The 71,054-nt window shown below is 40.3% G+C and overlaps 4 protein-coding genes across 8 annotated transcripts in view; all 4 read left to right on the top strand.

The window, feature by feature from the left end:
• The window catches only part of LOC131413339 (zinc finger and SCAN domain-containing protein 31-like), a 12,034-nt gene extending 5,834 nt beyond the window's left edge, over positions 1–6,200 (top strand). The window contains 1 exon segment of the mRNA XM_058553895.1: positions 5,206–6,200. Coding sequence (XP_058409878.1) covers positions 5,206–6,200 — 995 coding nt within the window.
• Positions 6,201–11,322: 5,122 nt separating this feature from the next.
• Positions 11,323–22,530, top strand: ZSCAN16 (zinc finger and SCAN domain containing 16). 4 transcript variants are annotated; one of them, XM_058554997.1, is made up of 4 exons: positions 11,323–11,382; positions 12,014–12,462; positions 13,422–13,560; positions 19,879–22,530. In XM_058554997.1, exons 2-4 carry the CDS (start codon positions 12,076–12,078, stop codon positions 20,397–20,399), a joined length of 1,047 nt encoding a protein of 348 aa, XP_058410980.1. In that variant the 5' UTR covers positions 11,323–11,382; positions 12,014–12,075; the 3' UTR covers positions 20,400–22,530. The 4 variants fall into 4 exon arrangements, 3 of the variants coding, with proteins under 3 accessions (XP_058410980.1, XP_058410981.1, XP_058410978.1); XR_009222081.1 differs by lacking the exon at positions 11,323–11,382 and adding an exon at positions 18,060–18,147 and having other exon boundaries at positions 11,389–12,462; positions 19,879–19,966; XM_058554998.1 differs by lacking the exons at positions 11,323–11,382; positions 19,879–22,530 and adding an exon at positions 17,469–18,129 and having other exon boundaries at positions 11,389–12,462.
• Positions 22,531–34,852: 12,322 nt separating this feature from the next.
• On the top strand, positions 34,853–47,029 carry LOC131413964 (zinc finger protein with KRAB and SCAN domains 8). The gene is made up of 6 exons (XM_058554975.1): positions 34,853–35,234; positions 41,677–42,187; positions 42,831–42,972; positions 44,780–44,871; positions 45,176–45,299; positions 45,990–47,029. The coding sequence occupies exons 2-6, from the start codon at positions 41,771–41,773 to the stop codon at positions 46,949–46,951; spliced, it is 1,737 nt and encodes a 578-aa protein (XP_058410958.1). The 5' UTR covers positions 34,853–35,234; positions 41,677–41,770; the 3' UTR covers positions 46,952–47,029.
• Positions 47,030–59,205: 12,176 nt separating this feature from the next.
• Positions 59,206–63,526, top strand: LOC131413978 (zinc finger protein with KRAB and SCAN domains 8-like). Of its 2 annotated transcripts, none has more exons than XM_058555000.1 (2): positions 59,206–59,303; positions 62,123–63,526. In XM_058555000.1, the coding sequence occupies exons 1-2, from the start codon at positions 59,263–59,265 to the stop codon at positions 63,003–63,005; spliced, it is 924 nt and encodes a 307-aa protein (XP_058410983.1). In that variant the 5' UTR covers positions 59,206–59,262; the 3' UTR covers positions 63,006–63,526. The 2 variants fall into 2 exon arrangements, with proteins under 2 accessions (XP_058410983.1, XP_058410984.1); XM_058555001.1 differs by lacking the exon at positions 59,206–59,303 and adding an exon at positions 59,343–59,761.
• Positions 63,527–71,054: the final 7,528 nt, after the last annotated feature.

Here is a 71,054-nt window from a genome sequence, read left to right as displayed (position 1 = left end):
CCACCTCTCCTGTCTTGAACAAGGGCTCTAGAGATCAGGGTTGGAATCTGCCTACGTCTGATGGGTGGAAGTGATGGCCACTTTTCGCAAGGGAAAATGAAGAATGTCATTATTAGAAATAGTGTCATCTAAAGAATATGAGTTAGGGACTGGCCCGGTGGTGCAAGCGGTTAAGTGCGCACGCTCCGCTGCCCAGGGTTCGCTGGTTCAGATCCCAGGCACACACTGACACACTGCTTGGCAAACCATGCTGTGGCGGCGTCCCATATAAAGTGGAGGAAGATGGGCACAGATGTTAGCCCAGGGCCAGTCTTCCTCAGCAAAAAAAGAGGTGGATTGGCAGAGGTTAGCATAGGGCTGATCTCCTCACACACACACAAAAAATGATAAAGAATATGAGTTATACTTTCTTCTTTGTGGTCTCTGTTTTACCTAGGGAGGATTTTTAATGACTAGGGTACTTCTTACCTATAGGAGTATGTTTGGTCATCCTACTATCATTTGGAAATTCATGTTCTCCAAATTATCTAGTAACAACATTGTCAAGAAATAAGGTGTTTCACATGATAAGGTTTCCCTAAATAACTGAAGCTTGTTGTTTGATGGTCAAAACTTTATTATTTGCATTAGCCAGTTAATGGACATCTTACTGATATGTACAACGTTCTTAGAGTAAACTGAACACAGTCTATCCTTTTCATGAAGACTGAAGTTAATCATTGTGAACATTAGTATTCACTCTGGCCTGCAAATCATTGCTGCGCTTGAAGGCTTTTAGGTAGGTAGAGCTATTGGCTTGTACCCTATAATGGCACCAGACTGCCATGCTAGTAAATGGCAGATGTGGGATTTAAATAGTCTGTCTCCAGAGTCCACGTTCTTAAGTCCTTAGTGCTGATGGAGTATAAAAATGTGAGGAAGGTGGAAAGTTACGGGAAATGAAACTGGAAAGGTCGGCAGGGATATTCTCACATCAGAGTTTTTAACCCTCATTTTGCATATGGATGACTTATAAAATATATCAGTGCCTGGGGCCAACCTTTAGAATTTGGGTTTCAGTTGGACTGGGGCAGGGCCCAGTCATGGGCTTTTTGTTTTTTTTAAACTCCCCAGGTGATTCTAATGTGTAACTAGAGTCAAGAATCCAGTGGATCATGAAGGGCTTGTATACTCAACAAATGAGTTTAGATTTTATTCTATGGGGAAATTAAAGATAGAGATAGGTATTCAGAGCTTTAAGTCCTTGGGCAGATTTAAAATTTGGTAATTTAAGCTATAGGTATGGTAGGTACAATCTACAAATGGCGTGTGAAGTCAGAATTATTTTTAGGACAAACAGAATACAAAATTGTATGCTTCAATACAGTCACTGTAGAAATTGAGAATAGTGTAGGCCATCTGATCATCTAGCTACTAGAAAATAAATGGTTGCAATGACCTCAATTCTAAGGAGCATGTTTTCTTGAATAAACCCCCTCTTTTAAGTCCCTATAAAGAGGTCCAGTAGCAGCAAAGTCAAATATTGGTCCACATCTATTAAACCACTCTTGAAAACCTCGCCTAAGATTAATTACACACTGAGAGCTCAGTGACTTAAACCTTTATTTTGCTAAGAGAAGGCAATATCAGAGGAATTTAAATTCCCTTATTTTCATGGGCTTTTTGAAATTCTTCCCCTATAACTGGGGAACTAGACTTTTTATCAACTCTAGGCCCCCTAGATTATAATTGGTCACTCATAGGAACCAGTTTCTTTTTAAAATGTGAATTAGATTGTTTTTTCTTGAATAGTAAATTGTTAATTAAATTTTCTGACAAATTTTATCAATTTCTGAGGCACCATTTTTGTACGCCAACACCTTTCCTCTGAGTTCACTCTTGTTGAAGTTCATACTTTAGTAATGATTTTAGTGAGGTTCTTCGGGTGGTAGACTTAGTCATTGCATATCTACCCTTACTTTACCCTCCATTTTTAATCGTGGTTTAGCTGGGATAAAATTCTAATTGACAATTTTTTTTTCTCAGCATTTTGAAGATACTACTTCACTATCTTCTAGTTTCTATTGTTTGCTATTAAAAGACTATTATCAGTTTAAATGCCTTTTTTTTTTGTTTAGGGATTCTATCTTTACTCTTTAGTAACTTTTAGATTTATTCTTAACCTTTATGAAGTTTCACTAAAAAGTGTGTTGTGATATGGTTTTATTTTTGTTCATCTTATTTGGTCCATAAGTGCACTTTTGTTCCAAGAACCCACGTTTTTCTTCAATTCTGGGAAATTCTCAGCTATTTGTTCTTTAAATAGTGCTTCTTTTTTATTCCTTATATTATTTTCTTCTGGAATTCCCAGAAGACACTATTAGAACCTACTTATCAATTTATTCATTTCACTTAACTACTTTTTCATATATTTTATGTCTTTGTCTCTCTGTGGTACATCTTAGTGGATTCTTCTTCAATTGTCTTTCAGTCTATTCTCCATCTGTCTCCAGTTTATCTAAGATTTCTATTCAGTTTTTATACCACCTATGCTTGTTTCATTTTTGCTTATTTTATTTCATAATTCCATGTTTATTTGCCCTGGATGGTATGTCATCATTTATATCTTTTAGGTATCTTTAATCTAATTTTTTCAGGCTTTTTGATGAAAATAATTTTATCTGGATTGAATTCATGTTTCAATTGGTGATTTTGTTAACTGCCTTTCTTAGCATTCCATTTACAAGTTTTGAAATTTTCTTTTCTGGGCTCATTTTGAGTTCTTTCTGATCTGTTTTACATTTTCTCCTTCCTTGTTTAGGAATTCTGTTGTTACTCTTACCTGGCCCCCCGGGACCAAGTCTTAGGTCTCCTGTTTCATGTGGTAGCAGATGTCACCAATGAAGTCACAGGCTTCTAGATGGCTTGACATAGTTCTTGGTCACAGGGTTGTATCTTTCTCTGTGTATGTCTGGGTGCTTCTGTATGTGTGCGCCTGCATGTCTCACCCAGCCTCTGGCATCAACCAGTCCCCCTCTCCCATGGAGCACTTTTACTCCCCTATTTTTCTCTGGGGCCAAGATCTCAGTCACTCTCTGGAGCCCAGCAGGCCCACATCTTCAACTGTAGCCACATTCTGTGTTTTTGTTTCCTTTCTGTTCCACACAGATGTTTATCTTGTCTTTTAGCACAGATGTGTTTTTAGATTAATTTTTATTTTTGGTCTATCATTCTATGTATTTAGAGCCAAAGTATGAACTCAGTGTGCCATCCTGACTACAAGTACACCATTTTCCCAAACCTTTTTTAGTCAGCTAGAAATTGAGTTTCTATACAGTGCTGCTTCTTTTTTTTTTTTTGTGAGGAAGATTGGCCCTGAGCTAACATCTGCCAATCCTCCTCTTTTTTTGCTGAGGAAGACTGGCCCTGGGCTAACATCCATGCCCATCCTCCTCCACTTTATATGGCATGCCGCCACAGCATGGCTTGACAAGCAGTGCGTCGGTGCGCGCCCAGGATCCGAACCGGCGAACCCTGGCCACCGCAGCGGAATGCGTGCACTTAACCGCCTGTGCCACCAGGCCAGCCCCCCGTGCTTCTTTTTTATAATCATAAATTTTCTTCTCGGGCTGATATAGATATTAGTTCTATTATATGTATAATGCTGTTTTGGATCCCCTCTTCAGTAGCCACTTTTTACTTCCTAATAGCTCTACAAAACTATGTTCTTGCGTAAATGTGTATCTTTATATAATTTGCCTTTAAATTCTGCACACAGATAGATCTAGGGTAGCTATAACATAAAGTTGTAAAGTGCCCAAAAACTTTAAGATAACCTTATATAACCACTAACAATGAGGGTTTTTTTAACCAACGTGGCAAGCTGGTTTGGTGAGGAAATCATTGCAGGCCCCTGTCCTAAAAGGAGGCCCCGAGGAGAGGCTCATCTTACTCCTGGCAACATTCTTTTTCAGCTCTGCTTTATCTCTGGGTTTCTGCCCTTCACAGGATGGGAACCCCAAGACCCAGAGGTGGCTGTCACTTTTCTCAGACGTGTTGCCAGTGAGCTTTGTCCCTCATCCACACTCTGAGAGATCTCAAATCTGCTGTTTGACCATGGCTTCTTCTCTTGCCTAATCCCAGGATCTCTTTAGCCAACGCATTTTGGCACAGTCAACCCAGTGCCTCTGCCAAGAGTTAGGTCTGACTCATTCTGCATCCTAGTTCTTTAATTGTCTCCATAGTTGCCTTTTCCTTTTTTTTTTTTTTTTTGTTCCATTTAATGTCTCTTATCCACACAAAGTGTATCACTTTTCCCTGCATTATTCTACATGGCTACAAATTCTGCCCTTCATTCTGGGTCCTAAATTGGATTACTTTAAGGGAGAATATGCTTTGAGTGGGACAGTCTCACTTTTTTTCAGAAACTTGACCATTGAGGAAATGGCCCCATTTCCCACTCTGGAGGAATGGGGGTGTTGGGATTCTGCTCAGAGGAGCCTCTGTAGGAAAGACAGGCAGAGGAATTATGGGAATATAGTTTCCTTGGGTAAGGACAGGTAGAAGTCTAGGGTCTATTAAAGAACTTCTCTGTGTCAATGACTATTTGCCTGGGAAGTCTCAAATGACCCACAGAGTGTAGCTTCAGGCTTGACAGATTCCCAGTGTTATCCTTTGCAAAAAGAGTAGTGGCAGTGTCTTTGGGGGCCAAAGCAGTTTCTGTCTGTCCCCATGTGATAATATCCTCTTTTGCCCCATGTGTCTAGGCTCTAATCTCTTTGTTCTTCATATTTGGAAATGGGATATTTCTTTGTGCTCTGATCTCTCATTTTTTAATATTCTTAGAGGCCTTCAGAACAACCTGCACAGAGTTGTTTCATAGCTCCAGCTTGGTACCTGCCACTGTCAGCTTCCTTTTTCTTGCTGTTCCTCCCACAGTTCCTTGTTTTCATCCCTCTCTACTCAACTTCTGGCCTTCCCTAGTGAACCCATTCTTATCTGAGATCTTTTCTTTTATTTACTATGCTTCTTCACTCGACCCCTCTTATTCTTCTCTAATTTTTCTCCACTGCTAATCCTCTCTTCCTTTGCCATCTCCCAATTTCCTCCTTAAATGTTGTAAAACCACTTTGTTGGTATATTTAAGCTGTGTACATCTAGTATATGTGTTTAATTTTATTTCCTATATATTTCAGTGACATTTGAATGCTATACTTTTTATTTCAGATGATGTGATCAGGCAGGAACTTACTGTATATATGGAATCCCAAGAAAAGTTATCTGGCCAAATCAATGGAGAGGTTCCTAAATGTAGAAAAACCCAAAAACGTGCAAGATATCAGAGAAACACAAGTGAGAGAAGATATAAGTGTGATGAATGTGGGAAAAGATTCACTCAAAAATCAAACCTCCTAAGACATAAAAGAATCCACACTGGAGAGAGACCCTGTTCATGTAAAGTATGTGGCAAAACTTTCAGTCGGAGCTCACAACTTATTGACCATCAGAAAATACATAACCGATTAAAACCATATCAGTGTGATGAGTGTGATAAAGCCTTTTATTACAGTTCACACCTTGTTCAGCATCAAAGGATCCACACCGGAGAAAAACCTTTCCAATGTAATGAGTGTGGGAAAGCTTTTTATTACAGCTCAGGCCTCGTTCGACACCTGAGGACCCACACAGGAGAGAAACCATACCAGTGTAATGACTGTGGAAAAGCTTTCTGTCTGAGATCACATCTGATACAACATCAGAGAGTCCATACTGGAGAGAAGCCATACCAGTGTAGTGAGTGTGGGAAAAGCTTCAGCCAGAGCTCAGGCCTTTTGCATCACCAAAGAATCCACAGTGGGAAGAAACCGTATAAATGTGATGAGTGTGGAAAGGCCTTCAGTCATAGTTCAGCTCTTGTTGGACACCAGCAAATCCACACTGGAGAGAGGCCCTATAAGTGTGATGAGTGTGGAAAAGCTTTCAGTTACAGCTCACAGCTTCTGGGACACCGAAGAATCCACACTGGAGAGAAGCCCTACGAACGCAATGTATGTGGAAAAGCTTTCCAGCGGAGCTCACACCTCAGTGTACATCAGCGAATCCACACTGGAGAGAAGCCCTGGTGACATCACGAGTGGTGCAGAATTTTTTATCTATGCTCATTCCTGTGGAACATCAAAAAAGCACAACCAGAAAAGGATGCTACCATTACAGTGATGTAGGGGACTCTGCAATCACTATTGCAATTTCAGCAGTCATTTGAAAATACATATGAAGCTGAGATAAGCAGCTTGCTAAACAGTACTTTGTGATGTTCTGCCACCAGGCATACCATCTGGTGAACTGGGACTTTGGAAGGGCTCATTCCTTATTCTCAAACTTTTCTTCTCTGAAGCAAGTGGCTCCAGAAATCTAAATGTTCTATTAGATATATACTGGAGGTTTTAGAGATTACTAGTGTTCCTATTCTCCTCTTTCTTCCCCTCTATTTTCTTTGGAGTTGGAATAATAATCTTGTATAGAGTATAAATTTAGAGTTAATATCTGATCTGCATGAAAAAATAAAACCGTGAATTTCTGGTTAACTTGATAAAATACATTAACCTATAAATTATCTACACTAAAAACATTGTGAAATACAAAAGCCATTTTGTAATATTGGAATGAATTATGATTTGTGTGGGTAGCATGGTTCAGTGGGAGTGGAGCAAGATTTATCATGCAAGTTCCCAGTGACCATTCACAGCTTAAACCAGAGATGGCCAACAGGCTAAATGGGTTGTATTTGTCCTGCACATGCATTTTTCCCACATAGGTGTTTTGTTTTTGTTTTTTGGTAAAATAAAATTATTGCAACTATTTAAGAATCTGGAGATTTCACATAAAATCTGACTTTCCAGATTCTTACTAAAATGCATGATGTGACAATATTAGGCACCACATTCCCACATGGCAGCAGTTGACATGAGCTAGTTACCACTATCCAGTTGGACATGATCCCTACCACCACACAGCTTCCTGTTGTCTTCTACCAACCCCCTTCATGCATTTCACCTGTGTGAACATGGCCCCTGCCCTAAGGGTTTCTTAGAGGGGCTTCAGGGCTCCAGGTTCCTCACCACCAAAATAGCTTCACTTTAGTTATATATATTGGACTCCCAAATAAGATTTTTTATGAAGAAAGTGTTTTCTGCTAACAACAGTTTGAAGATTTAGATTAAAAAATAAATTTAAAAATGTATTCTTTGAGCACTTGAAGGTAGAGGAAAGCCATGTTAAAATTTTCCTTAGACAGAATTTATAGGTTATTTGTTGAAAGTTAATTGTAATAGCTTCTAGCCAAATCCTTAGAGACTAGTTCTTTGAGTGAGATGAAAAACATAAAAACACACTTGAAGGCAGTCAACATTAAGTGTAAATGTGAAAAAACCTAGGGACAAAAGCAGAGGCTCAACTGGGGAAGAGAACTATTGAAATCTGAAGCATTTAGTAATAGGAGCAGTTGTGGGAAAGCAATGGGATGAGGCCAGAATGCTCCAGGGGGAGAGGTGAAAAGAAAAAACAGCCAAAAAAAAGGAAGGAAAAGCAAAGAGAAGTTAGGGGGAAAGAGAAAAGGTCGGAGACCCCAGAAAAACAAACTATAAACAGGAAACGAAAGCAAAGTTAGTGAAAACATGAAAAAGCAACCTCTAAAGAAACTCGAGGGGGAGGTTGAGTGTTTGTGGAGGCTGGAGCACTTGTTCTTTTGATCATTGACTGCTTAGTGACTTCACAGTAATAATCAACTCTTTATTTCTATAGGTAGGTAGGCCAAATGCCTGATAATGAAAGATCCTAATCCAAATCTGAGTTCACTACTGTTTCTTTGTACCACTGAGGATCCTGGCCCTGCATGGGTCTCTGAATGTTGAGACTCAGGACACCTCTCTTCTCTACCACTCTAGGCCCCAACTTACTGAGCTCTGCTCAGCCTAGACTCCACCTTCTTAGCAAAACCAACAGAGCAGGATTCTCCTGAGGAGCAATAATATATTCTTGGCCTCTCTCTGGGAGGCATCTGGCTTGTCTATTTACCCTAAAGAGGAGACGGTATGTTGTGAGATAGTAATACCCATTATAAATTAAATGAATGATATATGCAAAAGGAAAAGCCGTTTGCAAACTATAACAATAGTAGCTACCATTTATTGTATATCTACCATGTCCCAGACACTGTACCAAGCACCTTATATAGCTCGTGTAAACTTTCTTCTGTAAGGTAGGTACTATTATGTCAAACAATGGAGATATAATTCTTATGAAAAGCTTATAATGAAAGGCTTATAATAAAATGAAAAGTTTTTATTACATAATGTTAAACAGCCTATTAAAGTGTTTTTAGAATATAATCACAACTGTAAAACAGATTAAAAATATTAAACATTGAAAGTAAATGACAACAAAATGTCAACAGTGACTATTTAGATGATGAAAGTGGAGTGATTCTCCCCTTCCTACTTCTCTGTATATTTCAAATGGAAAAGTTAGAAAGAATTCACCATACACATGTAGTAACTACTTATAAAAAAATGCTACAGAATTATCTTGCCTTTCTGGAGATGATTCTTTGATAGCTTTTTTAATTATTTCCTTTAGGATTGGTTTATATAGATTTTTCTACTTGAATGAATTTTGGAACTAATAGTTTTTCCCAAAAATCACCAATTTTATTGAGATTTTTAAAAAATTTTGTTAGCATATTTTCTTCATCTGCTATTATTTGTCATAATTTTTTAATTTTTTTCTCTCAGGGTTACCATAGGTTTGTTGTTTTATTTGTTGTTTCTATGGGCTCACTTACAAAGATTTCATTCTTGGATTTATTTATTAATGTCACTATTTTTCTGTTTTCTAATTCATTTACTTCTTTTATCTTTATTTCTTTTCTAATCTTTCCCTTGGGGGTTTCTTTCTCATTCTTCTGATTTCTTGAGTTGAATGCTTACTTCATTTATTTTCTTTCTTTTTAAATAATGAAAGCAAGTGAGAATACACATCTACCAAGTACTGTTATTTTTAAAATAGTCCACTAGTGTTTTTGTGGGGTTTTCTTTTTTTTTTTTTTTTTTTGGTAGCTTTGGAAAACATACATAGAGGAGGAGAGGAAGAGGGCCCTGCTTGTCATACACCAGATTGTCTGCTTATGCCTTAGTAAAGAGGTCAGAGAGGCTCTACCCAAGTAGAGGAAGACATACTTAGGCCCAGAGCAGAGCCAGGATTTTAACAGGATCTGTGACAGTGGCTGGAAGCCTCATTTTGTCTGGTGTGCAGCCACTCACGTTACCATAACCAGGTGCTCCAAGGCTCTGGCAAGTTGATGCTCTGAAGTTGATGAGTGACTGAAGCCAGGGGCATACCTGAAGAATATTCTGAGGTACTCAGGAAGTTCAGGAGCTGTAGCAGGGTTTGTGTTTGAAAACCTGATAAGAGAATTTGATATAACAAAACATTAGATAAGGAGGGAGAAACATGCTGATAGTGCACTGCACTAAAGGGGAAGCAGGAACTAGTTAAGCATTATCTGGGTTTTTAATTTGCTCAGTTGCCTATGAGGGACACATTATGCCACAGTCAAGGGAAGGGGCTTTGGCTTTTCATCATGTACTTCTATTGGAAAGAAGAGCAGAGGTTATCCTTTTTCTCCCCAGAGAGGAAAGTTTCCTAAAGCTTACTTGGGAGTTATTCATTTCTACATTTCCTAAATATTCCATCCAGGTTTACTTGATCATTTATAATTGCCCTTCAGAAGCATAGAGAAGTTGGATCTGATTTTCATCTTAAAGGAGTTATACCCTTTTACAACATGACTTGTCAGGCAAAGAATTTCACACAGAGAAAAGGGATATTGATGACATTCCCCAAACAGGAAAACTGTTTGTAGGTTGTGAAGAATAAATGGAGTTTTAAAACAATTATCTTTTCCTGTTTATACCAGTAGCAAATTTTTGTAAAAAATTAAAACTTTACAGAAATATATAATGTATAAAATACAAGTTCTCTGTAAGTATACCCCAAGTGATCATCATTGAGAACACATTTAAGATAATTGTTTTACAAAAACCATCATATCATACTGTTTTGTAACTTTTTTTACTCAATATGCCTTTGGCATCTTTTAGTTTTTAGTTTTTAAAATCATCGGACATATAGAAATTTAAATTCCTAAGTGTTGGACATTTGGGTTTCCCAATTTAAATAAACAATGTTCTTTGTATATATGTTCAAACATTTGTATAAGTATTTCTATATGGATAATTCCCAGAAGTTAACTTGCTGCATCAAGGGGTATGGACATATTAATTTTAATACACTATATATTTTTCTTGTTTATTGCCTGCCTCCCTACCTCACACACACTCACACACAAAATTATAAATTCCATGAAGGCAAGAGCATTGTTTTATAGTTCCAGCTTCCAGAACAGTGGCTGGCATAGTATGTGACTAAGCAATATTTGCCTAAGAAAGGGACACAGGGAGAAAAAAACTAAGCATTTCTCACCCATCGGATTGGCAAAGATCAAAATATTTTATAACATTGTGTTGACAAGCATAGGTAAACAACATCGCTAGTGGGTTCTATGGTTGGTAATTCGGCACTAACAAAAGTACAAATACCTCTACTCTGTGTGTAGTAATTTTATTTCTAGGAACATATCCTATGGATATATCCTTACACATGAGAAACTGTCCGTTCACAGTAAGTTATTGCAGCAGCGTTTGAAAAGGGAAAGATTGAAAACAACCTACATCACCATCAATGGTGTATTTATTAACAAATTATGGCACATATAAACAACTGGATAGTATACAGTTGTTTAAAAAAAAAGCCAATATCGAGGAAGCCCTTTATGTACAATCTCCAAAATCAATTGGTAGGAGTTAAAAAAAAGCAAAGTGCTACCATTTGTGTAGAGGGAGAAAAAGCGAAGATAATAAATAGCTGCGTAATATATTTACAGTACGATATATACTTATATATGTCACGAAAAACATTGGTTATCAAAACTAGATGATGGGGGACATTTATTCTTTTTAAATATTGAGCCATGTGAATGCATTACTTATTCATATTACTTAATAATGAAACAGAAAAAAGTCTTGAGAGTGAAAAAGTTTTTTAAAAACAGCAAAGACGACGGGCTTCCTGGACCCGCAGCCGAATTAGGTAAACACACGGGATCCGGGTCCTCCACCGACTACGACTGCTGAGGGAGCCCGGCCGCCGCCACCGAGGCGAGGCTTCCTAGAGTGGCCCGGAAGTGCCGGCTAACAGCAGCCGGGCGCCGATTGGTCGGTTTCAGTTCAGCCTTTGGGGCCGGCCGAAGGACACTAGCTTTCGCACCTGTTCTTTTCCGAGTGTGAGGTGAGTCTCTCCCCTATCCTGGGTGGAGAAGAGGAGGGGGCAGGACATAGTTGTGGTTTGCAGCACTCCCCTCTGCACACCTCCCCGTCGCGGGCTGTCCCCTCCCCCGCTCCTCCGACAGGAGAGGTCTTGGGCCGGCCTTCCGAGAGAGAACGGAGAGGGGAACATTCATTGTGAGTTGCTCTGCGGAGGCATCCTTCTAACCCCCTACCTGGGTTGGCGCACGTACCCCACAACCACCGAATCCTAGGGACCCGTGCATCTCACGTTGTGAAATGAAAGAGCCTTTTAACAAAGCCGTTAATACTTAACGTTTATATAGTCCATACTAGTGCTAGCTGCCAGGCCAGGGACTTTGCATACGTTCCCATTTAATCCACACATCAATCTTATGAGAAACATGATAATTTTACACATGAGGATCTGTAATTCTAGTCTAGATAAGTAACTTGCTCTAAATTATACGGTAGAGCCCGGATTCAAACCCATGCCTCTGCTTTAGTGTTATTTTTGACGGCCTCCTATGAGACTATTTTTTCTACTCAACGCTGGTTGCTTGCCTTCATTAGTGTTTATGTTCACAGCAGCTTTTGTCATTTCTCTATGGTAACAACTTTTTCTCTGAGACAAGATTCTAAGAGATTCTCCTGGAATCAACCGCAGACAGAGGATTAATCTGAAAAACTGCCCAGAATGGCCACAGCCCGGGAACCTGAGGAACAAAAAGGACTTCTAATGGTTAAGGCAGAAGACCATTACTGCGGCCAGGACTCCGTCTCACGAAAGTACAGTCCTCACAGAAGGGAACTCTTCAGGCAGCACTTCAGGAAGCTCTGCTATCAGGACGCACCTGGACCCCGTGAAGCTCTTACTCAGCTCAGGGAGCTTTGCCGCCAGTGGCTGAGGCCAGAATACCACACCAAGGAGCAGATTTTAGACCTGCTGGTGCTGGAACAGTTCCTGAGCATCCTTCCTAGGGAACTGCAAGCATGGGTGCAGGCGCACCATCCAGAGACCGGAGAGGAGGCGGTGACTGTGCTGGAGGATCTGGAGAGAGAGCTTGATGAACCTCCAAAGCAGGTGAGAAGGGGGCAGTCATTTGGTTGTGAGAGATGAGGGTATCTGGACCAGGCCAAAGCAAAAGACATATGAAAGAACACCTGAAGGTATTTAATATCTTACTCTGGAGAGGAACAAGGCTTAGGGAGGGACCTGACTGCCAGTGTCAAATAATTAAAGGGTGGCTGAGTAAAGAGAGGCACTGGACTGATTCTGTGTCAGTTTGGAAGGCTAGGATCACTGAGAAATTACAGGAAGGCAAATAGGTATCAGAGGAAAACAAAGAATTTTCTAACATTCATAGCTACCTATAAATGAAATGGGCTACTTTATAAAAAGAACTCCCTTTCCATAGGAGTATTCAAGTTGGGGTTCAAGTAAATGTCAAGGATATTACAGAACAGTGCTTTCCAATGGAAATATAATGTGAGTCATTTATATGTAATTAAAATTTTCTAGTAACCACATTTAAAAAATAAAAACAAGTGAAATTAAATATATTTTATTTAACCCAAAATATGTAATCAGTATAAAAAATGAGGTATTTTGTATTTTTTTGGAATTTGGTGTGTATTTTACACTTCATTTATCTCAGTTTGTACTAGTCATATTTCAAGTGCTCAATAACCACATTTTGCTAGTGGCTATCATATTGGACAACACAATTAGAGAAGAAATGCCCCCATTTAGAGGAAGTTGGCCTAGATGATTTTTAAGATACTTTTCAAGTCCCAAGACTATGACTGGACCTTTGCAGATCACTGTGAGAAGAGACACTGAATTTCACTCTCCAGTGTCCTGAACTGTACAGATTAGCCTCTTTCTCTTCTTTTTCAGTCATTATTGCCATTTGCAATTGAATGAGCTTTTGTCCCTTTTTCTGTGTCCTCAGTCTCTGGCAGATGCTTCTTTTGATCTTTTCTCTGAAGTTCTTGCACAAAATCTACCTTACAAACCCAATCATACTTCATTGTTCCCAGGACCCAGCCAATTCAGAAAGACAGATCATACTTTTGGACAAGTTGGCCCCCTTGGGAAGGCCACATGAGTCACTGACTGTCCAACTCCATCCCAAGAAGACCCAGCAGGAGCAAGAATCTGGGGAGCCCCAAAGGAATGGTAAGGAGCAAGAGTTTTGTATACATGAGGGAAGAGGTGGTTCCTTAGGTTAGAGAGAAGCTTTCTCACTTTTATCTTCTCCTTTTCAAATTTTCCTGCTTGTCCTCCACCTCACTGTAGAAGATCTTATTCTCCTTCCTACCCTTGGCCCATCATAGAAAGAATTATATTTTAGTTTTTCATTAGACTTAAAAGCTGCTATTTGGCCCAACAGCTGGGGGATGAGATTTAAATACTCATTCAAATTAATAATACCTTATACTTCTATCTGTTGTTATTTGGTGATGCTAGTTTCAAATTCCCTTAAATTTCCATTTTGAGCAGGAGAATTTGTATGTCACCCTGTATTAGTCTGTTAAGGATGCCAGAACAGAATACCACAAACTGGGTGGTTTAAACAACAGAAATTTATTTTCCCATGGTTCTAGAGGCTAGAAAGTCCAAGATCAGAGGTGCCAGTAGGGTTAGTTTCTAGTGAGGCCTCTCTCATTGGCTTGCAGACTCGCTGTGTCTTCAGCTGGCCTTTTTTCTGTGCATGCAAACTCCTGGTATCTCCACCTCTTCTTACGTGGACGCGAATCCTATTGGACTAGGGCCCCATGTTGATGACCTCATTTATCCTTAATTACCTATGTAAGGGCCGTTTTCCCAAATGTAGTTACGTATTGAGGGGTTAAAGCTACAACATAGGAATTTTGGGGGGCACAGTTCAGTCCATAATATCCCCCATGCTGAAAGAAGTATGGAAGAGAGAGCAAGAATCAGTCAGTATAGCAGGCATTTTTTTGTTTCTCTGCATGTCAGGTGGACTGGGTTTGGGTTTTGGTTTGCTCCCCCATCCCGTTAATCAGCTCTCTAGTTAAAAACCAAGGTGTCTACTGTATCCCCAGACTACACTAAAAAGTGGGCAAACTTTAAATCCCAGTTTACCCAAACTCTACTCTTTTCAGTGCTCCCTGTCCTTTCTCTAGAGGCTCTTATGTCCTTAATGCCTCCCCTGGGCAGTATTTTATACTCTGGCCTATTCTGGATTCCATTCTCACTACTTTAAATGTTATCAGTATGGTTCTCTCATTCTCTAAGATCCCTGCCAGGTGATTTTTCTAATATGAAAAATTATTTTAAGCTAAGATATTCCTAGCTGACATCTGGAGAGCCTAGCATTCAATTATGTATAATTTAAAGGAGTCTTTCAGTGCTTTTAAAGTGGAGTGTTGGTTACTGGTTGGCTTTAGAGGTGAGATTGAGACCCCCTATTCTGTTCATTCACTGCTCTTTCATTAAACATTTGTTGAGCAGCAGCTATATGCCAGGCACCATGCTAGAGGTAAGGAATACAAAGATAAGACACTTAAGTTCTTCTCTTCAAGAAGCAGAGAAGTGGGCAGTTACAATACACTGTGAGCCACAGGAAAAAAGATAGCTATCCCTGTGTCTGGCCCGCAAAGGTATCGCAGAGTAGGTTTGCTTGAGCAGAGATAATGAGATGGTTGGGAAGGGGGAACATTCCAGGCAGAGAAAACAGTGGAAAAAAAAAAAGCATGAGAGCATAACACATTCTAAGAACAGCAACTGCTCTGAGTTTGATTTTGACATGGAGAATTTTGTAGGAGGGAAAATCAAAGGCCAGTGGTGAAGATTCTTGAATACCAGAACTTCATGCTATCAGATGAAGCTGTGGGTTTTAAATAGAGGAGTGGGTGACACAGATTTGTAAAAATCACTGTCCATGATTCCATTTTGTTAAAAGAAAAAGATTGGAAGGATTATCTCCAAATGTAGAAAAGTTATTTCAAAATAATGAAATCACAGGTGACTTATTTTTTTCTTCTCTATTTTCCAAAGTCTATAAGTGAATGAGCACACAACTATAGGAGGGAGAAAAGATATAAACACAAGGGAGGTTGGGGGAGACCACTCTCAAATATAGAGGTTGGTGAACCAGAGTGGGAATAGGCTGGACAGAAAGGAAGGGGAAAATTCAAGAGATATTTAGTAAGTAGAATGCACAGATCTGATTGGATATTGGGGGGGGGATATATTAACACAATCCAAGTTTATGGCTTGGGCAACTTGGTAGATAATGGTGTCAGTAATTGAGAGGAATATGAGAAGGGGGACGTATCTGTGTGTAAGAAGAGTTAGAGTGAATTCAATTTTTATACATGTGAATTTGCAGTGCCTGTGAAACATCCAAGTAAATAAAATCCAGCAGGCAATGCAGTTTAAAATATGGTTCTAGATATAGGAGAAAGGTGTAGGAGGAGATAAGAGATTTGGGAGTCATCCCTGGGTAGATGGTAGAAGACATGGGTGTAGATGGGTTGACCAAGAAGAACGTATAAAGTAAAAAGAGAAGAGAGCCACATGCAAAATTTTGAGGCATGTCACCATTTGAAGTTTGGGTGGAGGAAGAGGATTCTCTAAGGAGACAGAGCAGGGACTATCAGAGAGGTAAGTGAGGCAAAAGACGGTGGTGTCACTGAAGACAAGGGAGGAGTCAGCTATAGCCAATGCTACTAATAGGACACAAGATAAAGACTGATAAGAGTCCACTGAATTTGGCATTTAGAAGTTAATGGTAGTCTTAGCAAGAATAGTTTGAGGCAGAAGCTAAAAGATGCAGACCGTTTTAATAAGCTTTAGTAAGCTTAACTATGTGTAGCCTTCACCTCTTTTCTGTGAGGAGGCATAAAATAAGAAATTTCCCTCCCCACTTTTGGGAGGAGACAGGACATAGACTCATAAAATAGGTCACAATAATTTAACATGTCAACGTACTAAATTAATTGTACCATGTAGAACACAGAGAATTATTGATTACGACTAATGGTTTGTCTGTGCAAAACTTTAAATTCTAGATGGTCTTTCCTTGTTTTTTAATAAATACTTCTGGACTACTTTCACTCTGTTTCCTGTTAGCATAAGTCCAGAAAAATGCACACTTCGTATACCTAAAATTGTACAGGCTTACACATGTGCTGCTACCAAAATAGCTTTTCAAGGGAATGGTATACAGTTAAAATATGAATTGTCTTTTCTTAATCTAATCTACTGAAAGATGCTTAATGAATCTAACTATCCTGTGAGCCCTGAGAATTCTTAGAGAAGTCCATTTTGTCTACATTGAACCATATAAATAGGACTTTTTTCTAAGGTACACCACCAGCAACCTTACATAATTTTTATCTGTGTCCCCACCACCACACTCCACACCAAAGAAATAGACAAGCAAAAAACAAACAAAACCCACCAAAACACTACCACCACCACCACCCCCCAAAAACCCTGCAGAAATCACAACACATACATTTCAAAAAGTGCCTCTCAACTTTATTAAAAGTGTGTAATATCTGGTCCAAATCCTCATTTTACAGTTGAAGAAATATACCCACAGTGGCTGTGACTTGTCCAAGTCTCCATAAGGAGTTAGAGGCAGAGCTGAGATTACAATCAGAACCTGGCACTCCCGCCTGCTATTCCAGAACAGTTTTTAAAAGCCATCATGATAATGTACCAATATCTTTTTAAAATAAGTTTATTGTTAAACAGAGAGTCTGTTTTTTATGCAGTATTTCTTGTTTAAAAAAATTCATTGTATCCGTACCAGCAAGATCATGCTAGTATTAGCTGTTGGCTAGGGTCATGGGACTCGTCTTTATAAATATAACTGGGAATTACAATAGTAGTCACTTAATACAGAATTATCTTTACATATGACAGAAGAACTTGGAGAGCTGAGTATCTTGCGATTGTTTGTAACATTTTGAAGTATTTCAAAGAGAACTTTTTGGATATGCTCTTAACCCACAACACTGACTCTCTCCATTAGCAATAAGTGATTGTCCCCCTAACTCTGTTCCAGTTTCACTTCATTCATCATTTAACCTTGTCCTTTCTCCCCTTAGACTGTCAAGCATGTCGTACACATGGTAATCAAACGGTCTTTGTGGACTTATCCTCATCTCAGTGACCAGCAGGGCTGGACTTATCTGGAATTGTAACTGATAAGGACCCTTGGTGTTACATGTGCCAAAATAACATTGGAAGAACAGCTCTGGCAGAAGATGCTAGAACCAAATATTCCTAATTTTGTCAGTTCTGAAACGAGGTCTCTTGGAATCCTATTAGCCTGGGACTAGCTGGCACTCGGAAGAAATACATAAACAAGGCCCTGAAACTCCAGTTGGCCAAGAAGTAGACTGCAGGCCCTGAGATGAGAAAAGGTCACATTTGACAGTTTCCATACAATACTCTTTACATTGTTCAATCGCAGATCTAAGGACGAAGGTTATAATTTGAACTGCTGACCAAGGAAAACCGACCCTATATTTTAAAAAAAAGTCTTTTGAAGTCCTGGTGAGAGATTTTTCTCCAGATTTCTCCTTAAGTTATGGGAGAGAGACTCATCTTGAGGACCATGAAGGCAGTGAAATGAGCATTGGTGCCAACTCTTTGTCTTCTTCTTTTTTTTATTTTTATTCATCATCATCAGTAAGCCACAGGAAAGCCAACCAGCAGTGACTCCAGTATGTAAAAAGAAGCTGTTGAGCCAATTATGTTGATCTTTGAGAACACTTCTTAATGGTATGGGGTGCTTCTGATTTCCATAGTTTGCTTGATGATTACTACCCTACTAACTTAGCAATACTCGGGTCACACATTGTGCTTTTACAAATGCTTTATCATACATTCCTTCATCACATCAAACAGAGGCAAGGAGGAGGGTACAGAGGTGATAAGGAAACCAAAATTGTTATCATCTGCCAAAATATAAAAATTATCAGCAGGCCCAGGACTGGAATCTGGATGTTCTGGCTCTAGTCCTTGTAATTTCTAGCCAGAGATAATGTGGCATTTAGGATTCCAAAACAATGTCATCTTAGAGCAAATAGCCAAACTTGGAGAAAGTCTGTTGCCTGATAAAAAAATGTTTGTAAGGAGGAAGGTAATTGAGGAAGATTTGGTAGGAAGGGGACATGGAGATGACAATGAAGAATGAAATCATGGCACTCAGCTAGGCCAGAGCCAGTGTTTTCCATACCTAGCCCAGGCAGTGAAATGTTCTGCTGCCTCTTGCTGCTTCTTCCGTCATGCCAAGTGAACCACTGAAAACTATCTGTAATTAAATGATTATTGCACAGTTGGGATTCCTAGGTCTGTTGAGATGGTGGTTTCAGCACGCCAATAGGTGACACCTTTTTACCCCCTCAAAATCACCAAAACAGCTCTTTTCTTATAGAATTCAACTCAACAAATATTTATTGAGGACTTGCTCTGTGCCAAGGTCTATGCTAAGCTTGGGGTTGAGGACCTGGGGATCCTCAAGAGGGATCTCAAGAGAGAGAGCACATCCAGTTTGGGAGACTAGGGATACTGGAGGAGACAGCGTTTGAGATGGATCTGGAGTAACAGCTAGGCCAGTGGTTCTCAGAGTGTGGTCCCTGGACCAGCTGTGTCTATCACACCAGGAAACTTGTTATAAATGCAAATTCTTAGGCTCTACTCCAGCCTTACCAAATCAGAAGCTCTGGGGATGGGGAGCCCAGCAATTTGTGTTTTAATAAGCCATTCAGGTGATTCTGATGCACAATAAAGTTTGAGAACCACCAAGCTAGGATTTAGACAGGAGGAGATGATAGCGACGACGTCAGTTTCGGAAAAAAGGATGCAACCCAGCACATACACCAGACCACTCACTGACACTTCCTGCTTAACTTCCTCCTTCTATTTACCCTGATCTGCATGCTCTCATTCTGCTTTTAGCTAATTATTCTTCTTCATACACACTTCCCTCCTTTGATGGTTCCTACTCATTACATTCCTCTCAGATTCCCTAATCCCGTTATCTTCTCCAGTTACTTTTACTCCCACTTACCACCTATGTTTCAGGCCCCTGCATGTTCCCTCCAAACTTTTACCTTCCTCCTCATCTCTATTCTCTAATCTCTCTGTTTATCCCTCTTAATTATCCTTGGCATATCTATAGTCCCCATTTACCATTTACCACTCTGCCTTTGCACAGGATTGCCAGGTAACCCCTGGATCCACATTTTTGCCTTTTCCTCTCTTCTTAATATATTCCCAAATAGTGTTGCTGCTATCTTCCTCACTGGCCTCTTCTTAATTTCTTCCCTATATTGTCAATATATATTTTGACATGATATATTTTTTGACATGTCAATATATATTTGACATGAAAATGACTTTTCATTTTTTTATAACACATTTATAACATTTACATGTTCTCTCTTCCATAGGCTTTTTGCTTCTCAAACCTAGAATAGGACCTGTTTGTGTACTGTTTGTTTGTTACAGGTGATAAAACCAGGACTAAGAATGAAGAGTTGTCTCAAAAGGAAGATATGCCCAAAGACATGGAATTCCTTGGGAAGATAAATGACAGACTCAACAAAGACATTTCTCAGTACCCTGAATCTGAAGATGCTACTGAAAGTGAAGGCAGATTAGAGTGGCAACAGAGGGAAAGAAGACGCTATAAATGTGATGACTGTGGGAAAAGTTTCAGTCATAGCTCAGACCTTAGTAAACACAGGAGAACTCACACTGGAGAGAAGCCTTATAAATGTGATGAATGTGGAAAAGCCTTCATTCAACGCTCACATCTCATTGGACATCATAGAGTACACACTGGAGTGAAACCCTATAAATGCAAAGAATGTGGGAAAGATTTTAGTGGGCGCACAGGTCTTATTCAGCATCAGAGAATCCACACAGGTGAAAAACCCTATGAATGTGATGAGTGTGGGAGGCCGTTCCGAGTAAGTTCAGCCCTAATTAGACATCAAAGAATTCATACAGCAAATAAGCTCTACTAATATGGTGGAAGTAAGTTCTTTAGACTCTCAGGCCTAATTAGTTATCAATTTACCTTAGAGACCTTATGAGTATCCTGAATGTAGGCAAAGCTTCAGTCATCATTAAAAATTTCTCTGGCACCAGAGAATCTACCTGAATAAAATTTCCTTTTATTTCTTTTTTTTTTTTTTTTAAAGATTTTATTTATTTATCCATCTTCCCCCCAAAGCCCCAGTAGACAGCTGTATGTCATAGCTGCACATCCCTCTAGTTGCTGTATGTGGGACGCGGCCTCAGCATGGCCGGAGAAGCGGTGCGTCTGTGCGCGCCCGGGATCCGAACCGGGGCCGCCAGCAGCGGAGTGCGCGCACTTAACCAAGCCACGGGGCCAGCCCTCCTTTTATTTCTAAATTAGTTCAGTTTCTTGGGAAGAATTAATAGTTATTTCAGAAAGCCTTGTCCATTGATAACACTGCTCACTTGCAGCCTAAGATAACCATGTGTCCTGGTTGAAAGACAATAAATTCTACCTCTCGGCTCTGGCTCCTTTTTACTTGACCATTCAGTGTGTGACTTTAGGCAAGATATTCAGATTTTTCTCTGCCTTCATTTTCCCCTTCTGTAAAGTGCAGATGATATAATAGAGGCTCACCAGGTGTGTTGTGTTAAGTTAAAATAGATGAAAATTAAGAGATAAAAGTATTTGTTTTCCATCATTACTGATAAAATGGCCTAAATATTTATCTGTGTTTTATCTTAAAGTAGGGGGTATATCATTTTGTCGAATTTTTTTGTTTGCCAATGATAAAAAAGAGGAAACCATCAGATAGCAGACTAAGGAAAACATTAAAGTGGAAAGGAAAGCAGTAAGTGATCAGTAGGAGCTGCTGGGAAGGGGGATAAAAGAGTGTGTTAGGGATTTGTAACTTTGGATAAATCACTTTTCTTCTGAGTCTCAGGTCATTGTAAACTGAGGGAGATGGGGAGTGGTTGGTCTAGAACTGCACTGTCATTCAGTTCCTTAATGACATTAGCCATGTTTCAGGTGCTCAGTAGCCACAGGTGGCTAGTAGCTACTGTATTGGACAGCACAGATATAGACCGTTTTTATCATTGCATTAAGTTCTAAAGGACATTGCTATCCAAATTGATCACTGATAAGGTACCTTCCAGCTTTGATACTGTGTGATTCTGAGTTCATGAAGATAACAAAAGAGACACCTGAGGAGGCTGCAATAGCAACAGGAGATAAAATACAAACACCCTAAAAGAAAACAATTTCTTAATAATAAATTTATGGCACTTTTTCAGCCTTAAAAAAAGTGTATTATAATTGGAGGAATATGATTATTAAGTAAACACAATAACCTAATAATCTAAATTGAAAGCTTAAATTACTACCTTATCTCTATAAAAAGAGTGTAATTACCTTTATAAGGTAGCATCCCCTGTCAGATACCCTATAGTAATGAGAAACTGGGACTCTCAGGGCACCAATACTTTAAGATAGTGAACAATCCAATTTTTTTCCTTTTTGGCTTAGGAATATACTAGCATTTCATAATTTGCAGCAGTTTTACATCCCATAGCATTTCATGTATTTGCAACAGTTTTACATCCCTAGTTTGAGAATTTTATAGCATGACAGGAATTGTGGCCAAAGGCCCAACACATTCAAATTTACACCACCATAAAATTGCCATGAACCACTGGTTCTAGGAACAGCCATCACCAAAATGATCAGGAAGTGATCTAATCTCTTATTGAAGAAATTAATTACACATCCTTACTTTTGCATTGTGTTTGAGAGTAGGAAAACCAGCAGAATCATTTTTGTATCTACTACTATTGGAAGATGAATCTTAAATCATTTCTCATAACACCATAAAGATAAACTGAACTTTGTCTTTTGAAAATAATGCTCTTTAAGAAAAAAGATGTGTTTACTTTGAATGTTTACATCAACTGATACAAGTTTTTAAAATAGCAAGTTTCACACTTGTTTTTGTGGTTTATAATTATCTGAACAATATTTCACAGCATTTGAGATAAAAGATGTTTTAATGGTCATGAAGAGAAAAGTAACGTATTAAATCTTCAGTATTAGAAACATCATTCTTTAAAAAATAAAGCAAGGTGCTTAGTGAATGATATCTTTTCGCCCTTTACCTTTAGTCTAGCTGAGAAACACCGTCCTACATAGAAGCTGTTCACAATCTTTAAAGGGGAAACTCATGTTTCTGATCTTGTCCTTCCTTGAATTTAGAGAGGCTTCTGCAATGGTAAGAAAGGTGATCTTGGCTACCACAAGATTAGGTTTCCTAAGATTGGTGAAGACATGACAGACTGGTTTTCTTCTATCATCCTCTGTACGACAACATTCTATTCAGATAGTAGTTCTGAATACCTGTTTTGTACAAAGAATTGTTCTAGTCTTAGAGTTAGCTGTACACCCTCAAAGCCTGAGTCAAGAGTAGTTTGGAGCACTGAGACCACGCTACCCTTTTTAGGTTTGGTGTTGATTCCAAATTGCCACCACAGTGTCTACCATCTGATGTTGACTAGGGGGGCAATGATAAAAGTCAGGGAGGTACAGAAAGATATGGGGCCAGAGACAGCCTGGAGTGGTGTAGACAGAAGAAAGTCCAGTGGGACCTGGGATAACTACAAGCATAAGGCAAAGGACGCATGAGATTAAAGAAGATCTAAGTACCTGCTAGTACTATGAAGAAGCAGGCAATGTACCAGTAAGTCTGTAGAAACCCACAGGAAAAACTGGTGAAGATGCATCCAGTTGAAAAGAAGAGCTCTGAGTTCAGTCACAGCCAGTTACTGGAAGCGAAGATGTAATATGTTAGATATTATCATCAGAACCACTGTGTTCTAGCAGAGAGACATCCTGGAATGACAGCACCTGCTCTAAAAGAACCCTGAACATGGAAGGCAGTGTCTCAAATAGTTGTGTCAGAAACATATGCATTGCTCCTCCCACCTTTTTGGAGGGATTTTTTTTTTTTTTTTGAGGAAGGCAAGAACTTGCAGTTTGTACTTTTCATGATCTAACGGGACAGAGTGATTGAAAGGGGCAGCTCTCAGACACAGATGGGGGATAATGGTGAACTGGTGATTCTGAATGAGGAGCCTACAGCTATGAAAGGAGGAAATGCATGAGTGTTGGGGAGGAAGGGACATAGGAGGTATGTGTGGGTATTGGTGAAGAGGGGGAAAACAAGATAGAAGAGAAATGGAAGGAAAAGAAATTAATAAAAAGGAACAAGGATATAGGGAAAGAAACAAAGATAAAATAAGAGATGGTGACAGGGAAAGAGGAGAGTGACCAGTAATTCTAATATATCACATCAATCATATTTGAGACAGTTGGGTCATATGATACAAGCCATACAAAGGTGAACAGATCAGCTCCTTATCCCAAGATACGTTGTACACAGCACATATTATTTTTGTTATCTTTATTGAATTGGTCTACATTCTCATCCTGTGCCTAAAATTATTTCTTTATTGTCTAATCAAAAAGTCCATCAACAGTGAAAACACAACTAGTGCTGCACTGTTTCAGAACAACTTGTCCTCCCCTTAGTCCTATCACAAGGGAGTTAAACTGAGGTTCTAAAAGAATAGCTATCTCAGTCTTTCTTACTCAAATCCCCCACAGCATGGTTTCTCAACCGTGGTTCTATTGACATTTTTGGCCAGACAGTTCCTTGTTGTGAGGAGCTGTCCTCTGCATTGTAGGATGTTTAGCAGTATCGCTGGCCTCTACCCACTAAATGCCACTACCACCCCCCACTTGTGACAAGCAAAAACTTCTTAAGCCTGACACACACACACACACATGTCCCCTGAGGGTAAAATCACTCCCAGTTGAGAACCACTGCTCTATAGGAAAATAATCTGATTTCCATGACTGTTCCACAATCTATACAATAAGATTCTACTTAGAAATGGCACATATGACCAGCACTGCTAGACCCTTTTCCTACCGCACAAAATGATTTCCAGATCGTGCAGCAATTACGCTAGAGAAGTAGTATACTTTAGGAAGCCAGACCTCACTTACTTTTGAGGATCAGAGGAATCTGTCCTCAAATGTGACTTGCATAAAGAGCTTACAGTGCATTTTTTTAGACCTTCCTCTTCCCTCCATGCCATACTTCTGGTGCTACCCTCTCCTTTTCCCCTAGACTCATCCGTGAATAGACACTATCCTTGATCTAAATCTGCACTGTCCAGTTCAGTAGCCACCAGGTACATGTGGCTATTGAGCACTTAAAAGGCGGCTATGCAATTGAGGAACTAAATTTTTAATTTTATTTAATTTTAATTTTAAAAACTGATAATCCAGTTATTGGAAAACCTTTAAGTATGTTTGGAGTAATTTGGACATGTAAATCTACTTTTTCCATTTTAAATTTTATGTAATCTCAATATAGTCAAGTATTTTCAATGAAAATTTAATATCTGAATTGAGACATGCAATAAGTATAAACACACCGGCTCTCAGACTTAGTATGAAAAAAGGAATGTAAAATATTTTATTAATAATTTTTATATTGATTAGATCTTAAAATAATATTTTAGATATGCTGGCTTAAACATATTAAAATTAATTTCATCTTTTTACTTTTTAATGTGGCTATTAGAAAACTTAGAATTACGTAAGTTGATCACATTATATTCCTATTTAATGAACAGCACTGATTGAGATCTTCTCACCCTCAGGGTAGGTCCCATTCTCTGTGTTCCAAACCACCTCAATTCTGTGAGGCTAAGTTCTATGATATCAATGACTTTTTACCTAATTCTTCCTATTCGTTCATTCAATAGGTATTTATTGAGTGCACGCTACATGTAAATCCCCTCTTCTAGATACTGGGAATATAGCAGGGAACAAGATAAGATCTCTGCCCTTATAAGCCTACATTATAAAGGGAGACAAACAAGACAAATATCAAATAGGAGTAAGTGGTATGTAGAATATAAACAATGAAGTGAAATGAAACAGTAACTGAAAGACTAAGTAGTCAGAAAAGGCTTTTCTGGGGAGCTGATGCTCTAACTGAAATATAAATGTCCAGCTTTGGGAAGTTCTGCAGAGACCATGCAAAGGGAACAACTAATGCAGTGTTTACAATAGGAATGAATCTGATGTGTTACAGGAACTGAAAGAAGGTCATTGTGTCTCAAGCACTGGGTTAAGGGGAACATGGTATAAGGTTAGGTCCGAGAGGTGCTTGGCAAACAGTATTAGCCGCTACCATTAGCGCTGTTAGGTCTTTTCCTTAGCATCGTGTTCAGCATTTTCTTTCCCTAGCATCGTGTTCAGCATTTTCTTTCCCTCAAAGCTGTTTAAGTCATTTAACTGATATTTGATCTTCATGAATTCACTGTGTTGTTGCTGTTGTATGTTTTAAAATAATACCCGTAATGTTAACAATTATTATAATTCTAAACTGCTCCCTAAATACCGAACCCCAGTGCAACCCGGAGGTCTCGCCTCTCCACCACTCTGTCGCCCTCTCTCCGACACTCACCCGCCAGCCCTTCTCCCGACCGTGCCCAGCGCCTGGCTCCGGGCCCAGCTCCCCACGCCGTTACAGCCTCGGGCCGCATCCCCCTCCCCAGCCCGCGGCGCTCTGAAACCGTTAGCGGCCGGAAGTGGCTGGGAGTGGCGAGAGCTCTGGAAAAGGGTGCTGGTCTTTCCCTGGTCCAGAAACACTGGGGTTCCCGCCCGGAAAGAGGCCCCGCGCCCCCATGCGGAGAAAGAGGAGACCTGTTTGGGGGGATCCGGGAGCGCATTGCCCGGCAGCCGTTTGGACGTGGTTGCCAGCGACAAGGGCATTCCCGCAAAGTCGACCAACCGTGGAGCTGTGGAAACCTCCAGGATTCCACCAGAGGCCGAAAGTGACTTGGGGACAGGGGTCTGCCGCGGCCCGCAGCTTCCCATCCGGGCCCTCCCCACAGCTGTCAACTCCAGTCTGCGGTTCCTAGAACGCGGGTCCAGCGGGCCCAGGCCAGAAGTGGGCCGGAGCCTCAGGGGCCTCCGGGTGGAGGCGCGGTCGCACCGAGCTGCCGCCTTAGAAGTGACCCCAAGCGACCGCAGCCGGGGAAAGGAGGGTTTCGCAGACTATGCCTGCCGGTGCCCTGCTCACTGTGATCTGGCAGAACTTTGTGGACGAAGGGAGACGAAAATTGGCCTCTGCTGCAACTTCTCTGATCCTTAGGGAAAATGTGGGCCCACAGTGAAATGGGCGAAGAGTACCGGCGCTGGAATCCTTTAAACGTGGGTTCAAATTCTGGCTCGCCCACTCTCCAATTAAGGCCGAGGGCAATTTTTTCTAACCTCTATAAACCTCGGTTCCCTCGTTTGTGTAAATCAGGATAATAATATAGTGCCTGTTTCTTGGGTTGTGATGATTAAATGTGAGTGCATGTAGAAAACTTAGCCTTTAGACGTTTCCCTCCCCTCCTCCGTATCTCTCTCTCTCATTCATGTCAGACAAATGGGACTAATTTACCAACTGTCGCTTTTCTGGAGCTCCTGTGAAGACAAGTAAAGTGTAGGACTTGAGTAAGGGAGAAACCACGAAGTATGCAAAAGATTGACGATCAGTGTGAACTCCGTATAGGTGCTCATCCCAGCACTTTCCCTTCACTTGGCACCTAAAAGGGGTAGGCTCTTGATAAATACTTACTTGGATGAATGAGGACAGATCTAGGGGGAAGGAATTAAAGAACAGCAGTGGGAATGTGAACCAAATTGACTAAATTTAGCTAGTTGACAAAACAAGTCAAACCACTTTTGCTGTCAGAAATGTATGGCACATTGCATATTTCAAGGGCCACCAAGTACTGGAAGTGGGAGGGAGATCTCAGAATAAATACTAGACACCAAACCTAAGGAAGCTTATAGTCTATTTGAAGAGCAAATGTAACAATAGCAAGTAATGTAACACAGAATGTGATGAGTGCTAAATAGAATGATAAAATCCTGAGAAGAGAGAGACGCCTGTTATTAGAATAAGAGACCAGTGTTTATATTAAGTAGGGAGCAATGAGACAAGTCTTTTGACTTGAGAGTACTGGGGAAATGTGACAGTGATTATGGGAAAGGGAGAGGGTCATTCTAGAGGGCAGTAAAAGGCAGACAAGATTGCTAATGGTAGAAGGAAAGAAAAAAATCTAAGTGTCTATCAATAGGGGAATAATTAATTACATATACCATATCCTATTATGGAATACTATTCAGCCATTAAAGTGATAAATTTTCATTGAAAAAAGCAGTGTCAGGACAATATATATTCCATTTTTCTTAGAAGAAAACTATGTTTGTATATAAAGATGTGAGTAATTATGTGTGGTGCTTGTGCATGTAAGGGAAAAGGATGCACTCCAAACTTAACAGTGATTACCCCATATTAAGAATGTGGAGGCCGGCCCCATGGCATAGTAGTTAAGTTCCACATGCTCCACTTCAGTGGCCCAGGTTTGCACATTCAGATCCCAGACGTGGACCTACACCACTCATCAGCCATGCTGTGGTGGCGACCCACGTACAAGTGGTATAGATGTTAGCTCAGGGCTAATCTTCCTGAAGCAAAAAAAAAATAAAAAGAGGAAGACTGGCAACAGATGTTAACTCAGGGCAAATCTTACTCAGCAAAAAGAAAAAAAGAATTGTGAAGACTTTATCGTATTTACAAGCTAACAATTTAACTTGCCACAGTTTCACGGATACTGGCAAAAGTCACTAGACTCCTGTGTTAGAGACAAAGGACTTTATTTAATGACACAAGCATCATGAGCTTCATGTTCCCCTTGTCCTCAAAGCCTACAAGGGTGATATAGAGGGGCCCAGGTGAATGCTGCTCACACAATGGGTTTGCATCCTAGCAGAGGAACCCCAAGTTTAGGAAAACCCAATCTTTGCCCAACCTTTTTCCAGAGTGAGACATTATCTTTATTATCCTGGTAGGGAAACAAATCTCCAAAAAGAGATACAAACATCTTTGAAAAGATAATCTGAAAGAAAATCTGACAGAAGACTTGGAGAAATGTGAGAGATCCTTGGGGAATTGTTTCTCAACACTCTTAAGTAATAACATTTGGGGGTAAAGAAGATGTCAGGGTTTTTTTACTTTATATACATCTAGATTCTAATGTTTATCATGTTTTATTCTAATTTTTAAAAATATAATAAAAAATACAAGTCATACAGAGAAGTTTACATTTGTTTTAATAAAAGATAATGAGCCACTTAGAGTCAGTGATGGGGGAAAAGGTAATGATATTTAAAGAACATGAATCGAGTAACCATATCTGGGAAGGACTAGAGTTAGGAAGATTATCTCAAGGCTGCAGTCATGTAGGTATGAGGTAATTAAAACCGAGTATGCTGGTTATATTAATGGAAAAGAGCAACATTTCAAAGGAGAAATCTGCTGGCTCTGATGACTTCTCCTTTATCTCCATATTTCATCAACGTAAATCAAGGAAGCCTCTCAAGACTGCACAACTTGGAAACTGGTGATACTGTTAATAACATCCAATGGTGTTTGCATGGAGAGTTGAATTTAATAAGGAGAAGGAAAATTCCAGGTCCAGATGGTTTCACTGGACAGTTCTACTAAACATTCAAGGAATAAATAATACCTATCTTATATAATCCTTTCCAGACAACAAAGATAAGGTTGCACTCCACTCATTTTATGAGGCTAGCATATCTTTGATTCCAAACCTGACTCTGACAGTCTCATTCATGAACATAGTTACAAAAGTCCTATACCAAATATTGAACTGAATCCCATATATTGGAAGGATGACATACATCATAACCAAGTTGGAATGCAAGGTTGACTTAACATTAGACAATCAGTGTAATTCACACTAACATGTTAAAGGAGAAAAATAATACGAACGTTCAATACCTTTAGAAAAAGTGTTTGATAAAATTTAACATCCATTCATAATTTTAAAAGTTAGCAAATTAGGTAATTGAAGGAGAATTCTTAGTCTGATAAGGGGTATCTACAAAACCTACAGCAGAAATAATGATGTTACTTAACTGTACCTCCCCATCTCCTTTTATGTTTGTCAATTATAATTAATCTATTTGATCATTGTATTCCTTCTCATTTTAGAGCTCTTCTCAGAACCATCCTATCCAAAAAAGCCCAACTGAAAGTGGTTCAAAGAGAAATCCTCTCATTTTTCCTGCTAACATAGGCCCTCTTCTTATAGTCCTTGAATTGGTGTATATTTTTCATGCTGAAATCAAACAGAATATGCTTGTTATATCCACTTGGACCAAATGGCATGGGATTACACAGCTCACATCAGAATCCCAGTTCCCCTGAGTCAGCCAAGGTGCCATTGCCATGTTTGGGAAGCGTCATCCTCAGAGTATCTGCTTCTTGTTGTATAGTTTAGTTGGGCTTATAGAATCTTCGCATTTCCTCTCACCCATTCCTGGCCTTTAACCACTCCCTACTCACTCCACAATTAATCCCAATAGGTGCCCCCCCGCCATCCCACCTGCTGTCACCCTACCTGTATTCTGTCTATTCTTTTGGTTCTTTGCTTTACTTTCCTGAGATTCTTTCCCTTGCCCTTTGTCACTCATGTTTGCCTAACTCTCTGGCTCATCAACCCTATATAGTACTTCCCAAACAACCTCCATGGACCCAGTCTTCCCCCTACCTTCCATTTGAAGCTATTATCAATGGAATAGGCTCTTCCTTGTTTCTAGCTTCTTTCCCCTCTTGTCAATCCCTATCTTAAACTTTTATCAGACTTTGCATCAAGATATACACCTATGCACCTTCCCTTCCTCTCTCTACCCACGACCACCTCCCATCCTGGATTTGATTTAAAGCTGCTTCCATCTGGCCCACTGGGCCCCCCAGATCAAAGCCACGTCTCATAATAACAGTTTAGAGTCGCCACTCTGCAGTAATATCGGGGATATGGCAACACCAGTCTCAAATCAAGTAGATGACTTGACTCACCTCCTAGCTACAAAGCTGGGCCTGTGCCCTGTGGCCTCCCTAGCCCAGCAGGCCTATCTCTCAAGCTTGGAACATTGGCCCTGCTCACTGTTTTGCATTTTTATTCTGTTTCTGAATGATAGAGATCTATAGAGTATTTCAACCTGTGTGTGTCTTTTTTTTCCTTGTATGTATTAATCCATCATTTCTATGTTTAGAGCAGCATGAAGATTAAATACTTACATACTCATTTACCTAGAAGCAATCTGCCAAGCAGGTCTTCAGCATTCATTCCCCAACTCGTCTATTTAAAGTTTTTTCCTGTTCCCTGAATTGTCTCTATTTCTTCTGCAGGTCAGATCTCTTTGTTACTCTTATCATTTCTCTTTCATGCTCTGCTCGTGATTTTCATTAAATGTTTTCTGATGCTTTGCGCCTGTTCATATTTAGAAATGGAGTCCTGTGCTGGTTAATTTAGGTAGTGTGAATTTCCACTGTAGTTGTAGGAGGCTGCTTCCGGAGCTGGAAGGCTACAGGCAGGCCTTCCTTTAGAGTGAGTGAACAGGGAGCAAGCAGATAGGCTTGGGGATCTACACAATTACCAAAAATGAGAACGACCTTCTCTGGGGTGGAGAGCTTCAATGTACTTCACTCCTAGGCAGTGCTGTCTTTATTTTTCCTCCTCTTTGTTCCATTGCAGAGGAATCTCAAATTTTGCTATGCTTCTTTGTTACACCTCAGTTTCCTTAGTAAGAGCCCTCCCACTTGTTTTAGAAAGGCCAAACAGGGCCAAAGTTGCAAGCTATAGCTAGAGGACAGAAGCCCCAGAGATACCAGTGGGAAAGGGGAGATATCCAACTGTCCCAAATGCAGTTCTTAAATGAATGACCCACTTTTGCCCTTTGCAACTACTGATCCTGAGGTGAGAACTTCTCCAGGGTTCCTGTGATGAAGTACACCTGGCCCTGCTGTCTTGCAGGGCAATTACCTCTGCTTCTCCAACAATCCAATCCCAATTACTTATTCTTTTCCAGAAAGTCCTCGAAATTTCTGGACCACTCTTTGTTTTCTAGCACTTTTATTTATGTATTTATCTATTTTTTAGTTTTTCAATCATTTAAGTAGGTTCTTGGGAGGGAGAGGAAGTAGATATATATGTTACTCTTCCAACTTGAACTTAAAACAAGCCATGTTCGTTCCTTTCTACCACCCTCTCTCCTATTTTCTCATTTTTACACACCCCACTTTTAGATTCTTAGAGAAGGCTTTCTGATTAAAGTGAAATTTCAGCAAGACCTTGAAGGATGGGCAGGGTTTAGGTAAGTGGAAAGTAGGTGATGGTACACTTCTAGAAGTGGGGAAAGTGTGAGCAAAAGTGTGATACTGAATGAAGAAGCAGATATGAGAATCCAGCCACCTTCTATTGAGACAGACATTAAAGATTTGCAAAAATGTAAAATAATTCCACTCCTTTCACTAACTTTGTTTTGGAAAATATAGTTAAATTTCTTAAAATATGTTACTTAACATGTAATGGGTTTGTTATTGTTATTTTAAAGAATAAATATTTTTTAATTCCTCAGTTTTAATTTCCCGAACACAGCAAATCTCAATAGATATGACCCACATAAACATAAGCTCTCTGGGGTCCGTACTAGTTTTTAAGAGTATAAAAGGAGTCATGACCAAAATATTTGAGAATTACTGTGCTAGTCCATATACTATATATGAAGCAGTCCTTCTGAAGCTAAAATGCAGAGCAACTGAGGAGAATCTGGGAACACCTTTGAGGCCCTAGGTGTGGAAAATATTTGGAGTCTTATTAGAAGCATGTCCCCTGCTTAAACAAACAGAGAAGGTACCAGTAACCAGAGTATAACTTTTTTGTGTGCTTTGGTGGAGCTGCTATTGTTGTTGGACCTAGCAACTTGAGGAAGTTTAAAATGTGTCCTCTAATTCCTGGTGTGGCTAATCCTAGTAGTGGTTTAAAAGGGTTAAATGTTTATTTTCTGTAGTAAGAAGTCAATAGATTATATATCTATACATGAAAAATCAAGAAATAGCAGTGTTAGCATGCTATTTATAAACACAGAGGTTAATAACAAAAAAGGAAAGAGTTAATGTGGTTGTCCCTGGGGAACAGATATTGGTAGGGACGGGAGGAATGAGGTCTGGTGTTTTTCACACCATAAACTTGAGAGTACTATTTAATTTTAATTACTTTTTTAAAATTTATTTTTATTAGTAAAATGCATAAATCAGGTGTGCAGCTCAATGAATTTTTACATATGTATGCAACCATGTAACCACAACCACAATCAAGCATAAACACTTTTTTGTCTTTTGTCACCAGATTAATTTTACTTCTTTTTTGTTAATAATTTTATTTATTTATTTTTACCCCAAAGCCCCAGTAGATAGTTGTATGTCATAGCTGCACACCCTTCTAGTTGCTGTATGTGGGATGCGGCCTCAGCATGGCCGGACAAGTGGTGCGTCGGTGCACGCCCGGGATCCGAACCCGGGCCGCCAGTAGCGGAGCATGCGCACTTAACCGCTAAGCCAGGGGGCTGGCCCATAATTTTACTTGTTCTTGAACATATGTTCATATAAGGCTACTTTTATTCAACATAATAATTTTGAGATTCATCCACATTGTTCATTTGTCAGTAGCTTCTTTTTACTTCTGAGTAGTGCTCCATTGTATGAACATAACACTATTTGATTCTCTATTCTTCTGTTGATGAACATCTGAGTTTTTCCAGTTTAGGCCTATTATGAATAAAGCTGATGTGAATATTCTTTGTGTAGACTTATGTTTTCATATCTCTTAGGTAATACCTAGGAGTGAGATTGCTGGGTCATAATGCAGGCATTATTTAACTTCATTAAAAACTGCCATTTTTTCAAACTAGTTATACCATTTTACATTCCCACTAGTAGTGTGTAAGAGCTCTAGTTGCTTCATATCCTCATTAGCACTTGGTATTGTCAGTCATCTTAATTTTAGCCATTCTAATTGATGTGTAGTGGTAACTCACTGTAGTTTTAATTTCATATATCCCTGATGAATAATGTGTTGAATACCTTTTCATGTACTTATTGGCCATTCGTGTATCTTCTTTTGTAAAGTATAGTTTCAAATCTTGTGCCTATTATGTTGGTCTATTTGTCTTCTTATGGATAAGGTGTGAAAGTTCTTTATGTATTCTGGATACCAGTTGTCAGAAATATATATTGCAAATGTTTTCCAGTCTGTAGCTTCTCTTCTCATTTTCTTAATGGTGCTTTTTGATGAGCATAAGATTTAAATGTTGATGAAGTCAAATTTATCAATTTTATATTATTAGTGCCTTTTGAGAAATCTTTGCCTAGGTCATGACACTATTTTACTTCTAAACTACCTATGTGTACAACTTTGGTTTTAAAAAATATATTTTTTTAATGTAAAAAAAGAAACTGAGAACAGAGTTCTATTCTGTCTCCAGTTATCTCCAGTAACCATCCCAGCCAGGAGGCAAAAGCTATGAAATGAAGATCAAAAATAAGTGCTTTGAAAGGATCTAGAATCTAACTTCTTAGTGTTTATTGTTATTTACTTGTTTGGTTGTGATGATTAGATGACAAAACCCTTAAAAACAAATCAAAACCACTAAGATTTGGTCCTGATGGGTGGACAAAATATTTTCAGGTTAGGGTTGGGGACTGGATAGAAACATTGGTGGTGGCTATCAGCAGGAACAGATAAAGAGGGGAAATTAAGGTGAAGATTGGAGGGGCACCTGAGAACTCAGAACAAATGGATAATTAGGAAAGGTGCTGAAGGAATAAAAATGTGGGACCAAAACAACAACAAAAATAAAAGACATTTCCCACAACCTCCACCGCTGAAATCCTATTTAGTCTGAAAGTTAAAACTTGAACACAACGGGGTATAAAGAATGAACGTAGATTTGTTTCCCAAACTTTGAGGTATTAAAACTAGAGTCTACTACAGAAGCTTCTGTTATAGTTTTAGCATTAAAAAGCTAAGCTGCAAATGCAGGTTTTATAAGAGATTGCAATTCATTAAGATAGGAAACGGTAAAAAATATATAAAGATTCGAAAAGAATCTATATTCAATTACAATTATTTTTTGAATACTTAGTGCAAAGTGTACTATTACTAGGTGCCATAGGAGATTTTATAAACTATGAACTACGATTAACAGGAATTCCTCAAGAAATTTGCAGTCTATTTTGGAGGACTGGATCTATTTATGCAGAGAGAACAGAAAAGGACAGGAGTATCTAACCTGGCCAAACGCGAGTCCAGTTACTTAGCACCAAAAGGATCCTTAAAAGGGCACCCTCCTCCACCGCCTTCCCAGCTTCCTCCTGTTCCCAGTAGTGGCCTCCGCACGCCCGCCGAACGGCCCTTGGGGACCGTTACCCTCGCCAGCGCCAGCGAGCGAGCGGAGCGGGCCCTGTGCGCGGGGCGGAGGTGACACAAAGAGCCGTCATTCCTCAGGACGTTCACGGTGCCCTGGAGTCGTGCAACCCCGCGACGCACAGCCGCGGGAGGAACCTGGTGCACAGCGTACTGCCTGTGAGGGGCGTAGTGCCCACGTCCCCTCCGTCGGCCAACCATAGAGCTTTCAGACCTCCAGGATTCCTAGAGAGCTTCCGGAAGTGCCTTTGGGGGGCAAGATGCTTGTTGGTCGGTGTTGTGCCTCCGCAGGGTTGGAAGTTAGGGGCTGGAGGGGCCTGGTCAGGTTACAGCTGTCGCGCCGTTTTCTCCCTGCCCTTCCTCAGGTGCGCCCACCGTTGGCCATCTCCTTTCCCCACCCCGGGCCGCCCCTGGAACTCACGGTGAGTACGGTTGGGGCTCCGGGCCGGAGGAAGGGCGCTTAGTGGCCAGACCAGGCCGCAGCTGAGGACAGGCCTGAGGGATCTGGAGAGGGGGCCTGAGCCGAGGTCGGCGTCCCGGCGTGATTCTGAAGGTCCCAGGCCGCTTTGGTTGCCGGCTCAAGCCGAGTCCGCGTCACCAAACTTTTTGCGAGGGAACCTTTTATGGGGGTTCGCTTTCTTCATCGCTATCGTTTTATAGTGTTATTTGCAGTCGATCTTATCTGTCTTAAGTTAGGAAACTGCCCCCGCGTTTTTATCCCACCATTTCCGCGATCTGAATTGTTTTTACTTAGCAGTTTTGCGTTTCTGTCACAATAAAATTGTCATTTAAAAAAAGAAAAGATGTTTTGCTTTTGGAAGCCCCAACTATGCATGGAAACATATTTTTGCTCTTAAGTTATTCTGGTCTTTGTAGTGTATTCAGAAAATGGTGGTGTGTTGCGGGATAATTGTACAAAAGAAACGTTTTTGACAACTTCAGGGTAATATAGAATTCAGCCTTAAGAATACTTACTTCGTTTGTTAAAGCTAACTGAAATAGACGCCTGGGAACTCTTTAGGAGGGGCCCCATTTCCAAAACTCAGGAGAAATTTTTGCCAGGCAACATGAAGACTGCCACCACCACCTCTAAAAACAGTCCATATTTCCCTTGTTTGATTAGTTCAGTTAAGTATATTTATGCAGTAATCTTTGTTTTAGCAAATACATAGGTATTTGGAACTTCTCTTGTGGTTAAGTGTAAAACGTGGTGGATGTTAAAACATTCAGCTTAGCAGTTTGAGATAACAATAAAGCATAGATAGCATTTGCTTCACCTACCTTTTCTTGATCTTTAAAGCCTGGAAAATATCTTTCTTTTTTTGCTTTATTTTCAGTTCCAGAAGATCCCAAATTAAACTGAGTCTGAAGGAAGAAAACATTCCTTCTTTATCTGTTGAAAAAATAGTGCCATTAAAAGCTGAGTTGTGCCTTCGGTCATTCAGAGGATTATAGCATTTGAGATCAGAAGAAGCTTTAAAGATTGACTATTTTAACTTACTAAATCAATAAACTTCACTAGGTATTCTTGAAAGAGGATGTAATAAGCAGTTTTTATCCACAAGGTGCTTGTCCACTTAATACAGATGTGTATACACAAAACTATTTGAGAGGAAGATATATAGTGGACTAATTTTGTAGTACATGTTTTTGTGTTTGGTTAGGTACAGGTTGTAGTTGTCAGAAACTGTATGATTGGAGAGGGAAGAAACTAAAAAATGGAAAATTAGCTACTAAAAAGAATCATCAAGATGGGGAATGGACAAGACCTGTTGGCTTGTTTGATATAAAATACGAACAAACCTGATAATTAGATGACCTCCATCAGTTTCACTATTGAGACTTTATCATTTACTATTCTTATATTAATGTATTAATTTAATATTTTAATATATCAACAATATAAAGTTCTTGATTGGTGCACACTTAACATTGAAATATTTTACTGCTAGTATTGACAAGGATTGATTATAAGACAGAAGATGCCCAGTTGTTCAGTAAAGATGAACCTTGGCTTTAAGGAAATTCATATGAAAACATGGTAAAACAATGACTATGCAGCATCACATTCTAAACAATTAGAGCTTAGAATTCATGTTCCATAGTAATGACCTTTTAAGTTTTTAAACTGTAAATAGCTATTTTGAGGAAATTTAGGAATTTATTAAATTTTAATTGATTTTTAAAATAAATTATTTTAAAACTATGAATGTTAATCTTGTTTGTTCAAAACAAAATTGATTACCCCTTGTCCCAAACCCTCCATAAAATCTCAATCTCTTGCCCAAATTCAGTCTCCTTTCAAAATTTCACTATTCCAGGAAATCCCCCCACTTCTCTGTAAAGTCATCATCCGTGAATTAAATCCACTGATGTTAATCACCATGTTTAACCTTATCTCTTGCTCCTTGGTTTTTCCTGTCTTATAGTTTACTCCAAACTGTTGTTCCCACCTTGTCTAATTTTAAAGACAGTTTTCAAATTCTCTTCCTTTTCTGTCCACACTCTCTAAGTAAGGGTTCTTAACCCTCCTGGAGTTCTTGGATAGGTGTCAGGTCTATAAACTCTACTGAAATTGAATATAAACTTTCGTGCCTATGGGCTTCCTTCTGAGGAGAAGTTCTGTGTTTTCCTTAGATGGAAGAGACTATGAACCAACTCCACCTCCCCTCCCCCCAAAAAAACTGAAAAATAGAGGCACTGCTTTGCAGACTCATGTCAGGAACAATATGTAATCTGATTTTCCTTCTAAGTGCCTATCTCTTCATTCCCTTTGTAGCTATAGGTCTGTGGTTTTATCTTGGTGTTAGCATCTCTTGCCAACTACTTTTTGCCTTTGGTTATGCTCGTCTTGATTTTCTACAGTGCTGCCTTCAGTTATATTTTTCTCCAATCCGTTGTCTACAATGCTGCCATTGTGATCCATCTGGCATACAAATATATAATATAACTTCCCTGCTTAAAAAGAGATACAAAGGAAAAGGTTACTGCCACAAGCAGACATATGCAAGAAAACCATGGCCATGGCAGACAGTTGCAGTATTCTACATAATGTGATAAATCCTATATTTGGGTGATGTAAAAAATATCTTGGCAAGAATGAGCACTTTAATCTGCTTGGGGAGAGGCAGGTATGGGGTGGGAATGACAGAGAAGACCTCATGAAAAAGGTAAGCTGGGACTTTTAAGTTAGAGTGTAGTGGTTTCAGCTAGACCAGGATTTATTAACCTTGACATTGACACTTTGGGCCAGATCACTCTTTGTTTTGGGGGGCTATGTTATGCATTGTAGGAGGTTTAGTAGCATCTCTGGCCTTTACCCACTGGTTACTAGCAGCACCCCTTACCCTCAGCTGTCAAATGTCAAATGTCCCTTGGAGAGGGGGGCAAAATTGCTCCCAATTGAGAACCACTGAGCTAGAGTAAAGAGCTCTGCAGCAGAATGGAGGTTTGAGAAGCCACATTCAGAAATGTGAGTTTGAATGCTATATGCTGTATGAAGGTGAGTTTATAGCAGATAAAGCTAGGCAGGTTTACATATCATGAAGGGCCTTGCATACCATGTTGAAGAGTTGGGTTCCCTGTTGAAAGATTTTTAAGGAGGTGAGTCATATTACATATTTGTTAAAATAGTCTCTCTGGCAGTATATTAGTTTCATAGGGCTACTGTAACAAAGTACCACAAACTGGATGGCTTAACACAGAAATTTATTCTCTCACAGTTGTGGAGGCCAAAAGTCCAAAACCAAGGTGTTGGCAGGGCCATGCTCTCCCACCTTCTGATTACCAGCAGTCCTTGGCATTCCTGGTCCTTTTTTTTTTTTTTTTTTTGTGAGAAAGATCAGTCCTGAGCTAACATCCATGCCAATCCTCCTCTTTTTGCTGAGGAAGACTGGCCCTGGGCTAACATCCGTGCCCATCTTCCTCCACTTTATATGGGACGCCGCCACAGCATGGCCTGACAAGCGGTGCCTCAGTGCGCGCCCGGGATCCAAACCTGCAAACCCGGGCCGCCAGCAGCAGAGCGCACGCACTTAACCGCTAGGCCACGAGGCCGGCCCCGTGGCATTCCTTGTCTTATAGCTGCATAACTCCATCTCTGTAGTCACAGCTCTCTTCTGTGTCTGTGTCTTCACATGGCCTTTCCTTTGTGTGTGTCAATCTCTGTGTCTCTTCTCTTCTTAAAAGTACACCAGTCATATTGGATTAAGGGCCCACTCTAGCCCAGTATGACATCATCTTAACTTGATTACATTTGCAATGACCCTAATTCCAAATAAGGTCGCATTCATGGGTACCAGAGGTTAGGACCTCAACACGTCTTTTTTGGGGACACAATTCAACCCCACCAGCTTTGTGGAACATGAATGGGAGAAAAGCATAACCAAAGGCAAGAAGACCACTTAACACTGCAGCTGCAGGCAAGAGAGATGTCTAATACCAAAGATAGAAGCCATAGATGTAAATCCCACAAAGAAATAGGACCCTGTAATTGAACTCTTTGGACCTCAGGTCTTGTATGTAGACCTTACTCTTCAACAAATATAGATACATTCTGTGTTTGGTATTGTAAATAACAGCCCTCTAATGTTCTTCAATTCTATCAGTAAGATGCAACATATAGACCTCTACTCATGGGGAACATACAGTTAAGTTAGGAAGTCAGAACTCCTTTGCAACTAATAATACACAATTATTGGAAAAGTGACATTAAAGTAGTACACATTTATGTAACAGAAGTATAGAGTAAGAGGGAAATCACTTCCAATTGGAGTCATCAAGAGAGGATTTTAAAGGTGAAAGTGTTTTATCTTGTCCTTTAAGAATAGGTAGTTTGGGCACTAAAGAAAGAAATCAGAGAAGACTAATAAATGGAAAAATATATCGTGTTTATGGAATGGAATACTCAGTATTGTTAAGATATCAGTTGTCCCTTAACTAAGCTGTAGATTCAACACAAATCCAATTCCAGAATTTTTTTGTAGGAACAAAGAAGCCAGTTCCAAAATTTATATCAAAAGGCAACAGAACTAGAAAAGCCAAAACAATTTTGAAAACGAACAACAAAGTTGCAGGACTCTTAGTACCTGATTTCAAGATTTTAAAAGCCACAACAATCAAGACAGTTTTGTATTAGTGAAAGGATAACATATAGGTCAATGGAACAGAATACAGATTCCAGAAATAGACCCACACACATATGGTCAATTGATTTTTGACAGGTACAAAGACAGTTCAATGGATCAAGGGTAATCATTTCTGCACATGGTTCTGGAACAACTTGATATCTTTATGTAACAAAATGAACCTCCCTCCCCGTACCTCAAACTCGATACAAAAATTAACTCGAAATGGATCATAAACCTAAAGGTAAAACCTAAAAGTATAAAACTTTTAAAAGAAAACAGGAGAAAATCTTTGTGGCCTTGGATTAAGCAAAGATTTCTTAGATACGACACCAAAAGCACAATCCCTTAAAGAAAAAAATTGACAAACTTCAAAATAATTATGAATTTCTGTTCTTTGAAAGGCACTGTTAAAAGAATGAAACGGAGGCAATATTTGCAAATCACATATCTCATAAAGGACTTGTATCCAAAATATGTAAGGAACTCTCAAAACTCAGTAATAAAAAAACCCCTAAATTAAAAAATAGGCAAAAGTTTTGAACAGATACCTCACCAGAGAAGATATGTGGATGGCAAATAAGCACATGAAAGGATATTCAACATTATAAGTCAGGGAAATGCAGATTAAAACCATAGTGAGATACCACTACACAACTATCAGAATATCTAAAATTTAGAAGAAAGAAATACTGGTCAGGATATGGAGCAACTGCAATTCTCACATATTTGCTAGTGGAATACAAAGTGTTATAGCCACTTTGAAAAACAGTTGGGCAGTTTCTTAGAAAGTTATACATACATTTACCATATGACCCAGCAATTTTACTTCTGGATATTTGCCCACATGAAATGAAAACTATGTTCACACAGAAAGTCATATGCAGATGTTCATAGTGGCTTTATTTGTAATCATCAAAAACGCAACAACTGAGATATCTTTTCAACTGACGAATGGATAAGGAAACATACATCCATAAAAGGAATAAAATACTGATAACATGCAACAGCATTGATGATCTCAAATGTATTATGCTAAGTGAGAGATGCCAGACTCAAAAGGCTACATACTGTATGATTTTATTTATAAAACATTCTGGAAGGTCATTAGTGTGTGAGACTAGACTTTTGCGTTGTAGGTGTTGATAGGGCATCCGGGTTCCTTGGAGATGCGGGACCAGTGCTCCAAAGCGAGTTGTAGAGCTTGAGATAAGGTCCATAGTAGAAGTTACCCTTGAGACAGGAGGGAAGATAGGGAGCACAGGTAGGAATGAATGTTAGTGGAGAAGAGCAAAGTGTCAGGACAGTTCTTGACAATACCTTGAGCTAGATTATATGGAAATTAGTCTCTTCTGTTGAGACTGAGGGACAAGTTGAGAGCTGAAGTGTGTAGAAACAGTACAGCTGGTGTAGCAAATGCTGAAAGGAGTTAAATCAGCAGCACTGAGGGCCAGCTGAAGTTAAATACTTGCAATTAGACCCAGCCTGCATGGTTTCCTGCCTTTGTTTAGCTATGTTCCACATCCCTAAAGAGAGAAAGCAGAAGGAAGGGGTTATTCCTCAGATGGGTTTGGCATGGCAGAAGGGTTAGGAGATAAGGAGTTGCTTCGGAAACCATGAAGAACACTTAAATGACTGAGCCATGAAGTCCATGTCATGGTAGGGAGCCTGATAAGTTATCTTAGTAAATTACTATGACCTTTGACTTGCCATAACACTATTTGTCATTTTCCCCAAGAAGTGCCGTTAAAGAAGAGGCCCTTGGAAGTTTCTTCTCTTAAGAAGATTAAAAAGGTAGTGGAAACAAGCCTCCTGAACTTTTCTGACCCTAAATGGCTGCAGAATCAAGAAAGTCTTTAGCCCCATCCCCTCCAGACCAGGCTCCGGAAGAGGACCTCGTAATTGTCAAGGTAGAGGAAGATCATGGTTGGGACCAGGAATCAAGTATACATGAAAATAACCCTCCTGGCCAAGAGCTGTTCCGCCTGCGCTTCAGGAAGTTATGCTACCAGGAGACACTAGGACCCCGAGAAGCTCTGATCCAACTCCGGGCACTTTGCCATCAATGGCTGAGGCCAGATTTGAATACCAAGGAGCAGATCCTAGAGCTGCTAGTACTGGAGCAGTTCTTGAGCATCCTGCCTGAGGATCTCCAGACTCTGGTTAAGGAACATCAGCTAGAGAATGGAGAGGAGGTGGTGACCCTATTGGAGGATTTGGAAAGGCAGATTGATATACTAGGACGGCCAGTAAGTAGAACGAGGTGTGCATGCCGTGACTGTGGGAGTCCTAGAAGCTGGGTGGATTGGCACCACCATGGGAGTAAACACTGAGCATGAGTTTCTGTTGTAGGAGGATGAAAATAGTTGTAGTGTAGATGGCTTGTATTTGTAGAGTTCTTTTTATTTTTGTAAAGGATATAAATCCATATTTTATCCTCAGAACACCTCTACAACTTACTGGTGCTGTTTGCCAGATGGGAAAGTGATGCATAGAGAGCTTAAATTAGTTTTTCAGGGGCACCCAGATAACTAAAGGTAGATATGAGACCGGAACTTTGGTTTCCTACTTCCTTATCAAAAGTTTTTTCCACTGAATAGTACTGCTATAAGTTTCTGTTTATCATTCTTATTCTCCTGCCTTGAGAGTGCAAAATATTGGTGGTGTATGCAGCAGGGAGGGCATTAGCAGAAATCTTTTCCTTCAGTACTGAGCAGAAGTGATGCCTTTCTGTGCTAATCAACATATTTGTGTTCCTTACTGCCCCTAGGAAGTAACTGAGACTCTGCCTCTCCCTTCCCCAAGCATGTAGATGTTCTCTTGGTCCTCTTACATCGTTCACTTCATTTCTCAAGGGGATTCCTTTTAACACAACTGTCCCATTGTTTCCAGGTCCCAGCTCGTGCACATGGACATGGGGTAATCTGGGAGGAGGTGGTGCATTCAGAATCTGCACCAAAGCCTCCAAATACTCAGCTCCAACCTGTGGCAACCCAGCACAAATCTCCAGTGTTCCATGGGCCACAAGAGAGAGGTGAGGAGCCAGATTTTATTGATGAGGGTTGGGGGAAGTAGGAAAGGAAAGAAAGTACATTTGGGCCACCTATCTAGTTCCTGGAGAGAACCAGGAACTAGAATCACTGTACAGACCAGTCATATGATCTGGTTTAAATGTTTATCTAGGCTTCAAATACAGACTGTCAGTTCCAGTGGTAAACTAATGAACAAATTAAAAAATTTGGGGATTTTTATGTATTCACACATTTCTGTTACCCCACCATATTTACAACATAGGCATTGAGGTTTTTCTGGTATCATCAAGCCACTTTATTTGTAAATATTTCAGTTTATATTTCCTCAAACAAGGGCATTTTCTTAGATAACTGCAATAAATTCGTCACAATTAGGAAATGTAACACTACTAATCTAGTCCACAGTTCATATTCATTTTTGGCCAGTTGTCCCGATAATGTTCTTCCTGAGTCCATTCCAAGAACACACTTTGCAGTTAGTTGTCATGTCTCTTTAGTCTCCTTTAATTTGGAATAGTTGAAGAGTACAGGTCAGTTATTTTGTAAAATGTCTGCAATTTGGGTTTATGTGATGGTTCCTCATATTTAGATTGAAGTTGTGTATATTTGGCAGGAACACCCCAGAAGTGATGTTGTGTCCTTCTCAGGGATACAACAGGCGTTTGTCCTGTTATTGGTAATGTTATCTTTGATAACTTGGTTAAGGTTATTCTTGCTAGGTTGATTGTTGTAAAAGTTACTATTTTTCCCTTTGTAATTAATAAGTAATTTGTGGGGAGACACTCTTAAGTCTTTGTAAATATCCTAGTCCTCATCAAACTTTTGTTGCTAAAACACTAGTTTTAGTATTCATTGATGCTTCTTGACTGAATCAGTGATTACTAAAACTGTTACAAAGTGATTATTTCCTAACTCTGTTATTCCTTCTATATTTATTTGTTTATTGTGATGGAGAGTGTTCCCTTCTCCTCATTTTATTATTTTTTTAAATTTATCAGTATGGACTCATAACTTCTTATTTTATTCCAGAAATATTCTGTTACTGTCTTTATTTTGATGCTTAAACTGTCTCAGATTTGGCCAAAGGAGGCCCCTTCAGTCTGAGTCCTGTGCGCTTTTGACATTTCCTCATCATTTTTTGAGAACTTTCTTACTTTCTTATAGAACAAGATGTTCTAGTCTCATCTCATACTTGCCCTGCATTCCTTATTTTTTCATTTATGTGGTTTATGGTAGTTGTTCTATATAAATGGATTTTTAATATTTCTAAAGAAGAAGCATAGAAACATTTTCAATTAATAATATAATTATTGTCTAAAATTCTAAATCTTGTTGCCCAAGACACAGTAGTCTATGTTGATTCTGGTATAGCACTGTCTGGTATTTATAGGAAGCAGATACTGACAGTCATGGTAGACATTTCAGAAAAGTAATAGAGTTCATAGAGATAGATTGATTCTCATATTCAGTTTGCTGAGACATCAGGACCTAAAGAAATACTGCATACAGGCTCAAGGATAAAATATAGCTTTGGTGGTAGAGAAGAAACCGTAAAGTGATTCCTGTAAGGAGACCAGTACACTTTCTATTTTTGACTCGTAACTTGAGGCTGAGTAGGACATCAAAATGCACGTGTTTTGTGGGCAACCATAGGTATGTATCCAGAGCCCGTGATATCAGCATTTCATGTGCAAAATCTCCGGCATGCATATTTTCTGAAATACAGATAATTTTGGAATGGGTTAATGCTAGGTCCCACAACCACAGGACAAGGCTGGTATCATTCATAGCTCCTTTCTCCTCTCTCAGCCATTTCTACTTCTCAGAGTCCTGCCCCTTCCCAGAAAGGATGTCCTGGAGACCAGGAGATGACAGCTACACTTCTTACAGCAGGGTTCCAGGTGAGTCGTGCTCCTTCTCACTGAAACCCCATAGCTCTACTTGACAGTTTTTGTGGCATCCACCCCATGTTTGGACTGTCTGTAGCAGTACTCACCCAAGAACTTGCCCCAAATTCTTTTGCATAGAGACAGATCAATCCTTTATTTTCCCCTAATAAATCTTTTCTTCCCAGCTATTCACATTCCTTTACACAGTATGTTCCCATCTCTTGATCCTCTCCGACCCTGGTGGATCTCTCTGACACTCTGGGTTTGAGCTGTGGAACAGTCCCAGTCCCCAAATGGGGATCTTGTTTTGTTTCAGACTTTGGAGAAGATCGAAGACATGGCTGTGTCCCTAATTCGAGAGGAGTGGCTTCTCGATCCATCACAGAAGGATCTGAGTAGAGATAACAGGCCAGAGAATTACAGAAACATGTTCTCCCTGGGTAAGGAGAGCTCTGGTTGTTATTATCATTTAAGGTTTTTTGTTCATTTGTTTTTTATGTGTACAGTGGTTGTGAACTTTCTGAAAGGCATAGTTGAGTTTAAACTCAGAATCTAATGGAGAGATACAATATTGAGACTTCTTGAGGTTGAAAATGAAACTTTTATTCTCCAATTCAGGACTTAGCTTACAATTTGTAAGTGGGTATTGGTCTTTTTGCTAATTGGAAATTGAAATCTTTTCGTGTTCTCTGAGTTCACTCATTGCTTCTGCTCCCAGTTCCCATAAGATCTTTACATAGATTTCTCTCAGTTAGGCCTGTTGTGCTCCTCTCTTAATGACTGGGGCTCTTTTCCATTTCTGTCCCACTCGTTAGATCTTTTAGTAGTTCTGTATTCCTTCCCATTCCCCAACGTCCATTTCTCCTCAGTGGATCCATTCCCTACTTTAGTCTCCCTTCCAACTATCCTCTTTTTTCATGGCACTTCTTCCCCATGTGGCCTGTCGTACTTCTGTTTGACCCTGCTCATATCTCCCCATATTGTGAAAGCATTTTGACGACAGACAGAAGCTTTGCATTTACTTGTAGCTGTTCCATCTGTATTTTCCTTTTTCTCTATCTTCAATTCCTTTCTCCTAACAGAGAAGAGGAAGTGACATTGGCTTGATGTTTATTTCATTTTTATTTCAGGTGGTGAGACCAGGAATGAGAACAGGGAATTAGCTTCAAAACAGGTAATATCTACTGGAATCCAACCACATGGAGAGACAGCTGCCAAATGCAACGGGGATGTTATCGGGGGTCTTGAGCATGGAGAAGCTCGAGACCTTCTGGGCAGATTAGAGAGGCAGCGGGGAAATCCCACCCAAGAGAGACGACATAAATGTGATGAATGTGGGAAGAGCTTTGCTCAGAGTTCAGGCCTTGTTCGCCACTGGAGAATCCACACTGGGGAGAAACCCTATCAGTGTAATGTGTGTGGTAAAGCCTTCAGTTACAGGTCAGCCCTTCTTTCCCATCAGGATATCCACAACAAAGTAAAACGCTACCACTGTAAGGAGTGTGGTAAAGCCTTCAGTCAAAACACAGGCCTGATCCTGCACCAGAGAATCCATACTGGGGAGAAGCCGTATCAGTGCAATCAGTGTGGGAAGGCTTTCAGTCAGAGTGCGGGCCTTATTCTGCACCAGAGAATCCACAGTGGGGAGAGACCCTATGAATGTAATGAGTGTGGGAAAGCTTTCAGTCATAGCTCACACCTCATTGGACATCAGAGAATCCACACAGGGGAGAAGCCCTATGAGTGTGATGAGTGTGGGAAAACCTTCAGGCGAAGCTCACATCTTATTGGCCATCAGAGAAGCCACACTGGGGAGAAACCCTACAAATGCAATGAGTGTGGGAGGGCCTTCAGTCAGAAGTCAGGCCTTATTGAACATCAGAGAATCCACACTGGCGAAAGACCCTATAAATGTAAAGAATGTGGGAAAGCTTTCAATGGGAACACTGGCCTCATTCAGCATCTGAGAATTCACACAGGGGAGAAGCCCTATCAATGTAATGAGTGTGGGAAAGCCTTTATTCAGAGGTCGAGTCTCATTCGACATCAGAGAATCCACAGTGGAGAAAAACCTGAATCCATAGGAGTTTAGGAAAAAACTTCAGTCATAGTTTGGGCATTATTCAATGTTAGAGAAACCACATGCTGGTGAGAGGTCTTTCAGTGCAGTGAGAGGTCTTTCAGTGCAGTAAAAAGGCAGAAAGTTTGTCATCGTTGTAACCTTACCTAGGGTCAGAATCGATAGTGCTGGTAAAGTTAGAATAGCTCTTCAGTAGTTTGGGCCGAGTACCTTGATGCAGGTTGATTAGCTTGACTGTCTTGGGAGGTGTCTGATGGAGTGGAGCTCCTGATGGCCTAATGATCTTTTAGAAATTTAAAATAGCATTAGAGCAAGTTGCTTGTCGTGGCTCGAGGCACTTAGCTTTGTTTTTTTGGGCGAGTAGCTGTAGGTTTGAGAGAGGTTGCTCCTCCTAGTTCCTCTGCTTTTTCCAATCTCCCATGATCCCCTTCTCCCATTTATTCCCCTGAAGGTGCACTTGTGCTCCTAATCTGATCTAAGAAGCTGCTTTAGTGCAAAGCAGCCTCTGTGTGAGACTTAACATTTGTATGTAGCTTTCTAAGATCCTAGTTCTGGGGAAATTTTTACAGACACTTATGTATTTATGCTTAGGTGTGCATTTTATTTTATTCTGATGTTCCTGATAGTGGAAATCCATATACCCCCACAAACTCAGAATGCTATATTTTTAACAGCACGCCAGCATTTTTCTTCATATATCACCTTCACTGACTCCACTGAGTCATTGAGCATCCATACGTATCCTTCACAACCCCCAGTCCCAGTACCTGTGTCAGCAAAGGAAGTGGACGCATTAGTGATGGTTGTGGGAATGATGCAGAGAAAGAGGTGAGTGGAGATTCAGCCCAGCGGCTTCAGCTTGGATGGTTGTACCTTTTGGTGACTTCTGGCTCTCCTTTCCACCTTCCCACTGTACACCATGGTCCAAATAGGTATTTACACTATCCTGGTTATGGCATCACATGGGAGAAAGAAGAGACAGAGGTGCTTGAAGAAGACATTAAAATGCTGACAAAGAATATACACTTGTCCCTTTAAGCCCATTACAATACTGTTTTTCTCAGGTTTCTATCAGTCTGCACAAAACCCCTGACTAGATGGTCTGTCACTCTTGTCATTACCCTGGACCCACCTCCTTAGATGGCCTCAACACCTCACTCATCATTCTCCATCTGTTTCTTGCCATTAGCTTTATATATCCACAGTGGTAATCTGTCAAATACTTCACCTTAAAATTGCTCATTCTTCTGAATTCTGGCGTACTCCATCTGTAATCCAGAAAAGACACAATATTAAACTCATCATCATCGGGCACTGTATTTCATCTTTGAGGCTTTCAGTATACCGAGGGATATTGTGTAAAGTAATGAGGTTAGTTTAAAGTAACACACCAGAACTTAGGCATCCAAACGTGGATTGTCCTTTAGATTGAGCAGTTCTGGTTATTCCAGTAGTGCTATTATTCCAGTAGTGCTACCACTCCTCCAAATATTTGGAACACTCTCAAAATTCCCATTTAATAAACCATACAAGAAAACTCTATTACTCTTGAGTCACATCTCATTTTTGACCATTTAATTACCCACTTATTCACCAGATTTGGAATTGAGTCACTTATGGCTGCTTTCGAAATTGCAATTGATTCCATTAATCCTATTCAGAAGAATATGATGTACGTTCTGATGAAAACTCCAAGAGAAGTTCTGCAACTTCACACTGGCTATCCTGAACAGGGACAACACTATTAATCATGTTATTTTATGATTGATGTTTTTAAAAATCAGTCATAAACTCTTACATCATAGAGGTCCACCTTTTGGATCATAAATTCCTTCCCTATAACATCCCTTCTCTACCCCCACTATGGTCCGCCTTCACCACTAACAACATCAAGGTTATCTACTCCTATTTCCTCTAGCCATTGGTACCCGCTTGTCATTTGTCATCCTGGTTTCGTTGGTTAACTTTTTCAAAACAGTGTTTTCCATTATCCTTTATTTTCTTATCCTCCCTTCTCTCTCTCTTTTTTTTTTTTTTTTTTTGCCTATAGATTACCATTCCTAATTCCCTTATAGTTGAAATTTCAAGAAACCAGAAACTAATAAATCTGGTTATCTCTAGATCCTTGCTCTCTGCTTAAGTTGTGCCTTACCCTCTGTAAGATACTAATTCTGCCTGAGGCCAGTGCTACCTGTGTACAGATATTACATAGGATGGGTATGTTGTCAGAGGGAGAACGTGTGTGTGCGTGTGCATGTACACACACACACACTCCTCCCATACAGTGTAGAGGATCACTTGCCTTCTATTTCAATGGAAGCTCTTAGCAGAGCAACGTATTGAAATAACTATAGATGTACCAGCTAATATCTCTTTACTCAGAGTAATGTTTACCCAGATTACTTAAATCTCAGAATTTCCATGCATCTGGCAGAAATTCAGAGAAAAGAAAATATGACCAGATTGATTAGTGTTATACTGGGATGAATGTGAGGAAAGACATGACTTGAAAGAACTATCAAGGCTAATTCAGCACACCTATTGAAATAGCCAAGTAGTATAAGATGGTAGAAAAAGATTTCTTTGGGGGCATAAGTAGAAGTCCATTCTTGGTCTCCATTTCTCACTCTTAGCATTAGAATATTGTTGGTCAGCCTATATGACCTCATTTTGAGTTCCTAACTGTGAGTGACATGCACTAAGTTTCTTTATCCTGCAGATTCTGTTTTTATGCTCTTAATCTGAAATGAACTGTTCACCAATACTTTCCTCTCCCATTCTCAGCTTCTCATTTTAGGACCTGGTATGATGAAGTGGTTCTTCTATAACTCTGCTGCCATCCAACATAATCCTGGGAAAGTCATCTTAGGTTTCAAAGATTTTCTCCATTGAGCAAGGTGGCAGTGCTAGAATGTGTTAGTTGATTCCCATACAGAACAGTTAGCTTTACTCTTGATTCTAAGGTTCTAGATAATAACTGACATTTATAGAGCACTTACTGTGTGCCAAACCCCATGTTAAGCATTTCTCATGCTTATGATAGATATTATTATTGTATTCTGCATTTTATAGATGAGGAAACTGAGGCTTAAAGAGTTGAATGAGTTTCCCAAGATCACATAGCTGGTAAGTGATAGAGTGGGGATTCTAACCTACACAGTCTGATTCTCGAGCTTGTGCTTGTGACCACTGTGCTACCATATCTCTAATGGACGCCCTAATGCTTGCCAGCCATTTAAATATTAGTATATGTATCCCTGGTCATAACAGGTACTGTGGAAGGGAATGTGCAGTATAGTTGCAAATCCATTACAATTATTGGAAAATTGATTGAAAAATGCCATTTTGGTTTATAATTATATCATCTTCCAGTGTTCATATTTTTGATGCTTTGTAGTAGTAGAAAGCTAAATTGTGCAAGTAAAACATGTTTAAAAAGGTAGCTGAGACGGTAAAGCAATAACTTACAGATTCAAATAACATTTCTCTCTGAACTGCCTCAGGGAAAGTAGAATTGTGGAGGGAAATGAAATATCCACGTACCAGGCCAGGCAGATGGACAGTTAGGATGACAATAGTATGTTCATCTGCAGCATAAAATGTAGAAAACATTCAACTTCACTGCCCGTTTCCAACAACCATTCTATTTTTCTTCTAACATTCATGATTTTTCAAACATGTCATCCATTTTTCAATCCCATTTCCTCATTAATTTGTTCTTAAAACTTCTCCTTACTGGCTTTTTTTTTGGTAAGGAAGATCAGCCCTGAGCTAACATCCATGCCAATCCTCCTCTTTTTGCTGAGGAAGACCGGCCCTGAGCTAACATCTATTGCCAATCCTCCTCCTTTTTTTTCCCCCTTTTTCTCCCCAAAGCCCCAGTAGATAGTTGTATGTCATAGTTGCACATCCTCCTAGTTGCTGTGTGTGGGATGCGGCCTCAGCATGGCCAGACAAGCGGTGCGTTGGTGCGCGCCCGGGATCTGAACCCGGGCTGCCAGTAGCAGAGCGCGCGCACTCAACCTCTAAGCCACGGGGCCGGCCCCCTTACTGGCTTTTGTACTCAGCACTCCCCTGAAATGTCTTCAGAATCACTAGTGGATAAATATTAATACATTTTCTTAGTTCTTATCCTTCTTGATCTATATTTCATACTGTTGAATTTCCCCTGCGTCTCAGGAATTCTCCTTTCACTTGTGGGATCCTTTTTGGTCATTTTTCTCCAATTTCTAGCTTTTCTTGATTGGTCTTTTTTCTCCTCCTCTCCACTGAGAATAATCCCCATGTCTTAATTTTATTCATTACTTTTTCTATACTCATTCTTCTTTATCTATTTTGATTGTTTACACTTACCTTCTATATTTCGTAACTTAATATTTCCCAGGCTGTGGGTCATCTCTTGACTTGTGGACTTTTCCACAGGTACCTACACAACTTGGTATTTGGAAACAGAAGTCATCCCTCTTGTCCCCCGGCTCCCATTTTCTTTTTTAATAAGCATCATTACTTAACTTCTTTACCCTGAATAGACTCACTACCCTTCATATTTCTTATCCCAGTCTTGGATAAGTCTTTTAGTTTTTTTCTGCTCTCCACTCTCCATGACCAAAATCTTGCTAAGTTGTTCCAATTTTTAGTCAGTTTTCTCTTTGAGGTTGGATCTTTTACATTTCTGCCATCATTTTGTAGCCCTCTGTGCAGATCCGTATCATCTGAGGCCCAGGTTATTGTAATTCTTTCTTTTCAGTTTCCTTGCTCTCCAGATCCCCATTTTATATGCTTCTAAGATGATCCTCCTCAAAATCCATTTTCATGATGTCTCTTTCACTCAAGAACACCCAGCAGATAATTCCTATCAGAGCAGTGGTGTTCAGTGTTTTTCATTACCTTGCCCTCCATGCTTAATCTGCCTCAGCCTCATTATTCTCTAGCGTAGTCATCTTGATTCATCACATTCAAACTTCCTGCGGACTTGTACTGTTGTCTTATAATCCCTTGCCTCTGTGCCTTTCTCATGCTATTCCTATTGCTTAGATTGCTCTTTGGCCCCTGCTCATGTTCATCACTCCCTTCAAAGCCTTGCTTCCTTTGTATCTTCTGAGTAAACTCTCCCTGACTTACTTCACCTCACACTGAGACCTCCGTTATTCTGTGCTGCCTCAGCACTTATCCTTTAAGTATATACTGTGGTCCATGCACTTACTAATATGTTGCCTTGTAATTATTTTCTAGCACTCTGTATTGTAGTTTCACATTTGTATTTATTTCCAAAATTAAATTGTAAGCTCCTTGAGGGCAGGAATAACTTTTACGTTTGTATCTTTGCACCCCCTAGTGCCTAGTACAGTGCTGAGCACACAGTAGGCGTTTAATAAATGCTTGTCGAATTATTGTGTGGATTATTTATGGTGTTGTCTATAGAAATGTTTAAGCTGTTTTCAAGGATTTATGTCTTTTCTTACCACTTCGTGTACAAATCCACTTCCATAGTACATCAGTAACTGCCTATATACTAAGACCAAAAAATCCAACTTTAGGAGAGTATGTGTGAAAAGTTGAAATATGAAGCTCTCCATTTGTTTGCCCAGACTTATTCATTGGTTAAAAAAGAAAGAAAATAGGAAACTCTAAAGATTACTGTGTTAAAGTTATCATTGCAAAAGTGCTTGAGAATAGGCTTCATCTGAGGTTAGACCAGTGATTCTCAACTGGAAAAATTTGGCAATGTCTGGAGACATTTTTGGTTGTACCATCAGTGGATGGCTGGGATGCTACTGGCATCTAGCAGATAGAGGCTAAGGATGCTGCTAAACACCCTGCATGCACAGGACAGCCCCCACAACAAAAAAATTATCTGCCTCCATATGTTTAATAGCGCTGAGGTTGAGAAACCCTGGTCTAGATATATTTAAAGTATATAGGAAAAAGAAGAGAGATGAAATACTAACATTACAATTACAAAAATTAGCTATGCTAAGCTTTAAGAGAATCCTAAGTGTGTATATATTTTAAAAGATTATAAAAGAAAAAGCTTTGATGTTTGGAGTTCACAGCAATTTACGTGTCGGGGTGATGGTAAACAATAAAATTGCTGATGATGATGTTCTAAGGTTGCTTTCAGTATCAGATCTGCCTCCATCCTTATACCAAGTGGAAGGTGTTGCAGGAGTACAAATCCAGTTTTAGACTTCCACATCTTGGTTCATTACATAGATCAAAGATAAAACACTGGGGGCTGTCTCTTTAGCAGGGGCACTGTAAATTATCAAAGATTTAGCTTTGGGGACAACACTTAGCCCTCAGCAGTCCCTTGGGCAGCCACTGGACAGGATTAATTACAAACTCTCCAAGGAAACCACAAGCCAGAATGTTGTCCGAGTTTACCAACTAAAACACATTCCCACTTATAAAGTTTTTAACAGACTCTGTTAATCCTACTTAGGAAGGCAAATATGTAGGGAGAGATGTGATTTTCTAAATTAAATAGTTTAAAAGAAGACCTTTTAAAAAAAACTAGTCTCCTTTTGTACCTCTATGGTACTTCCTTCAACAAGTTTAAAAAGGATCAACCCCTGAGTCAGAAAATCAGTTCAATGTGTAATACACTGATGAAATAACTACATTACTCTGTTGTGTTTAATTATTCATAGTCTGTAGAATGCTAGGTTTGGAAGTGGCTTTTGAGATCATTTTCCAACCCATTCTGTAAATAGAGGTCCAGAGAGGCCACGTGGCTTGCACTGGGTCACCCATTAAGTTAGTGGTACACGTAGAAAGAATCCAGATTTCCTGAGGCTTTGCCCATTTCTTTTTTGGCTGGAACTGCCCTCGGGTCTGACTCTTGTTATTGTATGTTCTTAATTCATACTCTGCCATGGGAGAGATTCATACTGGGTGCCTCCACCTGTAATGTTTCATTTTAGGAATTATTCCTCTTATCAGCTTATATGTCCAAACCAGTATACTGTCATCCTGCAAAAACGGAAACCAGTTTACGAAGCAAAGTGTTTATCTAGGAACAAAGAATTGAAATTCCAGGAGCACAGATGCAGGTACAAACCCAAATAGAGTCCTGCTAGGGAGTAATAAGTCAAGGGCGGTAAACAATTTTAATTGGAGTTGGATGCAGACAGCTAGTCTTGGGTAAACATTGACTATAGATTGTATCTTCAAAAAGTTCACAATCCTCAGTCTTTGTGATTGGGATGTCTGTTATGCTAACTTCTCAAACAATTGCTTGTAAAGCAATTGCAGTTTTGGCCCTGTCCAAGGTTGAAGACAGCAAAGCAGTTTCTCTGGAGAGGTGGTTCCAACTCCATTTTACAATGGCTCCACTAAAATCCATTTTGACAATACTGACTGGTGTCTTGAGTTAAATTCTTTCATAAATGACTGAGTAGTTGGAGGGATTTTGCAGTATCACAGTAATATTTTGAAAGCCCTGCTCTCATGGGCCTGGTCCTTAATCTTAAAGCACAGAGAATATGCAGCATTGGCTTTCAGATCACTAATAGTGAAGACCAGGGCTCTTGCAGGCGCGCCTGTCAGTTTTAGGGATCCTGTAGGGCCCACACTGGAGATGTTGCCTTTTCCCAGATGCGGTGTCTTTAAATTCCAAGATTCAAGGGTGGTCCTACCCTGGGTAGAATCAGGAAGCAAAAATCGCTTTGCGTGAGGGGTGAGGTAGGAAATCCCAGTCTTGAAGGTGGGCCTGGGGCAGAGGTGCTCCCAGCTGCATCAAGTGGGAACCGAGCCTTAGCGGGTAGACGGTCTCAGGTCTCCCAACCTGAAGCAAAGCCACGCGCCGCCGGGAGATTTCCAGGCTCCTGTGCCCGCCCCGGAAGTGCGCAGAGGGACTTCCGCCCCGTGGGGAGCGGGAGGACCTGGTTGCTGTTGTGGGGCAGGGGCGTGCTGCTCTGCGTTTGGGCGGTGGTGTGGTGGGCGTCGTTCAGCTGCAACTTCTCAGATCGCCTCTCCCTAGGAGAATCCGGGTGGAGCATGGACCGGAACCCAGGGAGGCGACCACTCTTGGGACCGTGGGGATTATGCCTAAATATAACCTCCCGGGGAAGAGTATTTCTCACGATTCGGTGCTACTGGAGTCCGCATTTGGGATTGCTTCCCTCTCGGGATTATAACCTTGGTCTTTCCTACGGTCTTCAGAGTTTTATTGAGTCCCGACAACTAGGTGCATCACTGGTGTATTTGGTATCACTGCCCACCTTTCCAATCAGCTCTCCTTTCCAAACAAAAAGGGGAACCTGTAAATGACTGGAAATTATTAGGAGCTCTAAATTTAAGAGAGGCTTCCTCTTCCAATTCTTTCTGTGCCCATTACATTTCCTTTTGAATGCAGAGTACATCTCTGTATTTCAGCTTGGCAATAAATGATTGCGCTTCCCCTTTAGCAGTCACTTTTCCATCCACGCCAGGGCAGAACCACCTTCCAGCAACTGTGATGCTGTTCTCTCCTGACAACTCTGTCCAGGCCCTGCCCCTGTAATGCACAGAGACAACAGTAGGGAGATTCCAGTGGCTCAGGGCCACACCTGCCATCCCAGTCTGTGATTTGACAGCCCTTCTTAGCAAAATAGCCCTTTATTTGATATTGCTCTTTTTTCTGCCGTAACCCTCAGTAGTTAGTGTAACAACTATGGCAGTCTTTGCTTTTTCTTTGAGTAAAATAATGTTTCTTTTACAGAGGAAGTGTTCTGGAAGAAGGGGCCCTCAAGAGGAATCTTGCTGAATCACAGACTCTCCAACTGGAAAGCTGCATGGCTGCAGAGGATCTGGCTTTGCTGGTTCCAAGGATTCTGTTAGCGGAAAACTCCACTATGAGCTGGCTCCAGCAGCTTGGTTGACAATGGCTGAGGCCAATTCCTGACCATTCTTCCTGAGTAGCGCTAGGTCTGGGAGTGGGAGCAGCATGAGGTGGGGGTGGGGGGTTGTTGGGAAAGTGGCTACCTGGACGACCTGGAGAGGGAGTTGAATGAAACCAGACAGCAGGAAGGGAAGGGAGAGGTATTTATCAAGTCATCTTAAAGCTTTTAGCCTCTTAGGGATTCTTCTCTCCTTTTCTATTCTTTAGGTATGTAAGTCTAAAAGGCTTTTGTGTAAGGGCTTTAAAATGGAGCCAGAAAGCCATTAAGGAAATGGGTCTATGTACATCCTCATCGAGCAGAACATGAACTTTTGAACTGAGTAACACTGTAAGAAACCTGCAGCTCGTCACAGTGACGGACTTTTGCTTCCCTCTAGCTGGCCTTAGCAATCAATTATGTTTCGCCAAGATTAGCTTTCTGCTGCCAACCCCAATTAACATTCTTTATAATGCAAACCTCCCTCTTTCGCCTTTAAAAGCCCCTGCCTCTTACTCCCTAGCAGGACACTATTTGGGTTACTACCCGAAACTGTGTACCCAGAGTTGCAATTCTTTGATCCCAAAATAAACGCCTCTCTGCCTCTCATTTTAGCTTTATATTTTTAGGTTAACAACTTAGTCTCTCTGTGCCTCCATTTCCTCATCTGTAACTGTTATGAGAGGTTCGGGGGATTCGATCGGAGACATAAAAGAAACTTTCCACTCCAAACAAATGGACTGAAGGTATATTTTATTATATAGAAGATAGTAAAAGCGACAGTCCACAAACAGATCCGAGTAGGTCAAATATTAAGAGGGAAAAACATCAGCTCGACTGGAAAGGGAAAACATCCACATTGACTGAAGGGAAATCAACCGGAAAGAGAAACACCAGGTTGACCAAAAAGAGAACACATCAAATCAATTATTCACAACAAATCAATTACTTCACAACAAATCAATTACAACATCCATGCCCCACTGCCGGGAGAGTCCTTTCAATTGACACGGCTGGGCGGGAATCACACATCCTGGGCAAGGTGTCCCTTCCACAGGTGGAAATTTCACCAGGCCTGATTTCCAGCAGTTTATATAAGCAGTTACAGAGTTTACAGAGCAAGCATTCAGTGTTCCCATGCACAAATGGTTATCAGTGGCATACGTGCACTGAGCCTCCTGCCTATCGTCCCAGCCTGGCAGTTGTGTACGTGCATTGTTTACCCTGGTTATAGTCCCAGCCTGGCACAGATGGCCAGGCTGCAGCGCCCAAAGGGCCTGAAATTCCACCCCCCCCAAAGCCCCAGTAGATAGTTGTATGTCATAGCTGCACATCCTTCTAGTTGCTGTATGTGGGACGCGGCCTCAGCATAGCTGGAGAAGCGGTGCATTGGTGCGCGCCCAGGATCCGAACCCGGGCCGCCAGCAGCTGAGCACGTGCACTTAACCACTAAACCACGGGGTCGGCCCCAGGGCCTTGAAATTTTTACAGATTGCCACTATCTCCTTGGGAGAAGGGCCAGTTCCCACCACGCAGAAAGCAGCTTTTATATTTCTTTTTGTGCTGGTGGCTGTAAGTCAATGGAGCAGCCAAACATGGCTGTACTCATGTCAAGACAGTGAGTGAAAATGATAAAAGCACCTGCCTAGAGTTATTATCAAGATTACACGAACAGTACCTCATATATAAGAAGTGCTATCTCGATTATTTGTTGTAATTAATTCTTCCTCTCCTTACTTCCTTGGGACTGGCCTGCTCTGCTGATTTATTTGTTTATACAGTGATTCATAATTTCATGTGTTTAATTTTCCAGGTTCCAACTCTTGCACACAGTCAAGAAGTAATCTAGCAAGAAATGCCAGCTCTGGGAGCAGAGGGAGAATCACTGTCTCTCCAGCTCCTACTCAGGAATACACCATTGAAATATCAATTATAAGGACCCTTCCCCCTAAAGAAGGGTTGTGTTAAACTTTGACATTCTCTGGTCTTCTAAAGGTTCTGGAAGTAAGGGACCTGAGGAGACCTTTTTTTAAAAGCTTTTATTTAACGGGTTCAGAATAAGTGTGTTGCTGTGAACTCTTAGCAGAATCTGATTCAAGGTGAGGGCGGAACAAGAGAGAACCTAGCTCAGCTCTGCCATTTCCACAATATTATTGTTCAGGAGTTCCATCTTTGCTGCCTGTTGTCTGAGATATGTTATAAATATGTTTTCCATTTTTTATTTGTCTTTGCTTAAGGTGGTTTTGTTTGCTTTGCCTTGCAGGAATTTTGATTCTTTATATGGAGGTCAGATTTACCAGTCTTTTCATTTACGGCTTCTGGATTTTGGCTCATAATTAGAAAGGCCTTCCTACTCTGAAGTTATAAAAGACTTCTCCCGTGTTTTCCTCTGGTACTTTTATAGTTTCATTTATAACATTTACAATTTTGATTTATTTGTAATATTTACCCATGTATATAGAGTGAGGTGGGAATCCAGTTTAACATTTTTCCAGATGATTACCCAGTTCTGCCCATACATTTATTGAAGAGTCTACTCATCTTTTTCTTACTGATTTGTGGCCTTTATTATATGCTAAATTTCTGCCTCTGATTGCATCTATTTCTGGACTTTGTATTCTGTACATCTGTCTATCTCACTCATCAGTACCACGCTGTTTAATTATTGAGGCTTTATAATATGTCTAAAATCCTTTAGCACACATGCCTCTTCATTGCCCTTCTTTTTCAGCGTTTTCCCAGGAAGTCTTGCTTGTTTATTTTTCCATGTGAAGTTTGAAATATATTTATAAAAAAGTTGGTATTGGGGGCAGGGCGGTGGCATCGTGGTTAAGTTTGTGCGTTCCACTTCCGCAGCCCAGGGTTCGCAGGTTCGGATCCCTGGTGCAGACTTATACACCGCTTATCAAGGATGCTGTGGTGGCATCTCATATACAAAAAATAGAGGAAGATGGGCACGGAAGTTAGCCCAGGGCCAATCTTCCTCAGAAAAGAGAGGAGGATTGGCAACAGATGTTAGCTCAGGGCTAATCTTCCTCACAAAAAAAAGTTGGTATTTTTATTGGAAAAGAGTTAAATTTACAAATGAACTTATGGATTAGTCTCTGAGTGCTAAGTCCCAAGGAGCTATATGATGGTTCATCTGGGAGGCAAGTGGAAGGAGTTGGGACTGTGAAAGCTCTGGGTTCAAATTTCACCTCTGCTGTTTTATGTTGTCCGACCTCAGAAAATTTATCTGCTTCTCAGTTTTCTTATATATAAGAACGTCCCTGTAATGTCCCCTTTGCAGGATTAAAGGAGATAAAAAGTGTACAAGGCCATTTTAGGAGTAAATAGAATCCTTTCCCCTCCTGCTCCTTTCAGGTCGTCAGCCCTCGAACCACTGAGAGGGAAGCCTCCGGGATCCTAGAGCGACCCCCAGGTGCCCGGGGGCGGGGTTCCGCGGAAGGCGACCTCTCCGGGCCAATGCTGGCCTCAATCCAAATCCTCAAACCGCCGATTTCCAGGTGAGTCTTCTCTCGTCCTGCCTCTCGGGTTTGAGTGAGCCGTGGGCTGACAGCGCAGAGGAGGGGAGATCGCGGGCTGCTCCACGTCGCTCACGCCTGCCCCTCCACCCCGCACTCTGACCCTCGTCCCTGCTCTCACCCCCTACCCCTTCTCACACTCCTCACTTTCTTTTTTCTTTTACTCCCTTTTGCTTCGCCTCTTCCTCTTCCCTCTTCTTCTGTCCTTCCCCTCTCCTCTCCCCTCCCGGCCCTGCCACACTAGCATGGCCGCCTCCCCAGACACCCCGGGGGCGAGGATGGCGGGGGCGGCGGGGCTCTGCGGCCAGAGCCCTACCAGGCCCGGATCCCGGGCGAGGTCCCCCAGTCCCCAGCAGCGTCCCCGAGGCTCTGAGGACTCGTAATCACCGTGACCCGGCGTGGCTGTTCTGACAGGGCCGAATTTCCAGAGGCGGAGAAGGGTGAGACTAGGGGAATGGGAGACCTTTTTATCTCCTGGCCCTGTGTCCTCAGCTCTCGTTTGTGTTGTATTATGACCTTGGTAGCTGAGGGACACTTGACAATTTTATTTAGATGTTCTTGAAATATTCTTATTGTGCCTCAAAGAAAAAGTCAGCTTAGCTGAATGCTCTGCTCGGGAAAGCTCCTTTCTTTTGGTATCTGTATTGCGTTTCTCCACCCCCACCCAGCCTTTTTCTTCTGTTTAGAAGATGAGAGCATTCGTTCCTTTTTCTTCTTGATATCTTTTCTTAGAAGTTAAAAAGTTAAAGTGCTGATGACAGCTCAGAAAAGTACTTTATATGTACCTATAGCCTTCGAACAATTTATTCAGAAAAAAATTATGTGTATTATTTGTAGTTGCCTCAGGTCAACTCAAGTCAACATCAGAAGTTTGGGGCTGTAAGGGGAATGTATTAGGGAGAAGAAGGCACATTGAGGCAGGGATGGGAAAGGCTAATTCCAGTGTGAGCAAGCTGCAGAACAGGAGGGGTTTGGGTAGGACTAGGGGTTCTCCATGTTTTGCTAAGGTTGGAGTGGCTTACACCACGTGCTTTCATGGTAACCATGTTTCTGGACTCTGGGCAAGGGTTCAGGTGCATGTGACCTGTGCACCGAAGGAGACTTTTTCAGTATTGCCAAGGAGCTGCTGTTCAGAGAAATTTGATAAAACAGCATCACTTAAAAATGGTCCAGCAACAAACCTGTGACTGATTTGTGGGGAACCCCTCCCTCCCCTCACAACTGGATTAAGGAAATCAGAGGCTTAAAAAATACACGTTTGTATAAAGAAATACTGGAAAGACACTAGAAACTAATAAAAGTGATTACCTATGGAGGTGGCAAACTAAGGAGGGGGTCAGGGTGGAAACAAGACTTCTCTGTGTATATCTGTTTAGATCATTTTGACTTTTGAATTGTATTTTACCTATCCAAAAACATAGATAAGTTTTTTAATAAAATGTTTAGAATGGTTTCTGGACTGTGGGTGTTTTAGATTTACAGAAAAATTGTGAAGATAGTACAGAGAGTTCCTATATACCCCACACCTAGTTTCTCCTATTATTAATATCTTACATTAGTATAGTACATTTATCACAACTATTGAATCACTACTGACTGTTATTATTAAAGTCCATACTCCACATTTCCTTAGTTTTTACCTAATGTCCTTTTTCTATTCCAGGATCCCCTCCAAGATACCATATTACATTTAATTGTCATGTCTCCATAGACTCCTCTTGGCTGTGACAGTTTCTCAGACTTTCCTTGTTTTTGATGACCTTGACAGTTTTGAGGAGTACTTATCAGGTTTTTTGTAGAATGTCACTCAATTGGAATTTGACTGATGTTTTTCTCATCATTATACTGAAGTTATAGGTTTTGGGGAGGAAGACCACAGAGGTGAAGTGCCATTCTCATTTCATCATATCAGGAGTGCATATTGTCAAATTGACTTATCACCATTGAGACATAAAACAGTTTGTAAAATGGAAAAAGGCAGAGAGGAGATAATTTGTGTAATTTGAGTTTGGAGCAAAAGTTTTATCAAGTTTGGAGACAAAATTGGATTTATTCCCAGGGCATAAGAGAGTGGCAGCAATCCACCAAGTTCTGCACACATTGGTCTAAACTGTAAAGATGGGATGGGCTGGTGGAGGCCCTTTCTTTGGAGAGGTGAAGGGTCTATTCTGTCACAGTTCCAGAGAAGACAAAGCATCCCTGTTGCTAAGATACTGTCTATCACAGCAACAGCAGTTGCAGCAATAGTAGCGGTAGCAACACGCAGAGCTTTCTTTTAATCCCGGTGTCTCTCTTCCAACCCGAATAATGTGGACTCTTGTGAGTGGTAAAACACACCTGTCAAAGATGTTATTGTCATTTTACCAAACTTACTCATTATCAGTTGAATTTATGATTCTTTTGCCTTCTCTATTCCTATACTCCTTCATCTGCTGTACTGTCTGCAAATCTGTTCAATTCCTGTTTTGTTCCCTAATTTAATTAAATATGATAAAAAGTCTTTTAAAGTAGGAACTATATATTATTTTTATATTCACTTATATCCCAGATTCTGTGCTTTAGATACTTTATAAAGGGTAGATTTAAATAGTCATTTGAGTCAGGCGTTCATTCCAGTAGTTCTGTGATGTTACTGTGTTGTGGTACAGACTGAATAAAAACATTTGATCCGGCTGCCATACGATTGGTGTGTCCTAGGGTTATCAAACATGTTTGAGAGTCCTACTTAAGTCTGTTTTTATATCATATTGCTTTAGCAGCAGAAAATAAATTACATTTGAAAGGTCTGTTTATTATTTCAGGAATCAAGGCCAGAGGTATGAACAAGGTGTTGATCCTGAAGGGAAAATTTTTGTAAGGATGGACCCACACCAGAAGGTCCCCAGCACATGTAATGAGGATACTTTAGAGGAGATTAATGCGGAGATTCTTGAGTATGAAAAAGCCTCTCAGTATGAAGACCAGTTGGAAAGGCATGAGGAAGGACCCACAGAAGAAAGACGGTATAAATGCAGTGAGTGTGGAAAGAAGTTTGCCCAGAGCTCAGGCCTTGTTCGACATCGGAGAATCCACACTGGAGAGAAGCCCTATGGGTGTGATCACTGTGGAAAAGCCTTCAGTGTGCGCTCCACCCTCACTGTGCATGAAAGAATCCACACTGGTGAGAAGCCCTATACTTGTAACGAGTGTAGGAAAGCCTTCAGTGTGAGGGCACACTTGATTATACATCAGAGAATCCACAATGGAGAGAAACCCTATGAATGTATTGAATGTGGCAAAGCATTTAGTGTGAGCTCAGACCTTATCAAACATCAGAGAATCCACTCTGGTGAGAAACCTTATGAGTGTGATGAGTGTGGAAAAGCGTTCAGCGTGAGCTCAGCCCTCATCAAACATCAGAGAATCCACACAGGGGAGAAGCCGTATGAGTGTAAGGAGTGTGGGAAGGCTTTCTATGTGAACTCAGCCCTTATTAATCATCAGAGGATTCACTCTGGAGAAAAGCCCTATGAGTGTGGAGAATGCAGGAAAGCATTCAGCCAGATCTCAACCCTTATTCATCACCAGAGAATCCATACTGGAGAGAAACCGTACGAGTGTGACGAGTGTGGGAAAGCTTTCCGTGGGAGCTCTAATCTTACCAAACACCAGAAAATACATACCAAAGGAAAGTGTCAAAAGTGATTTATGTGGTGAAGATATTCCAAAGGACTTTTTTGGTATCAGAAGTTACCACCAAAAGAAGGGTGTGGTAAAAGTTAATGTTTTAATTGACACTTGGTCCCTTGCAATATTGAAGAAGAGAGAAGTCAATGAAAAATGATTCCATCAGCATAATGACTGACCAAAGCTCTAAAATCGCATCTTCTTCTGAGAGTGCAGTTTTACAACTCATAAGGTAAAGTTATTTGAAAACCATATACCATAGTGTAGTTTGTTTTGGTTTAGTAAGAGCAAACTTCAATATTTCAAACATGATTTTTATTTTTCTTATTATGAGCCTTTTGTTGTTATTGTTGTTGCTACCAGTATTACAGGTGAAACATGAAATTTTGAAATTGGAAGTAACATTAGTTGATGAGACGGGGACCACATATTCTCATTGAATCTGAAAATACTAACCTGTTGGACTTCCTTTCTTTGCTTTTGATGTCCCGTTATGCTCTCAGGGATGATTAGCTGGCTTAGTGACCTCCTGGCTGAAGGTAGACTATCTTCTTTTTAGGTAGGAATCCCTAAAAAGAATTATTCTCCAAGATTATTCTTGCTTAGTTAACAAAGCCCCAGGCCTTTTGACTTGCTGATCCAATAAATCCCTGAACTTAACTGAGCTTCCTGAACCAAAACAAAATAACAAAAAATGTCTTAACAGAGTGTCGGGTGCTTCTAACCCTTGCATTTAGTGTTTCTCAAAGAGTAGTGTGGCATATGCAAAGACAGACAGAAGTATGAGAATGGAACAAGCTTGGGGAACTGTTGTTGAGTTAGGGTTGGCATTGGTTTTAGGATGACTTTCAAGGATCTGAGTGACTATGTGAAACTTGATACCTCATATGAATCAGGAGAGCTCAGATTTGGGAGGTGGTAGAAAGTTGAGTTCAATTTGGAAAATGTCTTTGCTATATTTGTGGAAATTCCAGTAGAACTATTCACCAGACTAGCCTAACTTCCTAACCCTAATCCCTAGGCCTAAAACCCAAACCCTGTATATGCACATATGAAACTCAAGAAACAGATCTGGACTTTAAAATTACTTTTTTATTATTATTCTGTATTAATAGGGATTTCTCACTCCTAGGAAACAGATCTGAAATTCTTTTGATCCTTGAAACTTAGTCATGTGAGGTTCAAGATGAGTACCAAATTGATAGAAATTGCAGATTGCTTTGGTCCACACTGTGGACAAGTAGAAGGGAATACTCTGAGAAGGTAGGTGTTCACTCCTCAGAGTAGGACTCTGTGTAGCAAAGAAATGCACAGTTTCCATGAATTCTCATCAACAAATCAGTCAAGTCAGCTGTAAGACACACTGGATTCCTTGAAGCTCTGAGCCAGCTTGTGCCATCAAGCACTGAGGTCACAGATGCACATGAAAGAGCACATCATGAAGTCTCTGTATTGAGGTAGTGCTTACCACACTGCTCAAGTAACTTTAGGCCTGGACATGGGGGCTAAAGGCACAGAAGGTCATAGTTCTGGAGCTCAAATTAAGTAGATAGAACCTCACTCAGGGCATGGGGCATGTTAGAGAAAGTAAGGCACGTACTTATAGGCAGAAGTGAAGGGCCTCAGCAAAGCACCAGGAAATTGTCTTTGCTGTGCTGGGTTGAAAGTGTGAATTCCTTTGCCCTGCTTCTTCTTGCCTTTGGCAATTGAAGGAGACGGTGGTTTCTCCTTGCTCTGCCCTGGAGAGAGTTCCCTGTCACCCCATGTCTTTGTTGTTATCATCAGTGTTTTCAGTGTTGACCTCTTTGGCCTCGGCTGTCTTGGTTTGTTCTTAAGATGGAGGTCTGCAGACAGAGTCTTCTGGGTGGAGAACACCTTTCTGGGATCAGCACTGAAGAGATGTCATATCCCACCCCGAACCAGCACAACTGAATCCTAAGCAGTAAATGGTGAGTATTCTGAAGACTTTGAAAGAGCAGGTGTTCTGGAAAAGGAAATCTCTTTTACTGAAGAATTTAGTGTTAGGAGATCAGGATACATGTAACATGGTTATTCCTCGTGAGCTCAAATTAAGGTATTAATGATTATTTGTTTTAGGCTGGGCCTTGTGCCTGGTACTAGGAATACAAAGATAAATGAAAAAAGTACCCTGCTCTACAGGGGCTTGCAGTCCATTTGGGGACAGGGAGAAGGGATTAGAAAGAAAACAATAATTATCGTGATAAAGCCACTGGGTTTGCGCAGAGTGCTTTGCACTGAAGATGTTAACAACTACTCATGAGAGGGTTGGAAAGGCTTTGGAGGAGGATGAAATTTTGGAGAAAGAATGAGTTCTGCAGCCACATGAAAAGGAATGAAGGAAGGTACAGTGGGAACAGGATGTTAAAAAGCACAGTGCGTCTAGGGGAAAAGAAGGAAGTTTTCAATGAATGGTTATAGAATGCATTATGGAAGTAGTGGCAGATGAAACTGGAGAGAGGTAGGGGCCAGACCATGAAATGCCTTGATTTCTAAGAAATATGAAACAACTTCTCTAGGCTAATGTTTTTCAAATACTTGATGCACTAAGAAATGTATTTCACGTTGTGACTCAGTATACCATTGTTGGGAGAGACAGTCCTCCTTGGGCCACTTGCACTCCTGCATGTCTTACTGGGTGTGCCAACACTGCAGGCTGTGGCCACTTTCTTACCTAGGCCACTTCTTAGTGTTGTTTATGCCCCTGGTAACCTTGAGAGATGAGGTACATCTCTTGAACAAAGAGTAGGCTAGCTTAGTGCTTATTGATGGTTTAGTGTTCTTTATAGAAAGTTCCTGTTCAATTCTTATACACATTGTACGAATTATTTACGTATTCTCAATATAAGCTCTTTATACAGAGAATGCAAATATCCTCTCCAACTCTATGGCTTGCCTTTTTATTCTCTTAATAGTGTCTTTTGATGAGCATTAATTTTTAAATTTAGTGTAGTCTAGTTTATTAATCTTTTTCTTTTTTGTGTGTGTCTTTTTGTTTTGTTTGTCTTTGAAGAATTCTTTCTCTGCCTTAAGATCATGAAGATAATTTCTATTTAGTCTTAAAAAGTTCTATAATTTTGCTTTCCATTTATATCTATAATCTATTTGAAGTTGATTTTTGTGCATGAGTGAGGTAAAGTCAAATTTTGTTCTTTTCCTATATGGATATCCAGTTTATCCTACACCACTTACAGGTAAGACTGTCTTGTTCTACAGTGCTAATTTGTCATGTATTAATTGTCCATATGTACATGGGTTTGTTTCTAGTTTCTCTGTTATGTTCCTTTGGTTTATTTGGCTATCCCTGCATCAGTACCACACTTTCCTAATTATCGTACCTTTACATTATGTTTAGGTATTCAGTGGAACAAATCATCCTACCTGAGGAGTCTAACTTTAAATTTCTGTGTGTGATTTTTCAGACGTGACCATAGGCAGTTACAGAGGCTTTATCCCTCATGGGGGAAAGCTACCCTTCCACACTGGACTTGAGGCACAGCGAATGCATGCAGTCTCTGAAGGGAGTTGCAGTCAAGGACTCAGACTGCCTGCCCAGTTTGCTCTTAGGCGTATCTGCATTCCTAGCCCAGGCACCTTCATTTAGAGGCCTACTTATTTGGGGCCTTGCCTAAGCAACTCTGCCAAGACCCCCTTATTGGGGTGGGGGAACATTGAAGACACTTTTCTCTACTCTGACTTATTACTCAGTACTTTTCCACTCCTAGCCTTTACCCTTCTTCCTCCCTCTGGCTCCTGGGTCCATAAAATTACTGCAGCCTTTTGTTTAGTGCTTACTTGGCAATGAGACAGTCCCCACATCTGTGTTAATTCACCTGACCCTCGCCTGGCATGTTCCATGGATAAGAATGGAACACTGCAGGAGCCAGCACTTTCTCTTGTTGAGCTTCTTGCTAATGCTATTGCAGTAAACGTTTAAAGCCTTTGAACATATCTGCTCAGTGTTATATAAGAAAAGGGTTATATGGAAGAGCTGGTTTTCAACGCTGATAAGACTGGCTTGTTTTATAAAGCCTGTTATAAAGTCTTTATAAAAAAGTTTTATAAAGGCTGTTACTTTCATTTTTGCCTGTGTTAACTGACCACTGCAACACCTGGCAACTCAACTCTCTCCAGCTCGGCTCAGCTCTTCATACCATCTTGTTCTCCTACTTCAAAAGTGTCTTGGGTGTTCTTGGCCGTTTGCATTTACATATAAATTTTAGAATCAACTACCCACTCCTTCCCAAAAAATGTATTGGGGTTTTGATTGGGATTGTACTGAATCTATAGATTAATCTGGGGAGAATCAATATCTATACATGAGTCTTCCAATCCATGAACATTCCTTTAGGGTTTTAATTTTTCCCAATAATATTTTATGATTTTTTGTGCAGACGCCTTGAATGCCTTTGTTAGATTTATTCGTAGACATTTGATACTTTTCCATGCAACTGTTAGTGGCATCATTTGTTTTTTTCAATTTCACTTTCTGTTAACAGAGACTTACAATTTATTTTTTTTATTGATTTTGTATCCAGCATCCTAAAAATTTTATATGTGGATTCTTTTGTTTTTTATATATAACATTTGCAAATAATGTTTTTTATTTCTTCCTTTCCAATCCTTACATCCTTTTTTTTTCTTGCCTTATTTTACTAGATGACCTCCAGTACCATAAATAAAAAGAAGTGGTGGTAGCTGGAATACTTGTCTGGAAGATATGCTGTTACCTCAGCTGTAGGCTCCCCTCTCTGCTCACCCATCTTGAGATCAGCCTTCTCCCATATCTCCAACATTTTTGAGACTTGGAGATTCCAAGTCAGTGCTGACCATTCACTTCTTGGAGTGTACATTCAGTGGAGGAGAAATAGTTTCTGAGGGTTGCCAATGCCATTGGCTCAAAAGAAATCATTTTCCCTTTTGTTACATTTGGACCCTATGCCTTTCTCATGGATCTGGTTTTGGTAATATGCAGTTGATTTTCATTTTTCACAGTAGTTATGTTCTATAAAATTGCCACAAACACTGAATTAACAAGTACTGAACTATTGCTCCTAGACGAAATCCAAGATTAGATTCCTATGAGCCTCTGGTCACAATATTTTCATCAGTCGAAATGTCGTTTGCATTATATAAGTTTGTTTGCTAGTGTCTTTATAAAACAAGCCAGCCTTATCAGCGTTGAAAACCAGCTCTTCCATATGACCCTTTTCTTGTATAACTCGGAGCAGGTATGTTAAAAATTCTACCACAACCTGCTAATTGCAGACCCTGCCTCCCTTGCAAATTTAACATTTTCCACACTGTATCAATGTGTGAGGTGGCCAGCCAGCACTCCTGAGAAGGGTTTAACATTTCCTGACCCTGGTTAACAAGACTGTAAATTTCTTTGGCTTTCAGCCTCACAGCAATGCTGTCTGCTGTGCCTTTTTTTTTTAGCAGTTTTCATCTGATCAATACACAAGTTTAGCCACTTTCCCATCTTTTCCATTGCTTCATCACACACTATAGATGTTACTTTAGCACTTTTTGGAGCAGCCTCATGTACAGATCATTAAATTTCCTCTTCCTTTTTCTGGATGTACTGTGTTGTTGATTCATTAATAGTGAACTCAGCCGACAGCACTGTAACTCATGTATGAATGAGTTATCTAGCACATGTGTTTTCTCTGTAAGGCACATCACAGCCTTCTTATGCTTAGGAACACCAGATAGCACTTCAGCACTATGCTTAGGGGCATTTTAAACAGCAAAATCACCCACAAAAAATGTGAAAAATATGGCACTAATTAGGCCACAAAAAGGACACTGGTTTGCAGTATGAGAGCTGAAACAAGAAAGCAGAGTGCCATTTTGTTTGATCTCAGCTAGAAACATCAGCAGCTCAAAGTTTTTGCTACTCTGCGCGTGCCCAGGAATGACTATAAAAGCGCCACAAGTGTTGATTAGGGGGTAACAAGTAAATGTTAGCAAGTAGGTGAGTTCACAAATATGGAATCCATGAATAATGAGGATTGGCCAATTTAACCAATGGCTTTTGTGATGTGTATTAATGGAGTTTTTCAGGCTTCCCTCAGTTTGGTTCCTTTGCTTCTATCTCCAGTACATAATAGTTCTTCTCAGTGTGTCTGTATGTGTGCTGTGCATGCAGCCTGTGATACTAGATTCTTTCTAGCAATCCTGGGGTACTTTTCTGTATAGCTTTAATTCAGTGTAAGCTCTTTCAGAATTCAAGAACTCAATTGGTACTCTATTAATGTGTGCTTATTATTGATGTTCTAAACAGATTATTCATTTTTAAGTATATCTTAAGCATAACATTTATTTATTAAGATTTATACTGTATCCACTTCCAAAAAGGATTTAGGGAACATGTACTTTTCGCAATGAAAATGGGACACTTTGGGATAAACACAGACCCAGATTACATCTACTGCCTTCCGATGGTGTATTAGTTTCCTAGGGCTGCCATAACAGATTACCAAAAACTTAGTGGCATGAAATAACAGAAATTTATTCTCACACAGTTATGGAGGCCAGAAGTCCAAAATAAAGATGTTGGGAGGGCCACGTTCCCTCCAAAGACTGTAAGGGAGAATCCTTCCTGCCTTCTTCCAGCTTCCAGGAATTCCTTCACTTGTAGCTACATCATGTAAATCTGTCTTCACGTGGGCCTTCACTTCCTCTCTCTGTCTTCTCTTTTATCTCTTAAAAGGACACTTGTCACTGGATTTAGGGCCCATCTGGGTGGTCCAAGATGATCTCATCTTGAGATCATTAACTTAATTACATCTGCAAAGACACTTTTTTCAAGAAAGGTCACATTCACATATTCTGAGGGTTAGGACATAGACATTCCTTTTTGAGGGGCCACCATTCAACCTACTACAGATGATGAATTTCTCTCCTCTCTGAAATAAATAAATTAATACAGTTGAGTACTGAAGCTGATTCACAGTTTTCTGGCCATTAAAACAAAATGGAAAATATGTTGCTTTATATTGTTTTTTTATTTGTCTAAGAAAAGAAAGCAATTATATTTGACTGCAGAGATGGCCTTATTCCTGGAACTAAATTCAGGTAAACATGTTGCTTGAGTCCCTGCATAAAGGATATTGAATAATAGAGTGTATATTGTCTTCAATTATAGTTTTTTTGTTTTTGTTTTGTTTTTTTGAGGAAGATTAGCCCTGAGCTAACACCTGTTGCCAATCCTCTTCTTTTTGCTGAGGAAGATTGGCCCTGAGCTAACATCTGTGCCCATCCTCCTCTACTTTATATGTGACGCCACCACAGTATAGCTTGAGCTTGGTGCTAGGTGCACACCTGGGATCCGAACCCATGAACCCTGGGTTGCCGAAGCGGAGCGCGCAAATTTTACTGCTACACCACCGGGCTGGCCCCTTCAATTATAGTTTTAAATAGAAAAACACTTAAAATGGATCATAATGAACTCTCGAAACAACTCCATAAAATCTTTTTTTTAAGTGTAACTTATTAAATTATAACACACCTACAGAAAAGTACACAAATCATAAGCATTTGTGAGTGCACAAATTATGAGCAGTTTTATGAGTTTGAGCTAAGTGAACACACCTGAATAACATACCCAGCTCAAGAAACAGAATATTCCCAGCATTCTAGAACACTCCCTTTACCCCTATGATCCTTCCCATTCGTCTCCAAAGACAACCTTATTCTGACTCCTAACACCATGGATGGGTTTTGCCTGTTTTTGTACTTCATACACATTGCACTCTTGGGTGCCTGGCTTATTTCTCTCAACTTTATGTTTGTGAGATCAGTCCGTGCTATTGAGTGTAGTTTTAGTTCATTCTTCCATGAAATTTCTAATTCAGTGAAGCATTTCTGCATGTGGCTAAGACAGTATTCAGGATTTTGCTTTATATGATAATCTTGCTTAATTATAAAAGGGTTAGACTTAGAGAATCTAAATGTATGGAAAGTTAAATGATTATCAAATAGCTTCTCTCAAATTTCAAATTCCTCTAGCAAGCATTAGGCAAATATTGGCTTGACATTCATGAC

The sequence above is a fragment of the Diceros bicornis genome, chromosome 14 (genome assembly GCF_020826845.1).
Source record: "Diceros bicornis minor isolate mBicDic1 chromosome 14, mDicBic1.mat.cur, whole genome shotgun sequence".
NCBI classification, from domain to species: Eukaryota; Metazoa; Chordata; class Mammalia; order Perissodactyla; family Rhinocerotidae; genus Diceros; species Diceros bicornis.
The sequence above is the reverse complement of the archived record's forward strand: the minus strand, read 5'-3'. Positions and strand labels throughout refer to the sequence as shown.

What these genes read in the sequence shown, in the direction of transcription:
- ZSCAN16 (XM_058554997.1), top strand. Translation starts at nt 12,076, where the DNA reads ATGGCCACAGCCCGGGAACCTGAGGAACAAAAAGGACTTCTAATGGTT. An exon ending in TTGATGAACCTCCAAAGCAG is followed by an intron (nt 12,463 to 13,421) that starts GTGAGAAGGGGG and finishes CATTGTTCCCAG; the next exon opens with GACCCAGCCAATTCAGAAAG. An exon ending in TGGGGAGCCCCAAAGGAATG is followed by an intron (nt 13,561 to 19,878) that starts GTAAGGAGCAAG and finishes TGTTTGTTACAG; the next exon opens with GTGATAAAACCAGGACTAAG.
- LOC131413964 (XM_058554975.1), top strand. Translation starts at nt 41,771, where the DNA reads ATGGCTGCAGAATCAAGAAAGTCTTTAGCCCCATCCCCTCCAGACCAG. An exon ending in TTCTTACAGCAGGGTTCCAG is followed by an intron (nt 44,872 to 45,175) that starts GTGAGTCGTGCT and finishes GTTTTGTTTCAG; the next exon opens with ACTTTGGAGAAGATCGAAGA. An exon ending in CAGAAACATGTTCTCCCTGG is followed by an intron (nt 45,300 to 45,989) that starts GTAAGGAGAGCT and finishes TTTTTATTTCAG; the next exon opens with GTGGTGAGACCAGGAATGAG.
- LOC131413978 (XM_058555000.1), top strand. Translation starts at nt 59,263, where the DNA reads ATGCTGGCCTCAATCCAAATCCTCAAACCGCCGATTTCCAG. An exon ending in CTCAAACCGCCGATTTCCAG is followed by an intron (nt 59,304 to 62,122) that starts GTGAGTCTTCTC and finishes TTATTATTTCAG; the next exon opens with GAATCAAGGCCAGAGGTATG.